The following is a 60,948-nucleotide window of genomic DNA, read 5'->3' as shown; positions in this document are numbered from 1 at the left end:
TGACTGAAATCCAATGATAAATTTTAATTAAACACAGCCAATAATATAGTAATCGTTATTAACATCACAGGTAGAAATGTGGGCATCATGTCGAGTAAATTGAACCGAGCAATATTCACTGATCCGTGAATACGTGTCAATTAATAATTTTCAATGTCAGAGGAGTTGGGTTGTTTGAGCGCCACATGGCGTCGAGGATCCCATTCGGCTGAAATGAAACAGAGCCTCGTTTCTAACAATTTTAAGACTGCTCTTCTCAGCTTCGTGTACTTACAAAGTCTGACACTATGCCACTTATGCCACTATTGCATCGCCCCGCGCTTAAAGACACACATGCGTTACGCGGCTCAACTACCGATGATCTCCCATCTCTGTCGGCACCGTAGCAACCGTAGCTCGCTCTCTGTCTACACGCACGATCTGATGTCGGTCGCACGTCGCGGTTCGGTCATCACATCCCTCGGCTCCTATACCTATCGCATAGGAGCTAGATTGGCGCGTCGCGTATTCAAAATAGGAACGTTAGTAATGGAGTGGTGTACGGTAGGGTGGATGTGTGCGTGCGAGAGAGCCAGCGACCCTCCCCCGCGCCGCCGCCCCCGCTCGCGCCGCCAGCCGAGCGAGTGGCGCGCGTTTACACAATCCGTTGGTTCGGAGCGCGAGCGACACTCGCGTTGGATGCGTGGCTTCTTCTTGTGACGACGATCGACGCGCGAACACGTATCGTCAATTGTTTTTTTATAACATCTTGAAACTCATACGAGTTCAGCGCTCCCTAAGCGGTTTTGGAACCTCTTATAAGAATTCAAGTTCCATTATTATCATAAAAAGCAACCAACAACCAATGAATTGAAGCTTCAAATATTTTAGTGCGGCTGCCATAGTGAATATTGAAGACAGACAACTTTTCAATTTCAAAATGAAAATTGAAAATCTGAAGTTTCTTTTTTTTTTTTGAAAAATTTGAAACTGCTGTAAGATATTATGGAACTGTAAATATTGTGAAAAATAACAAAGTGACGATTAGTGGTACAGTGTCAATGGAAAATCAGGCGCAAAAAGTGCCAGCATCAAAAATTAAAATAAAACATAGAATTTTTTCATCGACAACATAATAAAATTGGTAAGTGTTTTTTTTTTTTTTTTTTTTCTTATTGTATAGTTTATAATAGTGTGTAAACCTCCAACAAACTACCGACGGATACGCGACCGCTGTATAAACAACAAAATGTTTATTTTTCCTTTTTTTAAATACCAATCTGGCATTTAAACTTTTTAATAAAAAGTCAAAAGTTATGTTTATAAAAAGTGATAATAAAAAGACGTTCACTAAAATCGTCACCGCACGCAGCCCGTTTTTTCTGTAGAAACTTTTTGTGGTCCAAACTTTAACAAAAAATGGGCCGATGTTTTTCTAAATGAATTACACCGACCGTAAAAAAAACAGTTATCGAATAGTTAAATTGTTAGGGTGGCAACATTATTATCAACAGGTTTGTGGAAAAAAATATGTGACAGTTTAATTTTTTCAATTTTATTTTAAAGTTACACGGTTTTTAAAATTAGTTTCAACTTTTGAAAAAACTTACTGGTTTTATTCAAATCAGCGAGCTAAAAAAAACTGTTGGCTCTTATCACCTTGGTTAGCAACAGCCAATGTTCGTGATAAAGGCAGTCACATGTTTTTATCACAAGCGACGATTTAACATACCTACTCGTCCCTTATCGAGTTTAAATAAAGGACACCAAAAACTCAAGTACCTAAAAAATAGTGTATGTACCAAAATTATTATTAAAAAAAAATAGTTGCTAGGTAATAATACAGTAGGTAACTACCTAGTATCGGCATGTAATCTTAAAAAAATACTATTTAATAAAATTATCGCTCTCTTACATAATCAACTGGCCAGTTATCTCGTTCACCTTTCAACCTACCAACATGTTATTGCCAAAAGGTGTATTCTACATGTCATTTTAAATAAAATCTATACATGTTACGTAGATAATGCTAATTTTAACCGATTGCACGACGATGCAGACACAACAAAATTATTTTGTCAATGTTATTTTATTTTTAATACTTAGTTGCTTATCTGTGTTGCCATGCCACGTCGCTGTAAACAGCTAAATACATGGACATAGTTTCATTAATTTTGCTTCGAACATTTTACTCATTTAAATGCAAATAACTTGCTTACACGTACTGTTTAGCTACGGTGAATATAATCCAGCGATTAAAATATAATAAAAAAGTCGATTAAAAAAAAAACTTGTCGGATAATGCGGTATCGATATAGCATACTTTGTATTAACCTACTATTAATGATCATCAAACTGTAAGACTAACACTTGCAAGGCACATAATTACAGTTTATTACTTACACAAAAAGAACTAGTTACAAAAGTAGCAGGTATTAATATCAGGTCGAAAGAACGAGTCGAGGAATAGGGGCGCGTTCTAAAAAAACATATTCGTTTTCCCTCACCAAATTAAAAAGTTAACGGACTTCAACACTTTCACCAGCCAAAAACGGATAATGACTGGTGCAACCAACAAAATCTGTTTTGGTTCCAGTAAGAATTTCGAAACGTTATATTCGGTTTAATTTTTTTTACAAATTCGTTTTCCACTGTGGTCCGAGATATGCAATCGTACGCCCACATGTAAATGTTTTTATCTCAAAATTATTTGGGTGTGTTGCACGAAAAATAACCGCTATTAAGTATAAGATTGTGAACGCGGAATTATTAATTTAGTTTGGCCGTGAGCAAGATTTTTTATTTTCAAATTCGGCCTTAAGGCTTATCGTGACTTAGTGGGACCTTATCTTCAGGCGTTTTTGAGGCGATCGATTTTAGTTCAAATGTTTTCAGGACAACGGTAAATGATTGATGTGGGCACGCTAATGGCCAAGTTTCCGTATGCCGGGTGTGTTAACTTATGAAACATTTGTGTTGAACACATCCGAAACGCGTGAGTTTTTGCTCACTCCTACAATCGCTAATTAGACAATTTATCTTAAGTCGGACGTTGTAATTGGCGTACTTACGTTAAATCGAATCAAGTATAAATGATTACCAAGTATAGTGGTTCGTATGAAGATATAAATCAGATGGTCGTTGCTTGCTTATTAATATCTGTACGCCTGAGGCGACAGGTAGGATCGTTAGTCACAAAGTGCGGCCCAGGTTCGATTCCTGGCTGCTAATTATTATTTATGAGCAACTCTTATCTTTAGCCAGCGGCTGCTAGGAAGTGTTGGAATTTTGTTCTTTCGTGATTACTTGATGCTAGATTTTCGATTTATCTTAAGATCTAAATCCACAGATTATAACTAAGTTTGTCGAGAAGTTGAATCATACAAAGTTTTTGTAACGAAGATAATGAAGAGAAATAACTATACAATATGCAGGTTTTTTAAGTTGTTATAGGTAAGGTCATTATTTATTAGTCAAGTGGAATCGTGTTACTTATATCTATCTACATAATATTTTGGCAGATTCAAGAAATTAATGGCACTAAAAAAGAAACAGATGCTGAAAATTTAAATAAACATGTAGCCATTTTTTAAAACCTAGTTTTTTACTTCTTATTATGTTATGGTTTGGTAAAACCACAATTTATTATGTAAATTAATCATTTTTGATAGATAAGAAGACAATTATTTAATTTAAGTGTTTTTCAAAAGTAGTGATGACTAGGTAGGTACCAGCAACGAGTTAATAAAAAAATGTATTAAGAAAATACTGTTAAATAGGAAAGTACCACCAGAAAATTTTTAATATTTAAGTATTAAGCGTAAAACGCGATGCGGATACTTACTTGAACATATTTTTTTAAATCACCATCTGGTCATATATTGTACAAACACCTTTTTCACACGTGTACATACTCATTTAATTATAAGTTTATGTGCTAATAAAACAACCCTAAAATATGCCGAAATAAAACCTCAGTGTTTAAACCTGATTAAAATTTTAAAGCAGTATAATAATTATATTTAATCCTCACTGGTTCACACCTCGTTCGCTACCAATATAACGAATTTCCTCACCCACTTCGTAAATTAAATAAATTATCAACTGGCAACATCAATTTAAAAAAAACAACTTTATTGTAATAGTTTGGCGGGTGGCCATTTTCCTTGCAATTAAGTGTAATTCACTACATTTTGTATGTTTGTTCGTCTGTGTGTTTATTTATAATTGTTTTCGTCACAATTGCATGTTGTTATTGTAATTAATTTGTCACATTTTATGTACCGTTCAGGAATGATTTTTATCTTTCGTTTAGAAACATGACTTTGCTGTTCTAGTAACGACAAACAAGGTACTTACTATAGTTTACGTTTAACTATGTGTATACAGGTATAAATAATATAATGTATAAAGTCATGCTGTTATAGCTAGGTACCGATAGGTACATATAAAAGTGAAAAATAAAGTTCCATGTTTTTACGTAAGTTGTTAGTGAAATTCTTAAAAAAACACCTTTAAACAGGGATTTTTGTCCAAAATACTACTACAGGAAAGGTGCCAGGTAGGCTGACTCTGACACATTAAAAAAACGTAAAAGTAAAATCTTCAATTTCTGTATCAAGAAATGTCCAAAGAACAGGAAAAAAAATAATCAATAAGTTAGCATTTTTATAAGACCTCTCAATTTCAGGTCCGGTTTTATTAAAAAATACAAAGTTAAAACATTACACCTACAACCCAACTTAGTATTGAAAACAAAAAACTTTGACATTCAAATGTGCCTCGAAAAAGGTTGTATGCAATTTGATGCAGATTCGACACAGTGACTCATAACCTAACTAATCAATAGAAAAAAAAATAGGTAATTGAGGTTTTATTAAAAACAAAGATGGCCGCTCCAATTTTGTTGATTGGCACTATTCTAAAAATATCACACTCTATATTTTTACACTACGACCTTTTGACGTTTATGAAAAATAAAAAACGCCTTCAATGACAGTTGCTCAATCGTTCAACCGTTTTTGTTTTTACCAACGTCTATTTTAGTTAGTGGCATTTTAAAAATAAAGTGGTGTACGTACAACAATGTTTTCCCGCCCACGAACCTAAATAAACGTTGAAAAATGACAGCTCGCCTTCATATGGTCGCAATATGGCTATTTTACGAGCTGTACTTGTGTACTTGATAATATTTCACATGTGTGCATTATTTGTTAACTTATTTATTTCGTGTACAACTCAGATTACTTTGATAGGGTTGCGTAAGTTATCGAAAATATGTGCGTTGGTGATTACATTTATGGAAAAAATGTAATATTTTTTACGTATTTCAATTGATAATTTGATGTCTTTAGGAGGACATGAAATAAGAACTTCCTTTGTCGCACTCGGTATCAGTGTTGAAACGAGTCCAGTTCGTCATTTTGAATGCATTTTTGTTCACTCATATATTTATATGACGGCAGCAATCAGTTTTATTGTCACCTTTTTTGTAAATCAATATAGAATTTTATACATAAATCGCAGGTTTAAAGAATTAGAAGTATAATAAAATCAGCCATTCACAAAGCTGTTCAATAAAATATTGCTTGTCATAACGAGCTGAATAATCGATTTATAATGTTATATGATCGATAAACTTATATGAGAACACAGCTGTAAATTATTATTTTACAAAAATAATTATTAAATTATATTTCAAAAATAATTCTCAAATTAGGAATAACTTTTCTCATAGGTAATTATGTAACATTATTATTAGAAGACATCATTTTGTTCTGCAACGTGTATTTTCTGTATTAATAACTTAAAAACGATCGTATATTTTTTTACTTAGAATAAAATAAACTATTTCATTCCTAATTTATTGATTAAATTAACAAATAAATGATCCGTAAACGGACAAGAATTAAATAATATACAAATAATACAAAATATATGTATTTGGTCTCAATACATATAATAAAATGATAGGAAAGTCAAAACTGTATATTGAATAGTTTTTAAAAAGAATACTTGGGGGGTGATCCATAATCAATTCTGAACCCAAATATGTAGTTTTTTGAATTTTTGTCTGTATAGAAGTAGGCAGAGATGGAAATATTTGGACTATGTCCAATCCAAAGTCCACCCAAGGATGAAAAAGGGATGGACCAAAATAATTTAAGTAATAATGTGGAATAAAATATTTATATACATACATATTTAGATATAAATAATAATGCATTGCAGGAAGGAACACGTGATATATCTACAAAGCGTGTTAAAACTAGTCTGTATTATATTGGAATAAAGGAAAACAAATAATTTATTTTATGCATGTACAGTCACCTAGATATATTGTCATGATTATTCCGTTTAGGAGTTGAGCAAAACCCGTTCCAATACATGTGCATTGAAACCACACCTAAGGAATTTATACAAAGATTAATTAGCACTAGCTACCGTTCATATAGCACAAAGAAATAGCTTTAATTGATATAATAAATACTAACTAAGGTAAACACCTAGGTATGTAATCATCATCTGCCTATTCTTTTCTTAACAGCCTAGAAAAGATATAGACATGTCTTAAGAAAAAAATAAGATGTAAAACCTTCTTGGTGTAAAATAAAAAAATAAGCCACCACTTATAATTTCCACGACCAATAAAACATTTGAATTCAAATTTCCCAGAACGTAGTTGATCGCAAAATTGCTATAAATCTACAACAGTATTGCAATCGCTTTCAACGACGTCAAATGACCACAAAATATCGGTTTGTGATGACCAATAACGTTGTAATAATACGCTGGTCTATGATATTATAGCATGCAGGCGGTGGTTAGTTGCTACCGACTACGGTAATTCTTGACTCGGTATTTTGTCGTAGAGAATTTCATACGAGTAATGTAACCAAGGTCGTTGTAGTGACTAAAATGCGAGTTGTCATGTTATACCTATTGTCATTTTTACTTATCGAGTTTTTTTTTAGTTTTGAATTTGGAACGTATTTTTGGCCTGGCCTTTGACATCGATGGCGGAGGTCGGTTTGCTGAAAAGATTATTTTTATTTTCGTCGGCTTTTTTAAACTGTTCTTGTCTCTGACTGTTAAAAGTAAACATTGCGTGTAATGGTAACCAGTTAACTGAATTAACGGCAAATTGTAATAAATAGTTGGGGATAATCACGAAAAGAAATTCAAGCCTCATTACTGGTTCCTAGAAGATTTAATCTGATTCTCGCTAGTCGCTAGTTATAATTTTCTCGATTAAAGTGGTTATGGATTTAATTAGTTTTTGTATGAGTTTGAAGATAAATACTTCTGGCTTAAATAGTTATCTATTATAAAATACTAGATGAATACTTAAATTAATTACAGTTTACCAAAGAGTAAATAAAAAGTGACACGTGACGGTCAGAATGTGGAAAAATAACCCGAACTTCCAAATTCGGAACGCACTGAAAAAATATTTGCCCAACCCGAACTCCAGAACTCTACCATTCACAAAGGCATTTCGTATAGCAAACAATTTGTAAAAATATTTGCCAAATTTTTGGCCACACATTAATCATATCAACTTTGTTTAATTCACCAATATGCCAACGTTGGGCCAATGCATGAAAACATGTTGTTTGATGACTCACGTTCGGTCATTGCCAAGAATAGAATAAATGGCTTGACATGAACGCTCACAACTAATGTGTTTAGTTTATTCTATGCAATAGCTTACTTTTTAAGGCATTAGAACATGCTGAAAGTCATCATCTGCCTAGCCTTTTCACAACTATGTTGGGGTCGGCTTCCAGTCTACCTGGATGCAACTGAGTATCAGTGTTTTACATGGAGAGACTGCCTATCTGACGTTCTCATATGTATAGGTATAAACCATACGAATTTTTAACTGACATCCCAAAAAGAAAGTGGTTATCAATTCCTCACACAAAAAATGCCTTATTCTTTGTTTTCAAAATTAAGTAACAGTTTATATTTCTTCCTTGAGATTATTGTAATCTATAAGTAATTACGAATTCTGATCACAGATACATAAAATACATAGACTTAATAAAGTAATGTTAGATGAGCCAACCAACTGTCAAACCAAACGGATTTAAATATTAAATAAGTTTCCTATGACAATGTAACTATTATTAGCTTAGTAATAACAGGAAATAACGTTTGAAAATTAATTTCAAAGCGCCACGGAGTGAACGAATGATACTCGGAGTGAACGAGATTGATATAAATGAGCAAAATTGCGTTCCGTTACACGCGATCTTCATTGTTCTTAGGTTGAACAAATTAGGTTTAATGGAGGTTGCTCTTTATTTTTTAAGTGTATAAGCACGGCTACGTTTTGGAGTAAAATTAGGTTATAATTATGTGCAGCACAATTTAGTTTAGATAGTTTTTAAGTATTATTCCGAACTAATCGCGATGACAATCTAAGACATATTTGAAATGAGATACATATGTGCTTCTGGAATATATAACTGTGATATTTAAGCTGATAAAAATACATAATACGCCGATTTTCTCTAAATCCCTTCTTCACATATTTCCAATCAAAAAATTAATTTACCAGAGGGGTTTAAACGTAGGGGAGAGCCATAGCAACAGCTTTGCTAGCCCTACTAGGAAAAATCTTTCAAATCCAGTAATTGACGTAAAGTGGTAATAAATTGCAATTAGGCTGACAAGAACAATGTAGTAAGTTAGGCTTGTCTAACTACTAGTTTCTGCACAGTTTAGGCAACACAATTACCGACTAAACCAAATAATTGGGTACATTAATAACATTCTTATCTCTTTACATAGCCACATCGTTACTTTTTGGTATTAAAGACTTCAAATTTCGAATAACATTAAAAAAAAAACAGAAAGACCGTACTATGTAGTATTATTAATTAAAACGACCATAACTCATTAATTAAACAACTTCCTTCCCGAATTCTATGGTACACCTAAAAAAAATCCACAATCAACAGACAATACAAAAAAACGGAAATAGAGACAGGCCATTCACAAAACGGCCGAAAGAAAAAAAACTATCAAAAGTTACCTATTATTTAAAAGAATATGACCTCATTTCAAGACTCTTCTGTTGTCTATGAACCCATTTTTATTCGCCCACTTGGTAAAGGTTAGACGGTTAGACGTTTTATTCTGACAGGCAATTAAACAGACGGAATCTCAAGTGCATTGTCGGAATACTATTCTTTTTTAATAATTTATTACGTTGAGAACTATCAAGGGCGTTGCATGACACTTAACAAATGACTTTTTAATGTTTTTTTGACCTTTTCCAATTCAATAACGCTATCCGTCAAAATGTTTTGTAATTATTACGGTTTTGAACTTTAGGATTTTTTTTTATCTTAATATTTTTATATTGTGTCAATACAATATCTTTGAATATAAGTTAGTTTCTTTAAACAATCTATTCAATTTATAAATTAATGTTTTTGTATATACTGCCTTTCAATAAAATGATGGTTGATCTGTCTATAATCTTTACTTAAAAAAAACAATCTTCACCAAAGACAATTAATTACAATATGTCATTAACGATAAAATAAAACTTTATGATTATTACAATGCACTTAATTAAATTTTATTCATTGGTTTAACTCCATGTTGAAGCCATTCAAGCTCATGTTGACTGTCAAAACAAGTGTGACATAAAGTAACAAGCAATTCATTACTGTCTTCGACACACAATAGCAAAGAAATCCATAGCCCACGGCTCCACAATACAACACAATCATATTAAGTACAGCCTTTTTATAACAAACACAAAAGTTGTACACTATTGTCATATAATTTCTTACTCGAAATGCGTCTTCGAGTGTCTTTTTTTTAATCTGCGGTTTTATTGTAAACTTTTTTTAAGTATCCTTTTTTGAAAATGTTATTGAGACTTTTTAATGTTTGTGTTATATTTAGTTTTTTTTAAAGAATTAAGTTTTTATTTTGTTTTTGCTCGTCGATGTGTATTGATTTTTTTGTTGTTTATTTTTGGGTCCCGATATTAATTTACAAGTTGCGCTATTATCGTTGGCATAACGTTGCCTTTCTACGAAGTCAACTTTGGCAACTTGATATTTTAATGAAATTTTGAGATACAATGTTGCGTTGTAGGTTCAAGGCAAACGGCATCACATTTCATACAACTAACCGTTCTGTATTAAAATCTTATTTTATAGTAGTTCTAGAAAAATACCTTTAATACTAAAAAGATTATTATAACGGCTTTATAAATTATATTTTATTTCATATTTATTAACACGAACGTTATTTATGTCGTGTTGAATAGTAATGTACCGTATTTTATTTTCTCACGATAGAACACATTTAATATGAAAACCGTACGGTAGCCGTGTTATAGAATTATTGCCTACACTTGTATCAATTTGCTAGCTGACATTAAATTCTTCGGACATATTGCTGTTTATCTAAAAAAACAAAATTAAAATAATATGAAACAAAAATTTTGTATGCAGGACGATTACAACGTGCGAACATTGAAACGGGTTAACCCTTGAAAAGTCGATGCAAATTCGCGCATAAATAAATAATGTATGGGCCATAGATATCAGCCAGAGATAACTCGAGTTAGACAAAGATGGATGACCAAATAAGATTTGTTGACACCTTCACGCGATAATATTTTTAATAAATCATCTGAGCGCTCGTATTATTTATACGGCCGTAATTGGACGACAGTATCGAGAACGTATATTCAACTGGATAACTCTAAAATAAATCGATATATTTATGTCTTTTAATGATCAAATCGCAGTTTTGCTGATCATTTTAACCTTGTTGATTTACACGTTAAGCTACTGATAATTTCATACGGGTAATGATTGTTTTTTGCAATTTACAGCTGTCAATTTTTTGGCATTTTTGTGCTGACTGTCAAATAATTCAATTTCTATGCGTTTAGTAATTGCCGGTGCACATAAAACGTGGAATATAAAGAAAATCTAATTTAAACGAATGGTTTATCCATAGCTGAAGTTAACAATCATTAAATGACATTTGTGGGGCTCGTGTTAAACGTAGTTTAAAGTGATCCGGTCACGATATACGACAGCCTTTTCTATAATGGAAAATAAAATTCTAGCGTTTAGTTTTTCGCTCAACTTTCAAATGGTTGACAATTTGACATGCGGTTCACTATCATGTGATATCTACTTAAAATAGCTATTTGTAGACTTGATATTTATAATAAATATATGTGCATTTGCTATTATAAAATTAGCATAATCATGTGTCATTTTGTGTCACAGTATTTGTGCATACAACTGAAGGTTTTGGCAAAATTATTTATGTAAACTTTGTATTGTTTCAGATGTGTTTCGTGATTGTTATGCTGAAGGATCATTACTAATTATCAGGTAATTAAAAATATCAATTTCTACACATATACGCCATAACATACCTAATATAACTTTTGACCTAAAATCGTGAGATCAAAAACAGAACAGAATAAGATCCACAATTTGAGTATCATTTAAACTGTTGGCTTAGTTCAGTGGTAACGAGCCCAGTCTGTCTTTGAAAAACTCGTGCGACGCACTGTGCCGCGAGTTCGATCCTCAGCAAATGCTCTGAGTTTTTAGGCCTTATCGAAGCTACATATTTGTTCCAAATACAATGTGGTAGTCAAATAAAGGCCAATATTATACGTTCCCGACACGGTCGCGGTTTAGATACCATATATCTTCAACGTATCACCGAAGGGATCTACAATTTTTACTCTTTAATAACATCATTAGTTCAGATTTTTAACTAAAAAAGATTAATTTGAAAACTTATTTTTTAATAATGCACTTGCCTTTATCAACGGTTAAAATTATCTTTTCTACAATAATCCAGTTACGTCCTTTTAGCTTAAGCCACGATAACTTACACGTGTTAAAACAATCTTCTGTCTATATTCAATAAAGAACCCTCAAGGAGAAAGTTTGATAAAAAAATTGATTGATCGAAAGGTAAAAACAAGGTCCTTAAGTTATCAATCTGATTAGCTACGCTATCAAAAGAATTTCACCTTAGTTCGACTATGACATTGCAAGGTTACATTGGTATGACTTTAGATCGAAACCTGCCGTTTTTTGCTGCTAACTTTTTGCTCTGTCATATTTTGTATGGTATCAAAAAACAGTAGCGGTTCAACTATGATGAATTATCACTTGTAGTAAAATTGATTGTAATGTTATTTTCGTTTTTTATCAAGTTTTTGCCACCACTGAAAAATACGGTCTCAAATTATCATTTTTTTGTCATTAAAATTACAACAGCTTCATATTCTAAATTAATATTAAACCACAACAAAATGTCCGTAATAATTCATTCGTTAATACAATGTTTCACCCATTATCCTTATTTCTTTGTACGGCACAGCCGTTCTAACCCTCCCTAACCCTTCACTGACATACGGTGTCTTCAATACCCCGACTTTCACATCCTTCCTGTTTTAAATGTATTCATAACGCATAAAAAACCTAATGCGTATCATTTGACGGTATCTAGACAAAAGCCCACTGTCTATTGTCGGGTTAAAAGGATTTTTTGCTGTCTTCGAAATTGGATCGAAAGATGCAACCGATAGTTTGCCCAGCGTGAATGGATATTACTTTCGGTTTTTACTTTGTATTGTAAACGATATTTTTGGGACTTTGTTTATACGTTTATTTTATGGGTTAGTGTGCTTTTCTGTTGATGCGTTTATTTACTGTTTCTAACGTTTTGCCAGTAGTTATTCAGAAGCAATTAATACCGACCTTTGATTTTACGGCACTTACCCAATAATTTTCATAGTTTGACATTTATTGAAATTGCCAAGCTATTCAAACAATATGATTACATATTTCAAACCGCACCTTGTTTTCAGAGACATAAAATTTATCACCGAAAACACGAGTTAGGAAACATCATTGAATAACTGTCATTGTTTGTGGCTCGTTAACTTCTCACCGGTAACCCTCTCGACAACGTCTTACAAACCACCACAAAGTGCGTCATTGTCCCGTCCCTATCTCTAACAATGAGCTACCGTGCATTTAAAAATCTAAGCTACTTTGAATAAAGCATCCTATTGTGAATATTATAAATATTATGCTAATGCGATAAAGGAAATTTTTGACTCCGGTCTTTATGACCAGGTGTCGCGTCAAAGGGTTGGAGGGAAATATCGCAACCCTACGTGTTCGATCATTTATTAAGATTTGTTCTATTGTCTAGCATCTTATTCCCATGCATCGTGCATAGAATTTATGTGAGAAATGTTAGTGATATATTTTTGTTCGTATTCAAATGCACGCTTGTAAGCATTCGAATGAGACAAGACGGTTCATTGGTCATTATTTTATGGATTAACGTTATTTTAGAAGCGGATCTCAAGATTTATAGCAGTCGTTTGAAAGATTTCTGTTATAGGATTATTGGAAGTATTTAGATCTTGGACCATAAAAATATCTACACGTTTTTAGGATTTAATTCGGTTTTTATTGCTTTGCTGAGGAGATTTTAGAGTCGATACTTTTTATTCCTTGTTTGAAATGTAGCGGGCAACTACATTTGAAAATCGAACAAATAAAATGTTTTTCAAGTCGGTAATTTAATTATGGTAAAATAAAATACCCATAAGTAACTTGACGATTTCCGTAATCAGAGAGAAGATGTCAAATAAACGAGTAAAAATTGTAAAATTTTACAATTACGAGGGAACTGTCCCCGTGGTGAACCTGTGTAATTTCAGTAATAAGATATTGTGGTAATCGTTATTACGACTGTAATTTAGTAAGTTTGTTTGTTGTTTACTTTTGTTCTTATTGCTTTTGTAATTCACGTTTTTTTTTCGCCAGTTCCTTTTAACCATTTTTTATAAAGTTTTTTATACATATGCGTAGATATAGATATATAAACATAATCAGGAAGCTTTCCTTAAAAAAATATCACAACATGTAAGGTAACCCTTTCTGGATAGAGTTTCAATATTGCTTGAACTATTTAATTTAATTTAAATAACAGTAACCATTTATTTTAGTTTTACATAATTTTCATCTTAAAGTAGACACAGATTCAACATTATAAAACGCAACGCACCAAGATAGATGCTTTTACTTTTAGCTGTTCATTTTAAAAACCCAGTAAGTAAATTTAAAAATGCCGAACAATTGCAGAATTCACGCGAAATGTTCGTCGATGGGTAATTGGCGCTGTTTCCTCCGTTCAATTCCATGTGTTTAATAATATAATTGGTTTTCAAAAGAAAGAAAAAAATCCAAATTACAGTTTTACGTCGACGAGTCGCGGTTACGACAGTTTTGCACTTATCCTTCGAGCACGCCATTTTGAAAAACTTCTTCGTTAAATGGAGACTTTATTTTTAAAGTTTTTACCTTTTTTTTTAGTAAATTATTTTATATTAATGCTTCTTAAATTAATTAAATGAAACCTTAAAGCGATCGGGAAAAAACAGTAACTTATTTATTTTAATAGCACATAGGCATATATATACTCTCGTACCTACGTGTAGGTTTGCTGTTTCTAGAATGGTATTTTATAAATGCGTAAATATTTTTCTAGAAACCTGTACCTACAATAACATCTATTGTTTACTTAACAGGATTGAGAAAAATAATGATCTATATCAGTGCTATTGTTTATTATTGATTTGGTATTTAGCGTTTAATAAAATATGCTGTGAAGACCAGTCCTTCATTTATTTATTTTTCCGGAAAAATCGAAAGAAAAGCAATCTCAACATCCAATAAATAGTTCCTATTTCAAAAGATTCCAAATCCGAATCTGCAGTTTGAAATTTAAACTTCGAACTTCACATGTGTCGTGTACACAAAACGTATGGTAATAGCGCTTACACATATGGCCGCCGAACACAGCTGTTCCTATACGTACTATTCTTATGCAAAACAGAATTTCGTTTTATCCCTTGTACTAGAAATAACCAGTAGTCCGTACTAAAGATGTATTTGTTACGTACAAGACGTGGTATGTAAATCAGTTTTTTTTTTCTCCAACATTGATATAAAATGCACGTGTACAAATATGCTGGCTGAATGTTCAACGACCTTTGCTTTAAAAAGGCTCAAAATACAGATTAAATAGAATCAATGAGTCGTTCACCTTGAAGGTTTGCTAGTTTTTTATTTAGATACTTTTTTCGTTTTTAGTACTTGTAATTTGAATGATACCTAAGTTAGGTTTCATTATATGCAGTTTAATTTTGATGAGGGTAATAAAGATAATTCGGTATTTAATTTTGGATGTGCTAAATGAGAAGATAAGATAAGCATAAAAATATTTTATACGGTTGCTTGAACTGTTTTTTCGAATTTTTTTCAGTGCATTATTTTATAAAATAATAGGTACAGAATAAAGGCGTTGTTAACCGCATAAATGCCACACAAGACACGTAATCCGTTCAAACATATTTTTAACACATTATTAATTAGTCGTGACGCAACCCGTAGTTAACTTTAACAAACACTTGTGTGAAGAAACGTCTGGTTTTATGAGTGTCATAAATTATTTACGAGTTACCTAGTTGTTGCCGTGACGCCTCGCCTTCATTACCCAAACCCTTTGGCTTTCATTATTTGCTAATGTTTTACAAACAATTTGTTAAGTGTTCGCGTCGATTTACTTCTGTTTAATTAGAAGTATTATTTTAACTTGGAATTATAATTATGAATATGTCATGCAACGTCATATATTTTTGACGCAACGCTAATTTGTTTCTGAAGTTGTCAATTTATATGTACGAAAAAATACAAATATCCGAATTAATAACCTCCTCTTTTTTGGGAAGTCAGCTCCTAGAGTTCACTCGAATTAGTTGACACGCATATTCGATATTCAAATGAACCATAGTGAAACATTAATTTTTAAATTCAATAGCATATACCAAAGAGTTTGTCTACGTTCTTTCCGTGTTGCCATCTCTAAGTTCATTGGCTGAAATATTGAGGAAAAAATCATACAAAAATTATGGTGTGACCAGTATTGGTTGCGCAATTATCATGTGCACACTATTTTTAGCTTCAACTGGCTGTTTTTATGACATTATCTAAATCGTGACGTATTTAAAAATATAAAGTATAGCAAATTGCAATGTCAAATAACATAAAATAAGTATACTGAAACAAAAACGGCTTTGGAAGTTTGTATTCTTTTTTATTTAAATAGTAAATACTATACTGTAATCTACAGTGGATGTACCTAAACGGATTCAACGACATATAATTACAGTAACTCTAATTATAGCTCTAAAAAGGTGTAGTTTAGGTTCGAATTCTTCGTTATCATTTCTGAAAACTATTTAGCATTGCATTGAAAATTAATTAATTACTGATTTTTTAACATAAGTCAATTAATTTAAAAATTATTGTCTTGTTTAAACAAATCACGAACATTTCCACTGTTACGTTTGTAAATATTCCCAAGTACAGTAGGGTACAGAAGTTACTTATAAACCAAGCCATGTACTAAACCCATTAAACGTTCACAAACCACACACATGCACAACTTACCTGTCTGGAAAGTGCTTCTTATGTGTTATGTCATTTAATTTCGTGGCTTCCTCAATAAAATTTTATAGGCGTTAATTAGACTAAGGGGGACCACAAGAACGTGATAAGCGAACGATTCTCACTTTTGTTGTACTTACAAAATACCCTTTTCCATACTTAAATATGTTTCTTTTGCGCAAAAATAAGGCTTGTTACACCTGACGGATGTAAGATGCAAGACATTAAAATTGCTTTAATGCCACCATTAAAATGGACGAACACTTTTTGTTGCGATGATACTTTAATATTTATGTTTTAAATGGTTTAGGAAATTAGGTTTTTGTTGACTTAGGAATGTTTTTAAAATAATAACGTTTTGCTAAAGAAAAAAAAGGTGACTTGAGAACCTCCTCCTTTTTGAGGTCGGTTAAAAATAAGTACTCAACAATTCATAATTGAGGTCAATTAATACACCATTCGTGATAATCGATTGAAATTATTCGTATTCGAAAACATCTCGATACAATTATGTCAAAGATTTTAATTAACATTTTGTATCGTTTAATTTAATTGGAGATCGGTATCTTATTGCGTCGGTATTATTTAAAATTCTTTGTGTTAACCATTAAACAGAATGCCTGGCTTTAGTTTTTTGAAAATTACAAACTGGTATACTGGTATACAGGGCACGATTATTAGATAAGAGTTTTTGCATCGAAATACGTATGTTAATAGGTGTAATTATGGTCTCTGATATTCATTAATTAATTACCATTCGTGTGCATGATACTTTACATAGATTTTTTTTTTCGAATAATTATATCGAATAATAATTATTCGAATCGCTTTTAACTAGTCCTGTATATTTTTAATGTATCTACCATTATTATTCCTACTATTATGTATATTTATTCTGTTATATGTTGGTTAGAAATATACTTACTATTTATGTAAAGGAAACTAAAGTAAAACCGAATTTTATCTTCACCACTTGTCTCTAGGATGTGTGTTAACTATCTCAAAACGTAAACTTAATCTTGTCTGTCTGTTTGTTTGCGAAAACAACTGATAGTGAGCCGAAACGCTACGTAGGCGGTTTGTTCAACAATTAATTATTATTTTAGACGTTATTTCTTAGGTTAGAAAGCAAAATATGTTAGCAGAAATGCTAGCTGTTAGCTTTATATATTTTTTATTTGACGGGAGCATGACAAGTTTTGTTCTATAGTAATCTGTCTAGGAGCTAAGAGTCAGAAGTCATGTTTCATGTATTAATTTGATAGGCAGGGGAATGGCTTTTAATACTTACTTTAAGTGTGATTAAATATTAATTTAGTATCTCTCACATATTTATAGCCTAAATCCTATAGCCAAATATCCATAAACTTTTTGACGATACGTTCTTTAAACCAACTAATCATACCCATAGACAGTTCACGCGTTACAAACATTCATGTCCACAATAACGTGGTAAGTAAATATAATATTTCTTTTTTTTTGTTACAATAAAAACAATAGTAATTTATTAAAACGTTTTAAGGGGAAGGGCTGAAACTAGGGCAGTTCTATACACGTCATATCATGATGTAATACTAAGTAATCAAGTGTTGTTGACAGCTCATAAATTATATTAGTTCATTGTACTTTATTAACTTAATTAACGGTAGAAATGTAGCTTGGATATCCTTGACAAACTTAGATTATGAGAAGTGTAGCGGTTTTTGTGATAGGAACGGTTTTAGACGGCAATTCAAGCCTTAAGTAGATGGCAGGATATTTTTTTTTTGTGTTTATCGTTTTAATGTTGTTATAGCCAAAACAAACGCTTAATTTCTTTATCTATGAAGGTCCGTACAAATCTTTATTGAAAAAATTAAGCTCCTCTTTGTACGATTATTACAAAACAACATACAAATAAAAACATGAAATAAAAATAATCCGTCATCGTTCATGCCTATTGAGAATTACCCCTCAATGAAATAATGTGAATAATTATTAAAATATGGTGGCCATACCTACCCCTGTGATCAGTCATTGCGCAGGCGTGGCTATCGGTCTAATCGCCCCCGCCATAGACACGACGCCATCTTGCTTAACCATTTTTAAAAATTCCTTGTCCATTTGCAATGAGCGCTAGCGCATACAGCCTTGTTTGGCTTGATGGATCACTTGTATGAATTATTTAATACATTTTTAAATATAATTTCAATTTCTATGCTAATTTCTGTTGTGGTCTTATGCTGTTGTAGTTCTTTTTTTTAGTACTTGCATTTCTCATAATTACTGATGGTTTGTTGCTTAACAGTCGTTATAATTTACCATAGTGGTTCGATTAAGTTGTAGGTAGGATCAAAAATATAACTAGAGTTTGATTAGTTGAAATAGAGATTCGTCAAACACGCAGGTTAGCAATTAATCAGAGTAACACCAAGCCCATTTTTCTACAACTCTAGAAGATTTAGATCTAGTAAAAGATCGCTTTCTGACGGTCGGCTTTCGAAAGGTTTAATTTCGACTTTTTTTCTCGCGTTATTTTTCACGATACGGTACGATAAAACCTGTATGTACCTCTTATATGTAGAAATGTGGAGCGTGCAACAGCGTATCATGAGGCGGCATCGCCTTTTTGTCGGTTACCACGTTTTCACGAACAACAATAAGTACTTTTTATAATGTACCCTGTGAGGTCAGAAATGTGGACGTACAGAAATGACGATGTTACTGATACTGATCAAAATAAAAATAAAAACACTTGCAAGCTATAAGTTGTAAATACTTTTTTAAATGACCATTTAAATGTAAGTAGGCTTAATATCAAATAAGCAGATCTAGGTAACTTCAAAGAGAACTCGATATAAAAATTAATATGACATGAACACGTGAAGCTAATTATTTTAATTTAAACGGTAATTAATTAAGTAGAACACGTGTATCATGAGTATTTTTTTCGTTAGCTAGATTATTAATTGGGCAAAGACGAAAAATACTATTTCGTTTAAAACATTAACATAAATAATATCGAACATTTATCTAACATGTGTACAATTTTAAGGGTTAAACTAAAGATTAAGTGAATAATCAATTAAACAGCTTTAACTGGATTATTGTTTACTAACAATTTATAATTAGACCCAGTTGTTATTAAACTTAATATCAATTATAAATAAATTACTTGTTTATACGTAGTATTTCTAGAATGCTGATACATGTTTTTCTCGTTGCGGATAACATGAGCAAACATTTAAACTAAAATATTCACGTCATGAACACTAAACTGATATGTTTGTTGAGCGCCACAACGTGGTAACCAAAACAAAGATTGAAGGTCAAAAGTAAAAAAAAAAATGGCCCTCTCCAAGCTCGTTACAAAATCATATCGATTAACCAAAAACTTCTTACATTTCAGATGTGTCGGAAACACGAGATCGACAAAAAAAGGGGAAAAAACGAAAAAAACCTGAATACCACCGCGGCCAACCTGTTGTGTGCACGGAGACATTTGGTGAGCGCTCCATATTATTCTTTATCCTTTTCTGTTCCACTTTTTTAAAGAAAAAACGTAAAAAACGATGAAAAAATGTAAATAATACGATCCTTTGAAAACGAGATACGAGTGGGCTCAAGATAGTGGCGCACTGAGAGAATTTTTAGAGTATTCGGATTCAAATTATGATGTACCGGATACGATCGATGGAAATTAATTTAAACCACTCATTAGAACAAGTATAGCGTGATAATTATACACACCCATAAAGCAATTTATCAATGAGTTTATCATACTACATAAATTATGACCAGTTTCACCTTGCACTATCATTTTAATTTCGCTATCTGCTAATTAAATGATAAAAGATAAAAACCAGTGGAAAACAAAGTCACTTTGTTTTAAGAATATTTTTTTGAACTCTGCCCTGAATAGGCTAGTTTCCTAAAAAATAATAATTAGTCCGTCTTGTAGATTGTCCAAAATTAAGCGATACGTATTTTTTCTTTTTTAAATTGGATCAGAACTTGTTAAGATATAGCGTGTTAAAGTTGAGTGTGACGTCACAAGTTGCTACAATTTTCAGGACACTGTGACGTATAAGGCCCCCACTCCTAATTTTTGAAGTGTATTATCTTTGTCATTTTATGTTTAATTAAAAAAAGAAAAAATACGTATCCAATATTTTTTGATTATCTAAAAAGCGGACTAAATATTATTTCATTATTTCGACCCTGGACACTACCCTATTGTTATAAGGAACATAGGTATGCAATGGAAACAGCTCAGAAGTTCATGAATAAAATGTATCATAATATTTCCGAGTAAACTATCGGAGAATATAACCTTCTTTGTGGCGGCCTCAATAGGAACAAGTATATTATGAGTATAGGTATCGGTATGTCTCAGTCCTTACGACGTATCGGAACGGACAGGACCACTCTAGTTGACTTTGAGTGCAGGTATCGTAGACTTTTTTATTTTTTACCTTTTTCAAGTGCCCTCCGAAATAGTTAAAACCTATTTATTCGATTCGAAATTGGGGTTAGGATAAAAGTTAATTTGACCCAGCTCGTGAAGGGTTGAAGTTTTTTGGGATATTTATTACGAAGAATTAATATGTTTTTTGTCCTTTTTCTGAAGACAGTTGTTCTTTAATGTGGTACTTAATAATGTTTTGGATGTTTTAATATTTATTTACGACGTTTTTACGAGTGTCAGTCCCTTTTATAACAATTTTGTATGGGCTTACAAGAAACTTTGTTATATTAAATTCTTCTCGCATATCCCTTTCTTGCTTTATAAGGCTCATCTTGCAACAATTATATGAATCACTCTGTCTTTATGGCCATTAAAACGGTCACGACCCCGGATTCACGCGAATTCAAAATTGTGTTCCATCTTTAAAAATTTGATCCAACCCTGTTTTACCGCGTCACTTGCAATTTTATAAGCATTAACATTTCATAATAAAAATAAAATGCAGTTTCCTTGAAACCACCTCAATCATGGTTAATTTGATTACTTTTTGTCACTGCAAACGTACAGACAGACAATCACGACTTGTTGATATGTTTTAAATTATATAGTGCTGTTATAGCCAGGCTATTTTGCTATCCATTCATTGGTGGTCATACGTTGTATTATAGGTCTTCAATTTTATATCTATAGGGTCTATTTTTGTTTGGATTGTGTCCTGAACGATCAATGTTTCAAAGAAATATATGTGAATACTACCTGCCTGTCGAGATGCGTGGAAGGTTGTATGCAATAGTGATGCACTTTTATGCCGTATTCAATTTATTTTGTTGATTAATATCTCTGTAAACTTCTGTATTGTCTATGCTGCTTCCTGAAGTTTCCCTTTGTCATAGAGCACAATAATCAGGAGTATTTATGTTTAAAAGAATAATAAAATTCTATAGTATATGGAAAAAGTGATAACAATAAGAAGTGGTATAAAAATTGATGACGCATAAGAAATGAATTCCTGTGAAGTTGTTTTTGTTATTATTTTGCCTCCATTCTTATTTTAATAATATTATTTTCTCTGCAATACATGTTCAGAACTTTATAATAATTATCTAAGAAATATTGATTTAAATCGAATCTTCTTTAATCTCCGTTTAAGCGTTCATTGCTCAATCTAACATAGACAGATGCTTGCACCTGCTACAAACCCGTTGGAATAGAGTAAAAAAATATACTTTTTAATTTTAAAGCAACTGTTTTTTTTAAGTCCCGACCGTGGGACCTTGCTGTGTTTACAGTTTTCTGTTTATATTTCAACACTTGTGGCGACAAAATATTTAACAACTTTGTTTACTTATAAATAAGGCTCGGATATGGATATTTTGAAAAACGTCACGTGGTTCAAGGATTGCGAATACGAAAACATGTTTTGGGTGAAAAAGTTGAATATCAAGAACTAGGTAGTTAAATAAAATGTCTGGGCTTCGTTATAATTTTTACTTTAACTTAAATAGATAAAATCTGATACCTATGATCAGTTAAGTTTTACCAAAATATTAGGCATCTATTAAATTAACATTTTGAAATATCATGAATACATACATATTGCATTTGTTTTTATACTTTCAATCAATAGATCAATGTGTAAAGGGTGGACGACACGATTGCAGTGTTTTTATATTATTTACATCAGACTAAACGCGATCTTGTGTATTTTTCTTTACTGACCCAAAACCTACCTGCAAGTAATGATGCAATATTAAGGTAGGAATAATTAACTGATAATTTTACCTATGATTACTGCCTAACTGCCTCTCTCATTTGTTTATCTACGCCTCTGCGGTCCCATTACCCGCATATTTAAGATAAAAACATGTATTTGGAAACTTCCAAACTTTGTAAGGGTATTCATTATTAATGAATTTTTAATTTAACTATAAAATGTTTCATTGGATGAGAATCATTCAGTTTCGATCGTAAGATCGTAACCGGTTCGTGGATCATCGGCCACGCCCGAGATCGCCATATTCAAATTTCGAACGCTTAGAATATTTTTAAATACTTATTTCTCCAGCCAGATTAGAAACTAGTTTTATTCTTATTTTAAATTTTACTCAATCTCTATCGTTTGAGTTGGTTTGAGGTAATTGATTTTGAAGTATTACGGATTTGTTCTGCGTATATTTACAAGCGATGCTAACGCAAAAAATGATAAAGGACAGGCCTAACAAAGACTTAGGTCATGCAGGTCGCGTCGGCCATTGCACGGCTGTAAAAAATAACGCAAAATCATCGCCCAGTGCAAAAACATGTATCAGTGACTCATATTTTTATACCTTTACGGAACGACTAATAAAGGAAATTTGTTGTCCAACGCTAACAAGTATGTCGGTCGTTTGAAATACAATGATTAGCTGTCATTTGTCAGTTTTCGTGTCTCGTGCGACGACCGAGCACTGAATGTGACACAGAGGCCATTAACGTCCACTGAAAACTAAATAAATTTTGTAATTTGCACCTTTATGTAAATTACTTTAATACGTGTCTACCGAAATAAATAAGACCTATGTTTTTGATTAAATTTAGAAGTAGATAATAGATTTATAGGACATAGAGACAGGAAAAACGGAATTAAGAAACCGTTGTTTTTATAGAGGTGCATTTGACAAGTGACGTCATTGTCCATGCAAATAGTGCGGTGATCACAATAGCTGTTGGCAAAAAGTGTATCGAGCAAAAACTAGCGCCGTTAATATCGACTAGGATAAACAGTCACAAGTTGACCGTGCCAAGGTCACGGGGATTTTGAACTTGGAACAAAAAAATATTCCATATTTGAATATTGCATTCGGCTCGGCTGATTGATGGGATTTCTTTTCACGGCACGCGATTGATTCGCTTTGTTTTTTTTTTCGGGTGTTGCCATTCACGCTGCATTCACATTTAAGAACTCCTTTAAAATTATATTCAATTGTTATTTATTCCTAAATCTTTTTTGTTGCAGGGCCGCACATTTAAATGCGGGTGTAACGACTCTTAAATTGTGAGTTATTTTTAAGGTTTGCTTATAACAAAAATGCATAAATTATCTGGCCACACGCCAGATCCCTTGTACGGTTGTGAGAAAAACAAGGCAATTTTAAAATTTGCTCTTTATATGAAGATGTGGAGAAAGAAATTCCACTTTATACGACGCCCCCGATATCCGTTATGCATATCGGCCTTATACGGGCCCTAGAAGAGTGTCGGCCGTCTCATTGTCTTTCTGTCCGTCATGAGTGAGTCACGCCATTGTTGGGTTACACAATAGATGTCTTTGTGCATTGTGCCCCGGGGGACCCTGATGTTACGTATTTTGTAATAATTAGTCGACTTCTATTTGACTCACAAATGATAATTACTCATGCGCCTACTTTCTAAATTTTATTAAAGATTGCGCCAATAATTATTGATCGTCCGTGGTATAAGTTTTTGTGAAACGCAATATCTCACACGGCACGCGTTTAGGGGGTCACCCTTGCGTAGTGAAGGGCAAAAAATTCAGAGGGTTCGTCCAGCATAATAGATATGCGAAAACTCAATCGCGTTCGCTTCTAACAATAAAATCCAATGATCTAACTTGGTAAATCGGTCGAACGATTATGACCCCTATGTCGCCGAAAATATGGAGTAGATTTTTTTATTCGATTATTCGATATCCCCTTTGGAATAGGCAACTTGTAGGCGGGAAAAGTGGTCGTTCGTTCAGATATGTCAAAACAAATTAGTGGTATACTTGTGTATGTAGGATCGAGCACTATTTTATCTCGTTCGTATGTCGTAGGTGCGAAAAGGACGAAATCTACATGAATATTGAATACGATTTATCACCAGTTTTTCCCCTTTAGGCGTTCATCGATGTGTGGGCTATGAATAAGGAGTTTTGAGTTGTTTCTGTTTTATTTTTCTGAATTATCACGTTATTTGTTACAACATGGTAGAAGTGTGGAAAATGTTTTTATGATAATTGTTATGATTCTGGTTTATTTTTGAATATAATTCTAGACGATTAAGTGTACTTCCTACATTGTAAAATGCCTACGCCTTGGGCTAATAACACACTATTATTAGGTTGCTGCTTGAAGAATCTTATTCCAAACGATTTTTCATTAATACTTCAGCACATAAAACACCACATTCAAACTATCCCCAAAAAGTAAATTATCCGTTAGAACAGCACATTTGTTATAATTCCCACAAGAACAGTTATATAAATTGCTTCAAATCTTCAACTTAATGAAACTTCCACCACAAAGCATCGCGTCACGCACCCCTAAAAAACTCGACCAACGCAATCGGTATCGAATAATCGAATAAAACACGTAATAATCGTTATCGGACGCAATTACATCGATAAACGTTTGAAATTGTAAAAGCCTGATAATAATTACGCTGGCCGCGATAATTTGCCGCTTAAATCGAATAAATTTCACGTTACCGATCATGGTGAGATAGCGGTATTTGTTTTACAAGAAGAGCACTCATGTGGTTTTGTTTTTTTCATCATCATCTGCCTAACCTTGACTCAACTATGTTGGGGTCGGCTTCCAGTCTAACGCAATGCAGCTGAGTACCAGTGTTTTACAAGAAGCGACTGCTTATCTGACCTCCTCAACTAAGTTATCCGGGCAGCCCACCCTAAGGCAAGACTGGTTGTCAGACTACCCGTAACGACTGCCAAAGATATTCAATGACAGCCAAATGTGGTTTTATTTTTTTCTACCGAATAATTCGAATAACCGAAAAAATATAATGAAATTGCTCACTACTCACTAGTTGTTCAAATAACGAATGATGAGCCGAGTGGGTGGCGACGTTCGTTGATGGGGTAAAAATTACCCCCGAGGGGTAAACACCCTATGTAGTGATGTGTGTTTATGTGTGAAGGAGGGTATGGTAATGGCGTATTTCCTGGCTGCCCCACACCACTCGTAGGCAATGTTAAATTTTGCAATGCACGCACTTTGAACCAATTCATTGGAAAGACGAAAAAAAAGTTTTTTTTGGTTGTTTCTCTGGCTTGATTGTAATTGTTTTATTTCATTTAAATCTACACAGTTCCAACTTTGATTTAATAGGCATATTTTCTTTTTATTACCCTCAATAAAGATTATGACTTCACAGTTCAACAGCACATTGTACAGAAATATCATTCCGTAACATTTTTACGTTTTTATTGGGCGCCATAAAAGTAACGTATAACTTACAAAATGGCCGTTAAAATGCAACCATTAAACGCCTCCCTGAAATAACCCGAAAACGAGTGTTTGCATTTTAGCGGCCCGGGTGAATGCATTTCATAGTCACTGTACATAAACTGTGTGATTAACTGGTTGTCAAATATAACATTTTGCAAGTACAAAAATGATAAAAATAATATCCCCGACAAACTATTACAACCCTAACGAAAATAAACGCACGAATCCATTAGAAAAACATATTCAAATGTAGCATGCAGCAGTAACACTAAAATGCGCGTTCACAAGTAATTACACTAATGTACGATGCCCCTGTAAACTGTTTTAGGGTTAACAGCGTCTGCGGCTAACGCAATAAAATTACTTTACCGACTCACTTGCCAAGTGTGCAAATAAAATTATTGTTTGCTTATACTCCACACACACCATTGTGATTCTTTACAAAACGCCAAGAATCCTATTTGAATTGCGAATGAACACAAAAAGAAAATACTGATAGATTTTTAATTTTAGAATGTAGAGTAATTTTAATCGCCTATAAAATTTAAATATGGAACGCGCGGGAAATGTCGCCGCCATAAACGCACGCATCCATGCATCGACTTTTGGCAAGGAACTACTTTTTACTAAACCGTTTCCGAGCACAATAAGGATCCATTCAAGGCAATAAACCCTATTCGGGCAATTATTTTCACAAAGTCACAACACTATCTATTCATTATGTCTGGTTTCTTGCGTTACACGTTTTGAATTATTTATTTGCGGTAATATCAATTCAGATGCGACAAAAGGCCTGTTAGTTGGTGCGACTGTGTTGGCAGCACTGTCGTTCGACGCTCGACCAGATTGGCGAGAGCCATTCACAGTCGTCCGAACTAGTGATGTGAGTTAGTCGTAGCATTCCGTTATCCGCGTACAGAGGTCGCGGTACGCTGGTTATTGTGTACGCAACGGGCGTCAAACGCGTATTTATTGGACATTCGCAGCGCTGCGTCAGGCAAAGAAGATACGGAGTTAAACTGCCATCTGACACGCGAGCATTAAGTAGTTTGTATCAAGTTTCGCCGGATTCCGTTCGCTACTTGAGTTATACGTAGCTGTCGTGTGTAGGGGCACTTATGTGCGTCGCGTGGAGTTACAATTGAGCCGTTCATACATATTTAGTCGGCATTAATTTCGTCGAATCGGATTAAATGGCGATAAAACGTAACTTTCACGTACATTTTACGCAAACATTTACGTGGCGCGTGTGTTTTGTGCTTTTGCTTTGGATTTCATGTAATCGGTGAGCTGCATATTTTTAATTTATTTTTGTTTCCGTATTTAATACATAGGTATGTGTATATTTTTTATCAGACACCATAATATTTTTTTTTCTTGTTTTGACTATGTATTTTTTTATTATTTACTTACCTTTTTAACTTAATTGAATAAAATATTTCAATGCTACATTTTATTTAAATAAGATAATAAACAAAGAACAATACTTATCTCAGTAACTAAATTACGTATCAACATAAATATGCAATCTCTCGCTTATCATTGAGATAAAATTTCTGTCTGATAACAAGTTTAAAATAATCAAAATAGAACATTGTGCTTACATAACTGGGAAAAAGTATCTTGTAAAGAGTTATATCTTGAAAGATTGACAGAAACCTTCGTGGCTGTCATAATAAATCTACTTTCTTATTTCTATCGATAGTACCTATCTAGCTATTTATCTATGGAACACGTGAATTCTATTTACCTACCATCACGAGATAGATATATTTTTCATTTTGTCTTACTTATTATCTATCTGAAATTAGTCACCCAGATGGATTCGGATTATTTTTAGGATCAACGGTCAATGTCATAAATGGCTGACCAAATAATAATTTTCAAAAGTGTTTCAATACTAATCTTAAAAAAAATATCTGATAAGATATCGACGCCACAGTGTTAAGCAGTTTTGAAAAAGAATATTTCAGCTACTTTTGAAGCTGCCTGTTCCTATAATTTACAGTAAAAAAATTTAGATATATTTTTGCCTACAAAAGTCACAGCTACAAAAAAATATATATTATAGCTACCCAAAACAGTACATAAACTAAAGCCCCTTACACACAATCCGTGATAACATTACACGAACATTCATAAAGGTGTCTCCCAAATCCCTCTCATTTTGAGGATTCCCAGTTGAAATTAGTTCGCAAATCTCGGGCTTACCCACCCCAGTTAAGTACATGTAGATTTCTTTGCCATATTGTTTAGGTTTTTTTTTTTTTTTATGGGACAACGCATTTTGTAGCTTTGTGCACGGTTTTATGGTGGAACGGAACGTATTTCGTAAAAAAATTGACGAAAAAAATTTTGGTGATGAGAAAGAAATGATTTTCAATGTTCAAGTCGTACGTATTCAAATTGAGATTGAGCTTGAAAAACGTAAAAAAAACGTCTGTAGTGTTTTCCAAGTAAAAAATCTTGTTTACTTTTGTTTTTCAGACGTATTAAAATATTGCTTAAAATTGCGAGATAACATTCGATTAGTACAGATAACTTTGCAATTAATATTCCATGTTATTCTTTTCCAATTTGTAGTGAAGTCCCAACCCCAAATTAGTACCCAAAAAACGTTTTTCAAATAACGTAAAAACGGTTATTCAACTAAAACCATTGAATTTGTAACGTTATTCTCCATTTTAGCGCTAATAGGCAAATATTAACAAGTCTGTCTTTCTGATTGTTTGCAGTATCAACATTTTTGCTTGAAACAATGATTGTTTACATATTTTTAAGTGGAACGTACGTTTTTAAGTGATTTTAGCATTAGTGGTTATTTTGTTACCTAAGCCTTTTGTAAGCGAGTAGGTATTTGGATAAAGAACTATGCATCTCAGTAAAGTTAATAGATCAACTATTGAAAAGAGCACACAAGAAAAGTTTCTCTTTTAAAAATTGTTTTCTTTTTGCAATTTGGTCCTAAAATATTTCACAATAATATGAAATGTTCCATTTTCGTGATAGCTCTATAGGAAGTGTTTAAAATAATTAAGCCGATAAAGATAATTAGGTATCTCTATCTGTCAAATAAAGCACTCTTATAAACCAAACACATTAAACAGATGCTTAAAAAAGCGAATAATTACTTAAAAGCAACTTAATAATCACAATAAATAAGAAAATACCGATACCATCTCCAAATCAGGCCCCAACATAGAAAGACCCAATTATAATAGACCTGTTAATTTCACTAAAAACTTCTAGTCAAAATGTCAACTTAAATTGGGTAGCCACCCTTTGTCAAACTAATTATAAAAGTAGGGTGCAGACAGTTCGTTATGGCTCATTAAAAATGAACTTTAAAGTACATGTGTATGTCACCTTAGGGCCTATGCCATAATTTAATGTAGGCCTAGGCCCTTTAACGCTCTTTAAACAACTCTGTTTCAGTTTAACGCTTTAATTTATTTTATACCACGTAATTCGTAGGTAGTGCAAAAACATGGTTATATTTGTACTCCTTTCAGTGTTTATTACGAGTATTATTTTTATTATCTGTTCCTAGGAACCTTAGGAATATTCATAGCCGGGAAATTATTCGTATTTGTTTAATCTTTGCAGGTGTTCACGTGACCGTATCACTTACGGACCACTGTATACAATTTACATATCTGGAAGTTACCATAGAATTAAATGGCGAATGAAGATTATTATTGCCTTTAAACCATCCTCCCTAAATTCAAAGTCACCCGACCAGTTCCCACGAAACTTCCTGGTTCTTTAGAATTAAAATCTAAACATTGTAACCTTCAAAATAAGATGAATTTCTTATGCAAATGACCAACTTCCCACGGCTGGCAACATTTGCATACCCAAAGGGTTGATAGTCCCTAAAAATTTTGCATAAAATATGCAAATCTCAAAATACCGCGAGTAATTATGCGAGATTTGACAGCTGCTGACTTTTTATTCGAATTATTTAAAGATGGCTACCGTATCAGGTGGGTAACCTTGGCAGTTCAGATTTGGCGGCAAATTGTTACATTATGGGACCACATGGCGGTTTCTGAATTTAATTATAATGTTTTCTTACACATTAAATGTTAATAATACGAGACAAGATGAAAGAATTTATGGAGATTTTTAACGTATTTTTGTTAATGCTAATTAATAGAATTAAGTAAGTAATAAATATTTTATTTCAGTACGACAAACAAGATTGAAAGCTGTTTACAATGAAGATCAAGAAGAGACGGAGTCTAGAAGTTTTTCGCAGTTTTTGGAAGTTTCTTCGTACTGGTGATTACCACTAGCGAGGTATAGAGTTCCTACGTATTCTACCACTGTAGGAACTTCATACCGTGCTCTTGGGTTCGCCAATCTTCTCCAATTCTTCACCATCACGCCTTTGAAGATGACACAGCAAGAATTAAGTCGAAGAAATATTCTCTGTATTATTTATTTTGTAGTTTTTTCATTGTGATAATTTGCATTTGCGTGTTATAAAATGTGTACCAAATATTGTGTATCAAAGATTATGTAATCTCCTATATACTTTATGCTATGTACATATCATACCTTCTTCTGCATTTTTGTCTGTAGAGGATTAATGTGTTCATTGTTAGTACTTACATTGTAAGTAATTAGGATTTAACTAACTAACATATGTATTATGATTCTTCAGCATAAATGTATTTTATAACTATGTTCTCCAAATATTATGATTTTAGTTCTAACTTTGTAAGTGTGTTTATCTTCTTGGAATTATTCTATTATTTTAATACTAGCTTCCGAATCATGTGGGAACTATTACACGCATTATAAAAAGTAGCCTTCTATCTGACAGAACATATCAGACCAGAAGTTCCCGGGATTAGAACGTTTAACCAACTCTACAGCTTTATAATATTAGTATTATGATTTTAAGAGTATAGAAACTGTAATTATTATAATAAATAGACACCTCACCCAATGTAGACGTGATGGTCGTGATGTATATAATTTAGATTTTCCTAAATATTGGCCAAATGAGGTTGGTATAGGGAAATAAACATAAAATAACAATGATCCATCTATTTATGTACTACTTACAGGAAATATATGTTTATATGAACAACGTATAACAGCTAACTGTGGTTCAGCTAGTAAAGTTACGAACATATCTACATGATATTGACCACACCCAGACCGATTGTCGGCTGTTCTTCGGCAAGGAGATCAGCCAGCTGTGCAGGGCATGTTATATTAATTATAAATCTTTATTCTCAAGCAACAAGACTTAAAGTGTTAGTAATAATGTTCCTTATCCTATGGAAGTATTCTAAATACCAACCTGTACATAATATGTGAATCACCACCACACACTCGTCACCGAAGTGGACAGGTTGCAGCAGCGATTCACATATTCATATTCACATTTTATGCCATAACAGTCATGGTGTACAACATTTTTCAGACTCAGAACAACTCCCTTCCTATTCCTTCAGTCTCATAGGAAGGCAATCCGACACGACTGGGGAGAGATCAGGCGCAGGATCGACATTTACGTGCTCTTCGATGCACGCGTGTGTCAATCACCTCTGGGTGGCAGTTTAAAAAAAAACCACCGATTTCGGTCCGTGAATTGGACGCGTTCAAAATACCTATGTGGATCAATAACTGCTTTGTTTAATTAAATGAATTACTTGATAATGTTTTACATTGTTTTATTTACCTATTACTTTTCCAGCTAATAACCTGCAGAGACCTGGTAGATGCAGTGAGAAGAAGCCTAAATAGCGTGGTTAAATGTACTCAGAAAATATTTATAAGATTTGAATTGATAATTTTGAAGTAAATACCTGGGTGACGCTCAAACATTATTGAATGAAAGTTTCAGTAGTGACATGAGAGATTAAAACACTCGTATCTAAAATTCACATTCTTTGAAATAATGTAATATTAGCCTACCCCCATTCTGCAAACAAAACAGTCACCCGACGGTTGGCGCGATGGAAGGAACAATTTTTTTTTTTAAGAAAATCGTGAATTTAATGAAAGTTTTTAGTCTATTTGATACTGGCCAAATTTATATTTTTTTATATAGACACTAGCTTCTGCCAGCGGTTTCACCCGCATCCCGTGGGAACCTCTGCACGAATCCGGATAAAAAGTAGCCTATAGCCTTCCTCGATAAATGGGCTATCTAACACCGAAAGAATTGTTCAAATCTGACCGTTCAAACAAACAAACAAACTCTTCAGCTTTATAATGTTAGTATAGATTTACCTAAAAATTTAATGTATATGTATAAATGAGTAAACGGAAAACAATATTAATAGATCCCCATTCGATTCCAAAGGTTGATGACCAACGACCATATTGACACAAAACATTTTCCCTAAAGGAAACGTACCACATTATTATCAATAACAATATTATTATTTTAGTTATTAAACTGTCAGTTGTCTGTTATCACTATATTTGCCAACTATTATCAGACTTGCAGCGAAATTATCGTAAATCAATGTAATTATAGATTTGGTGTTGATATTACACGAGTTGGAGTTATTTTATGGAACGTACAAGTAAATATTTAACATAAATTAATAAAATAAAAGCTTGTAAAAATAGATAGTTTACAAAAAAAATATCTTTGAAGGGATCCATATTTAAGGCCTAGTGGATATCGCTTAAAAACCACATAGGTAGGAACATACTTACATTTTGTATCTACTTTACGGCTATCTACTGTTCACAGCAGTTATAGCTATTACGATCAAACTGACTATCTATTGATTCACACTCGTTATTAGAGAACGGGTAGATCACAACACTTTATCCTTTCAATCTAGGTAATGATAATGAGTAGCTAGACTTTAATAAAGAATCCTGTAATCCTGATTCACTATAATTTAATTTAAAAATACTTTTTGCACATTGTACAACGGCGAACTTCACGCCTTAGGCGTTCTCTGCCAGTCTACCTTAGGGTGGTGGTGAAATAGAAGTGGTAGGTGCAACACAATTTGAGCATCAGTGGAAGATAATAAAAATATATATTTATGCATATATAAATATAATATATATATATATATATATACATATATATATATTACTATATATATGTACAACTGTATCCAGGAGAATGTAGGAGAAGATGGTAAGAAAAATGAACTACTGTAATGATTCCGCCAACTTGCCATGGATGTGATTTCGCAGTTTCATTTTAAAAGTGTGTCGACTATTTACCATCCTGACCTCCAGAGGTAGCTCATTCCAGAGAAGAATAGATTTCACAAAGAAGGAAGAGTGAATAATGTCTGAACGGTGAGCAGGGCAGTGAAGAAGACGATTATTAGAGGAGCGGAGATTATTATGGTGATAACGCCTTTTCTGTATACGAAGCGGCAGGGAACAGTAAGTTAGTTTCTAGTTTTATATCCTATCATTAATTTGCGTATGTTGGTTAACCTGTAATTGGCGACTGTGTAAGCCCTAGTAATAACAGAATAGCCATGTATACAAGCTGTTGATTTGCATCCGTGCCATATTCAAGGAGGTAATTATGCTAATGATTCTCGACCCAAATCAATAAAAAAATTGGTACGTAATTTTTTTTCTCTAATTTTTTTTCGGCATTCCGTAAATGTCATCTAGCCTTATTTAAACTTGGCGCGTATGTTACTGGCGTTAAAACCGTGCTGCACCCTCATACAAACGCAAACACAAAGCATACGCAACGATCACTCATAAATTTCATTCATAAAATTGGATTACTTCGGAAATACCACGACATTACAATGACAAAAAAAGCAGTGCATATTAGTTATTTCCCATCTACTGTAATTCCAATCGATTATTTACGTTTTTTATGTCCTCCTCCTGAAGTATGGCACAAATGCAAATCAACACCTTGTATATTTTATGTATTATTTATTCTATATAATACATAAAATATATACATGTATGTATTATATATTCTATATAATACATAAAATATATACATGGGTCCATATATTCTATATATATATATTTTTTTTCTTTGCATGTAGATTGTATTAAAAACTTCACCTACCACTGCTATTTCCCCACCACCCAAAGGTAGACTGGGAGAAAACGCCTAAAACGCCGTTAAGTCCGCCATTGTACTATTTGTGCAAAAAGTATTATCATCATCATCATCATCATCAGCCTATCGCAGTCCACTGCTGGACATAGGCCTCTCCAAGTGCACGCCACTGAGATCTATTTTCGAAGTAAAAAGTATTATAAATAAAATAAATAAATAAAAAACAGAAATTGTACTCTAAGCTTTATCTACACAGAAGCTGTGGGTAAACCCTTGAAGAAATAAATAAATAAAGTAAGTATCAGACAGGACATCAATCCCACCCCTCGTCAATGAAGCTGAATATCTGACAGTACTTTATATGTAGCCACTATGTATCTACCCAGACTTTTCTGGTCCCTGAACAACAAAGACCGTCGAAGAGAAATAGATGGTATTTTGTTTATTCTAACTAGTATATTTTTCTTATTCCCTAAGTTGTTATTATCCATGAGACGTTAAGAATGTACATACATATAACTTAGAAATTTTATTAACATTGGTAGTTGGTAGGTAGATATTACTCGTAAAAATCTTTAAAATAATGCTGGACAAATATAAGAGCTGTGTAAGATGGGATGACGATCGAAAGATGCATTAACCAAATTCTGTCGCAATGTGTTAACAGCATTAAACATTTTAGGCATGTCTAGTTTTCGTCAGAAATCTGTTTACAGCTTCTTTCATTTACTTATCGCCCTTTTTATTTTGTTTTTCACATCCCTTTCGACATCAGTAGTTTGTGGTAGAAAACACTTACCTTCAAAATACCTAAGTATTCTTTGTTCTATGCATTCAACCTCCGTGCCTATCTACTTGTTTCGACAAGTGCTTCAAGTGTTTAAGTTTTTCTTGCGACTCCAGTAAAAATGAATTATAATTAATGCTGTACATTAAGTATTTTGACTTGTCAAGATTCTAGCAGTTAATATAATAAAAATAAACTACGAAATCTTTACTAGGTATAGCATTCTAGGAAGGCTGCAACATGTAGGTCTCTAGATATCCATTTTAGACCACTAAACCATAATTTATTCAAATTAAGAAAAAATAACTCGGTTTCTGAACTACCTAGATTTTTAAATGCGATTAGACCATGATGACACTATCAAGTCTAGACGGATCAGACTATTTTTAATTTACTTTTTATTCATGAAACTAAAATAGAGAAGAAAAAATAAATATGGCTATCGACATCGATAAATCTAAAGTTATTTTAATTCAATAAAACTTCGTTCTGTCTGAGTAATAAAACGTTTTTTATCGAATAAAGATGTCTGATTCATGAGAAATACGAAGTATATATATTTATTTTGATAAATCTAAACGTAAGAATATGTTCGTATGGTAATAAGTTTAATATCTATTTAATTGGATCAATTACTTATTTTTAAATCGATACACAAATTATTTAATTAATTGGGAATCTGGATAGTAAGAGTAGATAAGTTATTTTCCAAGAAAGATTATATTTTCCAAAAGTATCTATTTCTATAATTTCGAATATTTCATTCACCCTATACATAGAGAATATTAGTAGAAATCTTTACATAAGCTAGCCATAGACAAAAACAAATTCCCCGTCTCGTAAAAAGGTTCTTAACAAAAAAAGTCTAAACCAAATAGTTTATACCTTTACTGCATGTTATCTTTACCCAAGAATTCACTTTTTCGAACAATCCCGTTCACGTTTACCGTGAAAGGTGGGTAAAAAGTTTTTTTTTTTTTCATAATTTTACCGTTTTTCCTATACATTGTTCTGTTAGTTATTGGTTTTCATCACGAAATGTATTTAAGGAATGTATGCGTACAATAACGTGTGAACGAGTATTGGTCAGGCTATGTTTCGTCATTACTGAGTATTTTTTCTTAGAAGAAATTACCTGTTAATTAAATGCTCGTCCGCCCACTGTTGATTTTGTGGCGATTAGGTGATTATTTTCTGAAGTAATTGTGCCTAATCCTTTTTAGTTAAGACTAGCAATACTACTAAATATGTCGTGGTTAAGACATTTCTTAAACAAATAAAGTTGACATTAAAATATAAAAAAAATGTTGTAGATTTAGTGAAAAGTCTTAATTTGCTTGATTGCCAGCGCTGCTGCCTATCCGTAGTCTTAGGTTCTATTCCATGGTCAGGAAATTAGGTTTTATCAGTATTAACCCTGAGTTTTAATACCACCATACCTTAACAGTACGCTAGTTAGATAGTGATATTTATTTCCATTTTATTTTGTAAGAAAACCACTTAAAAATACTGCTACATTTAAAATCTTGTTAAAAATACTTGCCCACTTAAAAACCAGTAAAATCCCCATAAAAATCCTATACATATTTCTAAATTCCAAAGCGACTTTACTATCTACATCGTGGTAATATCTTCGGATCAACATTAACTATTGTGTAGTTTCATTATCACTTCTACGGGACCCTAAATATACATGGTGACCAAAACTGGTCGGGTTCAACGGTCTCTACTCATTAGTTTTTGATCACACCCTCATAAACAACATAACATCATATGTCCCACATGTAATTCACACCATTTTCAACTTAATGCCGACGTAGGAAAGGAGAATTTACAATGACGTGCTTTCTGAAGATTTTTTTACCACTCCGTATACAACTGGTTTTCTACTTTTGGACGTTCGAAATGATAAAATTCCTCTTTTGAGCACCTATAGATTAGAAAATTCTCAACTATAAGTCAGAAATGTTTATAGGGCCGGCTCGGGGCCGGTTTTTTTAGATAATTTCGTATGAATGTTAAAATAGTTAGTGTTTTAGTATTCTCATATCGTAAATGTTCGTGAAAGAATGTCGGCTCGCTTCCATTTGCATTGAATTGATTTCAAATTAAATATTCTACAGTGAAAACAATTGAGTTTGGCAATTTACGATACTCTTTTGTTTGTTAATCATCGCGTTTAGAGAAACGTTTTGCGATGAGTCACGGCGTAACTGACAAATGGCTGTTAGAATATCAAATAAGAGATATCGAATAAGCAGAATGATGCTTCATTCTGACACTATAATATACTTTTTTATTATTTATCTCCAAAAGGTTTTTCATTTTATTTCCTATCTGAGTTAAGTCTTCGACTACCAACTTGCTCCATAGCGTTTTATAACCTCCATACTTTTTATATGAAATACTACCGAATAGCTTAAGGAAGTGGCACACAATAATAATATATTCGTCTAATCATCGGAATGCATGCATTACCTACGATGCATGACAAACAATCATGAGATGGACTGAGGAAAATATAAAGCACTAGCTGGTGCCCGCGACTTCGTCTGCGCAGGTTTAGTATTTCGAACAATATGTTTACAAATTGTAGCCTATGTGTTATTCTGATGTATAAGCTATATTATTGTAAAGTTTCATTAAAATCCATTCAGTAGTTTTTGCGTGAAAGAGTAACAAACATCCATACATCCAATTTATAATATTAGTAGGATTAAGCGCTATACAATATTTTAAACCTAGTGGTCAAAGCGAAAAGCTCAAGTACGAGAGTACGGGTTCGAGTCTAGATCAGGCAATTACCTATATGACTTTTTAAAGTACATGTTCCTAGGTAAAGTAGCATGGTACTTAAGTATAAAACCAAAAATTTTATGTTAGAAACGTACGTAATGGGTCGATTATCTAAATACTAACAGCCGGTCCCAATATTCTATCCCGTTGATTTGTTTTGATTACTAGAGTTACAGGTCAGGCAAGTACCAATGCAACTTTTCTAAGCTTGTATGTACTTTCTAAGTAATCTTAGACACCAATGGGTGATAAAAAAAGGTGAAGGAAAACTTCTTGAGGAAACCTGGACTAATATGGCCTTACTACAAAAATTTTAACCACTGTTTTACATTTGTCTAAAAAAAATGTGGCTCCAAAATGAACCATATGTCAACGTCATAATTTGACATTTTTTTAGACAAGTCTTAAACTGACGTTAAAAAGTTTTTGTGGTAAGACGGATAAAGTCTGAAATCTCCAACCCGCATTGAGCAAGCGTGGTGATTAATGCTCAATCCTTCTCCATGTGAGAGAAGGCCGCAGCCCAGCAGTGGGACTATAAAAAGGCTGTAACAAACTAGAGATAGAATTTTGACATTAGCCCCATACGAGTAATGCCAAATTACTATCTCTAGTAAACAACACAGTATAGGATATGGGTAAAAATGCTAGTCTAGTAAAATAATATGATTGTAATACAAAGCAGGTAAGATTTTATAGGTATTACTAGCTGTCCCCGCAGTTTCACCCACGTCCCAGAAGAACCATTTCTTACTACCAGATAAAACATAGCCTAATTCCTTTTTCTGCAGCAATTTTTATTTAAATCGGTTCATTAGTTTCGGCGTAACAGCGCAACAAACAAACAGAGTGACTTTCGCAATTACAATATTGGTAAACATTGGTTTTACTACAAAATTAGGTAAAAAGAGACTTCCAAAACTAAAAAAGTAAAACAACAACAGACCGACTAATTATTTATTGGCACTTCGATCCGACACTGTTAGTCACTTGCAAGAACGTTTCAAATGCATCATTCTCAAAAATTTGTTCTCGTAGTAAACTGGCACCTTCGATACTTTCCGTACACCGCCTTCCAAAGTTGCCGGGGCCTAGGGAACAGGGTTCAATGATTAAGTGCCGCCCACTCGCAATGCACGCAAGTGTAGGTACTCCGCGTAGGAACTGTGTTGGCGTGGCAGCATTGTGCACGGAACAAAGTGAGCTTGTTACTCAAATGTACATTCTGATGGGACAGATTTAATTATTCGACACAATGACTCGTTTAGATTGTAAAGCTACGAATGATAGAAAGTTAACTAAGTCATGAAATTCCGTAATTTAAGAGAGAATGACTTTAATAACATAGAACGAATACTCAATAACATCTACGACTACAGGCGATGGCATAAAAAATTCAAACTTTGGTACAACGTAGCGTGTGTACAACACTCGTATGTAATCAGTAAAACACTATATTTGTCTAGCAATTTAGCTGAGTTAGCACCAACACGCTACAAGTTAAAGTAATCACGCTAATGTACAGTTAAAATTGAACCTTGTCTCCTAAACTATAGAACACTGATTCGGGTATTGCGAACGAACAGAAACCATTTCTTTGGCTGACTTCCTGCAGCAGGCGGGGATCATCTCGCACATCGGCTGGTGCACACAGTCGGGGATGGCGTCGCAGGGTATGCAGCCATCACACGCGCGCGCCAGGCACCGCGGGATCATGATGCACGGCGGCTCGTGTCTGCACACCATCTTAGTCTTTGGCCGCACTTGAGTACCCGCCTCCTCCTTAGCTGTCAAAACTATGTAGTTCCTCGTACAAATAGGCACTTCAGCGCATTTAGGCTTATGTGGACAGGATGTGACGGCTCGGTTGCGGGCCTTTAGTTCCATCAAACACAGAGGTACCTTCTCACACATCGGTACATGCACACAAGAGTTCTGTAGCTTCGGATCATATTTAGGCTTGCGACAAGTTCTAACGACTTCACAAGGTGGATAGTGGTTGCATATACTTTGTACAAGTTTCTCTTTTTTCACTTTAGCTGGTTTTAATTCTATGATTGGTTCTGATTCCTTATTGCTATTATTCTCGGCAGGTGATTCAATGTATTGACAACTTTCATTGGCAGCCATGTGTGGTTTCTGTGTTTCAGTGTGTGACACCCAGTACTGACAACTTTCGTTAGCAGTGACAGGTTGCTTCTCAGCCTCAAAAGCAGACAGTTTATAGCGTTGACTGCTCTGATTTTTTGGGGTTGCAAATGGCGAAGGTCCGTACTGACAAATGTCATTTGTTTTGGTCTCAAATGGCTGCACACTGTATTGACCACTCTGATTTGTCATCATCTGCTGTTTCGGGATCTCAAATGGTGACACCCGGTAGGGCAATTTGTCATTTGTCGGAATCTGATCTTGTGGTGAGTTATATGATGGCATCCGATACTGACAACTATCATTTGCCATTTTTTGCTGTTTGGGGATCTCAAAAGTTGAGACTCGATACTGGCAACTCTCGTTGGTAGACATGTTCTGTTTCCGTACATTGCTTTCAAGTAGATATTGACAACTTTCGTCTGTAACCATCATTTGTTCTTTTAATTTTTCTGGAATTTGATACTGACAACTCTCGTTTAGCTTATCGTTCTCAAAGACATTTTCCTTCGAAGGAGGGAGATACTGGCAACTTTCATCGGCAATTTGTCCTTGCTGCTTATCTATTGTTGGCAAACAATATTGAGCGCTTTTTTGCCTCTTGGAGACTTGCCCTAGCTGGAAACCAGACTTGATGCTGTTACCATTTGTAGCTACTGGGTACATATTCATAGTCGTTTCTTCTTTAGGAGGCGGAAGATTGAGGCACCCGTTGATCAAAACGCACGGGGGGTTGTGAATGCATAGTATTTCACCTCTATACTTCTGTGTTAAGTTACCTGTAATTTCATCGTGTGGGACCTGGCAGGGTCGTGGTATATCAGCCATAGTCATAGAGCCTGTAGACTTTGGTACAACTGCAGCGGGGGGCGGCGCCGCACCGTTTGAATACTTTTTTGAATAACACTTACATGTTACTTTCACTTCTTCCTGTTTTTTGTTTGGTGGGGGAGCGGGTAGAGGTGCGGGTAGAGGGACAGTCACGGGTAAAATGGGAGATGGTGTAGTCTGAGTTTCATTAACAATTGCAGGAGGTCTTGCATGAAAAGAGGCACAACAGGAGCATGAATCTTGCTTGTATGGGGTCTGGCTTTGATAGGCTTGTGGAGGAGCACTCGCATATTGCGGGTTGTTATTTTTTTCACAAGTAGGTGCACAGCAGTGGGTGACGATGGTAGTATTTGTATTTATATCATTACATCTGCACGGCTTCCCCAGATTACCTTGGTATTTCATATTGATTTTATTGAAGAGATAGTCCCAAAAACCTGAGCATGTGCCCGGTAGATCACTACTACAATCAGAAGGTAATGGGGAACACCTTTTATAGGTCCCTTGATACTGACAAGGAGTTGTATATATATCATATGGAGAGTTTGAAAGTGATATCGAAGGGTACTGCTGCTGTATGTTACATTTTGGGTCTGATCCCTCATAACCTGGGGAATAATCATTGAGGAAAGTTTTGTTACGCTTTGACTTTTTCGTTTTAATGAATCTTCGAGTTCTGTCGTCCTCCGTGGATGATGTCAAACTGTTACTCATGTTAGAGTTGTCGTATCGGAAGGTTTCGCGAGGCGATAACGGTTCTCGGACAATTTTTGTGTGTTGAAGTGGAGTCTGCTTGGAATGAACGTTTCCTTCAAAGGCATAAACAGGTTGGACGGCGTAGCATGGCTGTCTTATAGTAGATTTCCTTATTTTGTGTTCACGGTTGACGCTGGCCTGACAACCGTTATCTATGTTTACGTTTTCAGCTTGGTTTTCCTTTATAATTGACATTTGTTTAACATTATTACTCGGTCGTCCGAACATGCTTGATAGACATGGCATTACTTTGTGTCGTATCAACGAGCGTTTAGACTTTATTGTTACTATTTGGTCCCCGCTGTCTAGAGTTTTGTATTTTTTGTTTTTGTAGGATTTTCGTACTTTAATTTCGCCTACTGTTTCTTCGTATTGATTTAAAGAGGTTTCTTGTCTTTCCCACATTTCTGTAGAGGTGTCTTCCGACAGTACATAATCATTGCTATTGCATCTCTGTAAGTGGGGATTTCGCTTTGGGTATAGTTTCTTCATATGGAATTTATGTTTACCCTTTTTGCCTGTGACAACGGGGCTCTGTATGCCTTCGAAATCGGAACTGTCTGAATGTAGCTCTAAGTTAGAATCGTAGGTCAGTAAGACATTGCTCGATACATTGCTCATTGTTTTTTTTCTTCATCACTTGCCAAGGCACTGACATTGCGAACCACTGTCTGTGCCTATGTTTAGGCAATGTTAATACTTTGTACAGTCACATTTTTTTATAAATAATAATAATATAAAATTTTATCAATTTAGTCGAATTGAAGTCTTTTTATAGAACTTGTCATTATTATTTTTCTGTAGGTGTCTGTCATTAAGATTTTTGACTAAACTTCTTTTGAGGAAAGAGGTTGATCACAGATGGTGTTTCATACTAAAACCTGAAAAGTTATTCAGGTTTTTTGAAGATACGAAGAGGTCACAACAAGACATTGTCAGAGCTACATTCTACCCTATCACAAACGCTCCAACAGCCAGATTTTAATCACATCACAGCAACACGGTACAAAACGTTCTCAAAAGGATTCCTGGCATTATTTCTACGGTAAAAAAGCGGGTATTTTTTGTAGGGACCAGGCCACAGGGGCTAAAACAAAGAGCACGATGTTGTATGGTATTAAATGGCGTATTAACGGAGGTGATACGTCATAGTTCATAGTTACGTTGCATGAACGGCTTGTTGTGTAGTGCGGGGTGCGTTTTGATACTTGTTAGAAGGGTTATTTTAAGAAATAACTTAACCGCAAGTGCTTAGTGAAAGTACTTCTGTTAAAGAAAGCTACGTCGGTAGTAAAAATAAGGGAAAAAATACGGCGGTATTATAATTATGTATGGATATATTTTTTTTATTTTTCTTGCGTTGCATCTGTTGCGAGAGAATTTCATTTGACATGTTATGTGAAACAAGAGTAAATAGATTCATTAAGATAATTAATTGCATAATGAATCATATGTGCATTATTCTCGTCATAGCATAAAATAATGCTACCAAATTATTTTGTAACGGAAAACTAATAAAGAAAATAACTATTCATAGATAAATCTAAAATGGCAAACATATTTGACGTGATGATCAATAGAGGCAAAACATTGCCACAACAAAAATAGAAAGAGACCTTATTCCTGTCCAGGATAATGACTGCATTACTGCATTATAAAATATTTTCCACCCATTGAATACATAAACAATATGACCTATAGAACTAAAACAAATCTCATTATTACCATATAAAGCGTAGAAATAAAAACAATAATTCAATATAATAATATTTAATCAACAATCAAGATTGTTCAATCACACTATCTGACGTCACACTATGAAATAAAAATAGAGGAACTGAATAAAAAAATATATGGAGTTGAATGCCAGAGTTCGTAGGTACGGTCAGCATTAAAAGTAGACGAATTAATAAAAAATTTCAAGCGTGCCTAACTAAGAAACCAGTCATATTTTTTAAACAGAAGAAACGCCAAAAATTTCTTAACAACATATTCTTTGAATCAAGTAAACGAATACTCGTGTAAGTGATCGACGAGACGGTGTTAAGCAGTTTTTGAACATCTAAATTTATTCAGGTAGTTTTTTATGTTGATTGTACCCTCATAATGAATCGAAAGGGTTAGTTTGGTTGCTAAGGTTGGTATAATAGGGGTGCGGCCCTACGTAATCATAGGTGATCTAGCGAGCGGCTGCCTCATTGTTTAATAGGCGATCGCAACCGGTTGCGGCAACCAAATTTGAATAAAATTGCTTTTGATGCCAGTTTGGGTGGAAATTTTGAGTAGTATGAGAACCGGTTGTCTTTTTGGAGTTTTGGTCATAGTTTTTTGCTATTTTCTAAGTGGTAACAGAAACGGGACTTCTGGTCTAATATATTTTAATATATCAGTAAAATTAGGAATTTCTTGATTCATAAATGAATGGGTTGACTTATTAGCCAACGAATTTTGATTGATTTAAGTAATTTTGATTTAGAATGATTTCATTTAAAGTTGATGCTAAATAGATTGGCCATGTCTTTTTATACTAGATAAATATAAGAGATGTTAGCTTTCAATAAAGCTAGGTAAAGTTATTTACCATTCTTAAAGAATGATAATTAAATTATCTCAGGTAAAACATAAACACTAGATCCCCGAACACTACATTCAACAGTCAAGTAAAAATTTACTCAAAAATATTGAAGCGACCGTCGCACAACTATCGCTCATTCCTTTTATAGATTTCTTTTTGTTTTTAGGGACTAAATTAAAAATGTAACGGCTATTAAGTTTGGGGCAGTGAGATGAAACAATTATAAAAACCCTCTATATTGTGAGTTGCTTTGTTTACAAGCAAACCGAACAATACTAAGTACAAGAGAATAATAGAATGTATAATTTGTCCGTGAAATAGTTTTTGAAGTAAGACCGTGTAATATTAGAATTATTAGGTGGTTAATTATTTAAAAATAGGAGATTCATTCTGAGTAGAAGAAAAAATATTCGCTGTTGTTTTTTCTGTAGTTCAAGGAAAACTGAGACTTTGGAAAGCTTTCTTTTACTCGACAAAATTACTCAAAACATACAAATTAAAAATTATAAAAATCCCGGGATTTTTATCTGTCACTTTTTTCCCGGTGACAGACTTTTTTCCCGGGCAAGCGCATCACTACTCGTCACTAACCCTTCACAACGTATAATAAGTTACAAACAAGTAAAACACATGTTTATGAAAACAACATATTATTATGACTAAACTACGCCAGATTTCGTACAATTTCAATTTGTTTTTATCATTCGCTCCCCCGCAACGAACTCCGTTGTTCCACCAAATAAATATTCTGTCAGTCTATGGTTTTCTTTAAAAAACATCCCTTGTGTTAGATTTTGAATTTTACTGCTCAAGAAATAAGGTTGCTTTTGCGTCTGAAGATGTTTTTTTTTTAGAATTTTGAAATTTTTCGATAATGTTAATTCATAGTAAAAAGTTGGCATATCTAAATAATAAACTCTTTTTAGAGTATGATTCAATATCTTGGAATGGTTGTAAGGCCAACCTCATACTGATGGAATATTTTCTCAAATTCCTTAAATAATTTATTATAATTATAAAAAAAAAAAACTACTCTCAGAATCAGAATTCAGAATGACATTCCGGCGGTATAATGCCAGGAACAGTTTAACAAAAACTTGCTCTAATTTTTTAGAAAAATACAATAATTTTAACTTACAAAACGTCTCGAAACTAAAGATGTTTCTTCGTAAATTATGAAGCCATCATGTCACATGGCCGTATGTTGTCAGTAAAAAGGTTAATGTCTTCAATAAATTCATTTTATGAGCTTATCTGCTCTCAAAATGTTGTCGCTTACTTAGTAGGCATACAGGCATTTAATATAAAGAATTAAGCTAATACCTATATTCATAGGCTATTAGTCAAGACACACCTCCGAAATGAAGTTGTCTTAATAACCTATTTGACGCCAAACTACCAACGATCAATCACCCAATATAAACTAGTTTAAAAAATTACGCCATTTTAAAACAGACATTATAATAGCAAAATTATTCCGCATCTCAAATTACAATTTTAAAAATTGAAAAAAAAAAGAATATTTGAATACGCTTACTTCAAGATACGTGTTCGAAATTCAACCGATGGAACGTCAATCTTGAATTTAATTTGATTGGTTGAATCCCCACGAGTATAGCCGAGGATGCCCGAAACGGGGGAAATCATGGAAAATAAAAATTTTATTGCATCATTTATACATGTGAGCTAGTATAAGTTGAGCTGTGGGTCCCTAGTGTTTGTATGGTGGTTGTATGTGGTTGTTTCTGATGGTGGGGTCAGGTTATGTTGGTGAGTCGTGTAGGGGATGTGTGGGGTAACCAATCGTGAGTCGATGTTGCGATTGATTGGCAAAGGGCGATTTGGCAAAGCTCACCCCATGTGGGGGCGCCGCGATGTTTTTCGCCACATGTGGGAGGTACCGGCAGTTGTGTGTAGGTAAATATTATTATTGCATGTTAACTTGTTACAGCTTTGTAGAGTCGTGATGGGTAAAAATTATGAGTGTGACAATTTTTTTCTGTGAATAACGAGGAATTTATAGTGGTTGCTAGGCAGATATGCTTTAAATTTATAAATCTGCCTAGTTAAAAGACACCAGTCCATTTCTGTATCCATCTCTAAATTAAGAAAAAAAAAAAAACAAAATGGCTCAGCAACAATCTAAAAATATTTTTTTATATATTTATAATCATAAAAAGCCTGTTTAGTTGAAAAATATTAATAACTCATAAGATTAAATTAATTGTAACGTTTTAAATGTAGGAACTGTTATTGCTGTCTATTATTAGTGTTATTTTAATATTTTAACTATTAAACGAATCAGTGCGCCTTATTTAGTTGGTACATTACCATAGATTTGTAAGTTAGATGTTCAAAGTTTTGTTTTTGTATAAATTAATTATTTTATTGCTGGCTTTTGTTGGTGCCGAGGTAAAAATAGACAAACTTGACTAAAATTGTAATTGCGAAAGGTACGTTCGTTGTTCAAGACCCATCTGTTGTTTAACGATTAGAGAGTGGTCATTATTTGTATGAAGCTAGTGTCAAAATTCATCTCCAATCGAAAAAGAATGGATAGATCGGTTTTTGAAATCCGCAGTTGATTGAATTGATGAATCAATCTGGATTTTTGGTATAGTAACAGCCTAAACCTTGCCTTAAACTAGAAAAAAAACATATCTGTCATTTGACATAAAAACGTCAATTTATTTACCATAATGATTTCTGTCAAAATGCTCTATAAAATATACATACTTAGCATACACTCCCACAAAGCCACTAAAAAAAACAATATCGTAAAATAAAATTCAGAATAAGAAAATTTTAACCCTAAACTAGCTGACCGATAAAAATGGAGTCATAAATATAAATTTAATGATTTCACGGCAGTAAAATAAGGGCATACCATTGACAAACGCCATGAGATCACAGCATTCACCATGACGCTACCGTTACGCTATAAAACCTTATTTGACCATAAAACGTAGAAAACCTATTAGGTTTTCGATTGTGATTTCCTATAAACACCTGTTTTATTGGATTTTTATTGTATCTGCTGTGTTAGAAAGTTTAATATGTCTGTCAATGTGTATGTCCTGTAATGGGGGTAAAGATTAGCTATCTAAAACATTAAGAAAAAATAATTATGATTTTATAAATATTTACCAATTTTCTTTAATATCATTTAGCTTATTCTAAACTCATATTAAACATATATTTAGATATAAATACCAAATCATAGGAATAAAAATGTAGGTCCAGTAAAAATATGGTCCGAATTTCCTTTATTATTATAATTTTGTCTTTTTAAAATTATCTGTTTGTAATCCGCTCACTTCTTCGAGATTCTCGTGGGACCAAAATTCAAGAAGCCCGAAATTTTTGCATTTGAAAAAAAAGACGCAAATACACTGTCGATTAAATTTATTGTGTCAACCGCTACCTGAATTTATCTGTTGGAAAAATTTGCATAACCCTTTAAGGTAACAAGTAGTTTATAATACGTAGAATGTCGAGGTGCATTCCAAGAATGTGTTGTGGATAAAATTGAATTTTAAATTTAAATGTGTATGCTGTATATTTGCATAAATATACCAGTAATCAATCGGGTCTCAATTCAGAACTTGTATTGTGTTACATTTCTCACGTTAGTACTGGTGGCGTGGCGTATGCTAATTGTGTGACTGTGAAGATATTTTGAATTTAAAATTACAATTTCCCGCGTAGTGTTGAGAAGACATATTGATTTTAATTTATTTTTATTTATACTAGGTTTTTACAAAGACGGGATAAATAAATAATAATGCCAATTAATAATTTAATTATTATACTTAAATCGCTAAGTTATGTCAAACATATACAAAGAAAATCAATTCAAATGAACATTAACAAACCAGAATGATAATTATTATTTTTGATTTCAATCTCAACTCCATTGACCATAGACAAACGCGTTTGACATTAAAAAACCCACACAAAGACAAGTTTTGTTTCTACAAATGATTATTTATAGCTGTGTTAAAATAAATTCGTTATTTTTATAACTGGTATACAATTAATAAATCATATCAGCCATATTTAAAAGGCACTGGCATTAATGGACAAAAAATATTGAATTCCATTCGTCTAAATCATAGTGTTGTCAGTTAGAAATACCGTTTTAACTGGCAATAATTACTTCCTATCTTTTGAATGAATGTTTTGAGAAAATTCATGGCTGTTCGTGGATAGATCGATTATAAGGTCGATCTGTGGATGGGTGACTATCTTGTCATGACGAGTTCTTCTGTGTTCTGGAAGTCTCATCTTTGACAGTTGTAAAACAAGTAGAGTAAGGTAAGGGTAGGAAGATGATTACTCTCTTAATTATTTGAAAAACATATTTTTTCTGGAATAATAGACAGATTAGAAAAGCAACCCGCTTTACTTGTATAAAATTATTGAAACATGCGTGCGTAGCCAGATTGATATTTCTGCTTGATCATCATGAGAAGTTCATAATAAAATATTAATAAATAATAATTTTATGATTTCTTGGGCATAATTATAGTGAGATTTTTTTAAGTTTCTTGTTGGATTCCAGTTGTCAGGCTAATTGAAAACTTTACGTAGGTATACTAATAGTTACCTATAGATATCTGAAACTGAAATATTAAGCATAGTCATGAAAGACTTACACATAAAAAAAAAGATAATAAAAGCCACCCACTCACTTAAATGCCAATAATTAGTTTAATCATTCAACTATTCACTTGCAAAATTTCATGTCATTTAATACTTAGTTAGCTATGTAAATATTTACATGACGTAAAAAAAAAGCCTTATTTATACATATATACAACTAAAAAATGGCATCAAAAAACTCCTCATCGCTGCCCACCGGGAGTGTACCCAAGAGGCTGGCAGCATTGCCACGTTGGATGGCAATGCTTAATTTTTGACCAAAATAAAAACCAGCCTTTGGGTCACTTGAAGTGTCAGCAAGTCGCTTTGCCAGATCTTTAAAAAGCAGATGAGCACTAAAATTAATTTTATGACATTATTATTATTGTCTACCTATACAAAACCTCATTTCTTAACCCTATGAATGACACGCAGTTTACATCATTAGGTACTTACTTACGTCATTGACAAACGAGTTCATAAAAATAATTTTAATAAAGAAAGGTTTTATTCAAGCCTATATATTCAAAGTATATGCTTGCCAATAACAATAAATTGTTTTTAAAAAATAATGCTGGCTCGGATAAATAAATAACTTAAATGTTCTAAACATAAGGTTTCTTCTTCGGTTGTTGTAAATCTTGTCAAAGTATAACCGGTAAGTCACAATGTTAGCGATTTTTACCACTGGAGACTAGCGTTTCCTGAAACTTAGCAATAATTAGCTTTAAAATTGCAATAACAATATTAAAGCTAATTTTAGTGTGTACCTAATTATAAAACAGAAGTGAAATAAATTTAATATATTCAATTTGACTAAGATACCAACGTTATATGAAAAAAAGAAACATTTATTTTTACTTGACATCCACCTAACACTTAATACTTCAATTCATAACTTCATTCATATAACATTTCTATACTAATATCATCATGAATCTTTCTATACCCGTTCGCCTTTAATAACTTAGGTAGGTATTCAAAACTGAACCTAATCATTTTACTTACCCAGTTAAAAACCGCTTCCCGCTCATTAACCCGTTCACAGCGGCACCGGTCTCAAATACCAATAATTTTAATCTCAATGTTCACTAAATTCGAAAAAGTTGATGGCCAGAGAAACTAGCTAGAACCGGTCCGAACCGGTCATCCGGTATTGTAATAGCTTACACATTTATACGGCGGAGTAATAGATGGTAATCAGGCCTGTCTTAGCGTCATTACAGGGATTTAATGAAGCACGTTACAGATTTAGTAAAATGCTTGTAATTTTGTATTTACATAATTTTATGGGTGTAACATGTGTTTTTGAAAGCACTACATGTGTTTTGGTATGTTATAAATTGTTTTATATTTAATGTTCCTTTTTTGTTTTAATAAACATGTATTAAATTAACAATAAATACCAAGTAAATTATTACATTTATATAAAAAAAGCAATCTATTTCTAATCCATATTTCATATTTAATTACATATAATTCTTTTAAAAACTACTTTCATCAAACGTCAGTTTAATTTATGTCTAACCCGTTACACAGTATGAAAAAAAAAAACAAATCAAATTATTTCCAACACTTTATAAACCAGAAAAAAATAAGCACGAAGAAATTAATCAAATAGCCGTCGAAAACGTTATCCCATTGCAGATGTATTAAAGTTAAACAATTATTACAATGCACATTCGCTAATATGCAAATTGCATATTATATGCAACACAAAACACTCTTTAAACATAATGACATACCAATAAAAATCCCGGAAAAAAGAGCAGATGTGCTTGAAACAATAAAAAAAGAAACAAAAAAACTTTTTTCTAATTTTTTTTTGTAATAATGACATTTTTTTTGTTTTGAGAAAAAAAAATCCTAACCCTGTGCTACCATTTTTTCTTAATATTCTTAGAGTATCTAGAAAAAAATGTGGGGTCATATTAACAAACGCGTATGCAAATAAGGCCCGGAGAATTCGTGCACGAAATATGGTATTAAAAGCAACTGCATTGTAAGGGTTAAAACTTAGGGGTCCCTATGGATGCGGTATGCGGATGAGTTTTTTGCTTTTTGAGCAAAAAATGTGCTGGTTTTAACAACGTAATAATAGTTGTGCCTTTGTATTATTATTTACGAAATTAAGTGTACTTATTATTTCATTTCAAACAATAGGGTTCTTTTCTAGCACTGTATACTAGCTACGTATATGTGACAATTTATCAAGCAAAAATGAGATACTTGGCTTCTATCTTAGGTAAGTTTTAGAGCACTTTAAGACTAACCGAATATCCGCTCGGTTCTTCTTTTCAACTAGCAACTACAAGCAGGTACCTATTTACCAGTGCGTAGACCAAACTAAGCTAGAGGATAATTAGCTATAAAGTAACCATTTTAGTATGAACACGCTATTACGAAAACCGAGCTTTAAGGCGACGAATTGGTCAACAATAATTCCATAACCGGCACGCGCATCTAAGGCGCCAAAAGGGGTCGGAGCGTCTGAGCGGGGCGAGGATAACAATACGCGCGCTAGCTTATAAGTAAAAGTCGTAAGCGACAAAATGGTTTTGTAATTTTATTATTTTGAAATGATAATTTCATAAAAATTCCTTCTACAATTTTAAAGAGTATGTATATACTCAACTACTAAAAAAGTTAAGAGGCTTAAATTGGTCCCGTTTGCCCATAATATGTGAATCTCTTTTTAAAAAGAGGTATGTTTGATATATTTTTCTCTGTTATAAAAGTTACCTAATCATGTTTTGACGTCTAACAAAATAAGGTTTATATCATGAACTTTCAGGTAACCAAGTTGTATTTTGATCCGTTTTGTATTTACTGAGAAAAATTGAGATCCTTGGCGCCAAAAATTCCAATTCGTCCTCTTAATTATGTCCCCATATCAGGTCAAAGGTACTCTACCCTTTCACCCATACCTATCTCATTTTATTTCTTCTCTCCCACTCAGGATAAAAGACTAGGTATAGATACTTACGTATGGTAACACACATCACAAATCCACTATGGGATAAGCAGACATCAAAGATCAGTGCATAATCATGCACTCACTGGCTTGGAGTAAGGGGAAATAAAGTTCAGTGAAAAAAGGTTATAATCCTACTTATATTATAAATGTGAAAGTTTGTGAGAATGTATGGATGTATGTTTGTTATTCAATCACGCAAAAACGGCTGGACAGATTTGATTGAAATTTGGTGTGTAGATAGGTGATACCCTGGATTAACACATAGGCTACTATTTATCAACACACCACGCGGGCGAAGCCGCTGGCGGAAGCTAGTTTTCCATATTTTTATGAAGTATATGCGTTTTAGCACTGGTCGTGAAGATACCATACATACTTACTTAATCTGTAATATAAAAATGAATCGCAAAATGTGTTGGTAAGCGCATAACTCAACAACGCCTGGACCAATTTTGCTAATTCTTTTTTTGTTGTGTTTGTTATTGTCAGGAGAAGGTTCTTATGAAAAAAAAATAAGGTAAAGTAGAGAAGTTAGTTGACGGGAGCGAAGCCGCGGGCAAAAGCTAGTAATACATATAATAAATGCCAGGAGTCTGTCTGTGACCCTTTCGGGCCTATACGAATGAACCAATTTAAAAAGGATTTGGCACATAGTCAAGCCAGCTAGAGCATGAGAAAGACATACCTATTATCCAGGTGCAGAAAGAAGTTTCCTGGCTTAAACCGCGGAGAACTTATTTAAACCTATATGTATTTTGATTCCTAGTAGAGAATATTTTCTATAGAAGATTCTCATAAGAGCCGACATGCGAGTGAATTGAGTGTAAACTGCTTGATTTCTTGTTTGATTTTTGCTGCTCTCCTAAATTAAGTAATAGGCGTTCGGCTTGCAAATCGATGCAATAGTTCGCAAGATTACGCGTTTATACAAAATCTTGAGCTTTAAATCATTATAGATTGATTAAAAATTACTCGTCACACAAACCAGGATACAGATTAATTGCTATTGGTCATCACTTAAGCCCTTGACCTTAGGGTAATACTACTAAATTCACTTATTTCTTGAGTTGACTCAATGACGGATCTGAGTAACATTTCATCAATGTGATTCACTGTTCATCGTAACTCTTTAATTTGTTTCTAAAAACAGCGAACGGAACTTAAATGCGTTACGATATGAGAAAAACGGTTTATACTAGACTCACTTTTGCCCATGGTTTCGTCCACGTCTATTAAAAATTGACCAACGTTCACCAACGTAGCGTATTTACATTTAGCTTTTTTCAATAAACGGGCTTTTTAACGTTGAAATAATTTTTCGAATCGGACCAGTGTTTTCTGAGATATAGCATGTTCAATGATTTTAGTAATGACTAGCCGTTTTCTCAGGTTACCCACCCGCGTCCCATGAACTACTGTCCTTTGGGACTCTTCCTACTCCTACTCCTACGTCCTTTGGGAAGCTACTTTCCAACAATGAAAGAATCAACTCGATTCAGTAGTTTCGAAGCCTTCAGGATGCAAATAAACAAACAAAAAATGTGTTTCTTCTTTACTATATTAGTATAGATAGTATAGATTTCTTTAATGGGTTTGGTTGAATTTCTTACTGTTACTGAATCAAGGTGCGTCACGGATATGGGTGGGTAAAGTAAAAGTTAGTGAGTATTTCTTATGACTATCAAGTATATCAGAAGTCTTAATAGACGGTACTTTACCCAGTAATTTAAATAAAGATAGGTATGTACTTATGTGTCATGAGGAAAAGTGACATTGTAACGTTGACTCATGAAATAAGTATGTGCAGCATGAATGCACTTTTCAATTATAACATTACAATGATACGTACCTATTCCAGACCAAAGTATGACATGGCGGCTGTCTCTAACTGTAAACTGTAACCTATCATTCAATTGTTTACTGTTACTGTTACAGCCTTTTTATCGTCCTACTGCTGGGCTGCGGCCTCCTCTCACACGGAGAAGGATTGAGCATTAATCACCACTCTTGCTCAATGCGGGTTGATGATTTTAGACTGTGTAGTCCAGGTTTCCTCAAGATATTTTTATATCACACACTAGGCAACCACGACTTATTCAATTATTTAATATAAAGAGGAAACTTTTTGTTTTTTTGTACCCCTAAAGAGTCCGAAACTAATGAACCTTTGGAAAGCTATTCTATATATCCCCGAGTAACACAGGCTTATATTTTATCGCGGTAAGGGAAGACGTTTTCCAAAAACAGCTAGTGGGTAATTTATTTATTTATATATTGGACCTCCAGCAAAGAATATCCACAGCAAAATCTTAAAACGAACACATAGCTTAATCTAGCATGTGTATTCCTTTAATTACAGGAGGACACATCATGCATACAATTATCATTGGTACAAATACTTTCATTAAATTATGAACATGCATAAAACAGTACAAAGATATTAAATTATAACAATTAATTTAGATTTAAATTCAATTTCTAATCACAAGTCAATGGATTATATAAATCCACAGTAAACTGATTAGCCAACTGCGATTTGTATTTGAACAATTGTTTCAAAAAGTTTAGGTAAAGTTTTGAAATTTTGTTAACAATTAAATTGATTCTCAAAGCTTTTGTTTTTCGAAATCTGATCAGATAAGATGTGCAAAAAATATTTAATTATGAGAAACAAATAATAGAGCGTATTTTGTCATAACAAAGTATACAGATTAGAGATATGATTTTATTCGTATTTCAGAAAAGCATAGTACCAGTATTTTATGCGAATATGAGATTATTGTGCTTTCAGCTTAAAATAGCGGACTGAAAGTAAATTATATAAGTAAGCCCTGAAAACGGTAAGAGCGCTTTCATAATAGTGGATATTTTCACACACAGCTCTAAAAATCCCACCAACTGATATGAAAACCTTATGATTCGTACATACAAGTCCATCCATCCTCCTAGCCTTTTCCCAATCACGTTGGGGTCGGCTTCCAGTCTAACCGGATTCAGCTGAGTACCAGTGCTTTACAAGAAGCGACTGCCTATCTGACCTCCTCAACCCAGTTACCCGGGCAACCCGATACCCCTTGGTGTCAGACTTACTGGCTTCTGACTACCCGTAACGACTGCCAAAGATGTTCAATGACAGCTGGGACCTACAGTTTAACGTGCCATCCGAAACACAGCCAATGGTGTCTAAGATATACTTACTTCGTACATACAAGTAATGTACGGTATATCCAATAAGCTAGTTTGCAATTATTAATTTAATGCCCTAATCAGAAATTAAACTGTCGTAAACGGTAAGCTAATGAAAATATCTGCTATGATTATTTTTTAAATTTAAAACCTACTATATTCTATCAAAAAATAATAAACATGACATCACATAGTTTTCGTTTCCAATGTTCTTATACAGACTGTTGCGGAATATACGCAAAGAAAACTTTAGACATTTTTTTTTTAATTTTATATCAAAAAAGACTTCTAGACAATAAATCAGAAATCTTTGTCTGCACACTAGATCCAATTACACCCTTTCGTTAGAGTCGGTTAACAGCCCGCATCAATGAAACGGCCCTAAAGCTTAGAGCACACTGTGTGACTATTGTTTTAAATATTTTTCGACTCGCTAAGAACAATAGGCTGATTGTTCAGGCGCCCCGTGTAGTTTTAAACCAAGGAGTCTTTTATGCAAATCAATTTTTAAAATTCGAATTATTATTTTTTTCTTTTTTTTTTGCTTTTTATTCATGCGGGCGATGCACGTGTGTGCCTTTCGAATGCGTGATGTGTTTTTTTAACGGACTTGATTCTTGATTGTCGTATGTTCGAAATTTGAAAATTATTTAAATGATGTTTATCAAGTTTCTATTTTATTTAGCATTGAGTTTAGCTACGAAATTAATTACCTAGCTAGGTATAAAGATTGGTTACGGAAAACGTTAGGTATAAATATGGATTTTAGAACAATTTTTAATAATTTGGTTTTAATGAGAAAGTACCAAATAATAGGGTTTTAAATACAAGAGATACCAACGTAGAGTAGATTAGAGTTTTATTGATGCGAAATTCAATTTTTTTATTAGAAAATAAGAAAGTACTCTTATTAGCAAAAAAATACTAAGTATCCAAAAAGACACTGTTTCCGCCCGGGATCGAACCGGGGGCCTTGTGCGTGTGAAGCACACGTGATAACCGCTACACTACGGAAACTTGAAGTCAGAAGTCGAAATATAAATCCAGTTGCCGCTATATACACTTACATACATTAAACACTGATAAAGTGATAAGAACATCGTAAATTATAAATAAGTGGGTTGTAAATAACAATGTTTATTATTAGTATCATATCTCTAACGCAATAGGGGGCATCTTGTATTGATGTCATTAAATATCGGCTATTTATAAAGAGTTTCTAAAGCACCGAGGATCGTATGATTAATTTTACTGTTAAGAAAATGGGGACAAATGAGTTATAATGTATGTGTAACTAACGAGTTATTGGGAACAACTAGTAATCGGTGTCTTTGAGGACCAGACTTATTATCTCACCGACAGATGTATTATCTAAGCTGACTAAGATCAAAGAAAACTTATTTACTTATGTGTACCTGTGTAAGTTTTACCTTGACGTAACTGAAACGAGGTTCAGTAATTTGGTGCGATACTGATAGACTAAAAACAGCCAGACTTCCTTTTGCATCTTTCTATACATATAAAATTTGTTTTGTCACACTACCTATAACTCAAGAATGGCTTCACAGCTGAAAATTAGAGGGTAGGTAGCTTAGACTCGGGAGAAGGACATAGAATTTTTGTCTCCATTCAGTTACGAGAAGCAGTCTTGGGATGCGTGTGGAACCGCGGGATAGTTTATAATATAAGTATGAAAGTGAGGATTTCTTTATACTTAGTAACTAAATTACCTAGATGCTAGCGCAACCAGCTAACTTTATAGGTACTTACTAGCCAGGATGCGTACGTGCCATGTCGCACGTTTTTGATAGCGGCAGTTAAAATTCGTTACTATATTATCCTTATTGTAAATACGAATTTAAATCAATCTCTCAAGTATGAGGGCGCGGGTTCGATCCCAGGTCAGGCAAGTACCAATGCAACTTTTCTAAGTCTGTATGTACTTTCTAAGTATATCTTAGACACCATTGGCTGTGTTTCGGATGGCACGTTAAACTGTAGGTCCCGGCTGTACTTTTGAACATCCTTGGCAGTCGTTACGGGTAGTCAGAAGCCAGTAAGTCTGACACCAGTCTAACCAAGGGGTATCGGGTTGCCCGGGTGACTGGGTTGAGGAGGTCAGATAGGCAGTCGCTTCTTATAAAGCACTGGTACTCAGCTGAATCCGGTTAGACTGGAAGCCGACCCCAACATGATTGGGAAAAAGGCTCGGAGGATGATGATGTAAATACGAATTTAAAATGAAATACTTACCTACCTGTGTGAACTAAACCACAAAATTATTTTTAAACAATATGCCTAGGTTGTAAGTACCTAATTACCCAATCATTAATTTTGCTGATTGCATTATGAAATACTGAATAAAAAAAAGTTCGGTAGGTAACTAGGTATTTAATCGTTGTTGAAGATAAGACCACACAGGAACTATCATTTTGTATATAAACCTAAAATTTTCATTATGCAGACGAAATAACTTTAGCCACGAGTAAAATATATATAGGTACATAAACCACTAGACCTTCCATTAGTTACCTATAAAAACGTTCAAACTATATATTTATTATTTTATGGCATTTCTGTCGACAAACTGTCATACAGTACTTCTTTAGTAGGGTGAGAGGGAAATTGTTCTGCCTACCTTTTATCATCGATTGACCTCTATGACCCTTGCTGTTAGTGCAGAGAGAGTTACATTAAATTCAGTTACCTTTCTTGAATTAAATTCAAAAGTATTAAATGGAGTAAAAGTCTTCTTCTCCACTTAGCAGGCAAATTTCATAGATACCTACTGGGATATAAATCCGTATAAAGGAAAAATCATATTGAGACAAAACATCAGTATTTTAGTATAAGTATCATCACAAGTTTTTGAGCACATCCATCTATTCATTCATCACAGCTCTTGGGTTGTCCGTTTTCGTACGTATATAAACCTTTCCCAAATCTTTTACATTCTTTTACTTACCACTTTCATAAGAGTAGGTACAAATCTATATAAAATTCATTAAACACGAACAGAACCAACCAAGTCTCCCTACCTCACTCCGATCACCGATCTTAACATCCGCTACTTTATAGCATTTGACGCTTTCTTCACACAACCGGCGCCTCATACTATGTGCTATGAATTTAAACTATTATTTAGTACAACATCAACCGCCTTTAATACCATTACGAAGTACGCAAGGCGAAACGAGTGTAAATAAAATATAAATAGGACGGTCGACAACTTGTACAATTACCTGACTTCAATCGAGATAGTCTAAAATGTCGGAGAGTTTATGGGTGTTGATCTTAGAGTGTTTAATCTGCTGGAGACGACATGAGCACAGATCTCTGTCTGATCTGTGGATAGCTAACACTCATTATTTTTTTATCACATAAGAATTGACAGGCATATCGATAAGCCCTTTTTTATCGATGGCAAAAATCATCACTGGCAATTACCATTTTTGAGTAATTGAGAATTATGCCATTTCATACCTATAAAATTTGCATGCTGAATATGAGGCGAGATATGAGAAACATAATTGTATTGTAAGACCTATATTGTACCTAACCATATTTCAAGCAAATAAATATATTCTATTCTATTCTATCAAATGACCCCTCCCACTGTGGGTTAACAGCGGTGAGAGAGTGTCAGACTTTTATTAACTAAAAACCATAGTTTTCCTTCGTAGGCATTTTATGTACCAGGACGCGGTATATCGATAAGCCTGACCAACACTCTCGTACTTTTAACAGATTGGGTTTTCACCAGACACGAGTATTTCGTGTCCAGTAGAGTAAATTATCTCAGATGTTGACACGACCAGTGGTGTACTGACGCCTTGGCAAACGTGTTCTGAATCTTAAAGTATGTAAAAACATATATTTTTTAAAAGAAGAGTAAAATATCTTGATAGTTCGACCACACTGAATACGGATGTGGAGATGGAGTCTTGTATGACCTTGTTTGTAGGAAGACTGATAGCCTGCTTTGGTATATTACAGTTAAGGATACCAAGTTGTACTTACCTTGCAATGGCACATCATATACCCGATGTAGTTATTGTTATTTTCCTGCATACGTAATTATCCTCAAAAGCCAGAAAGATAAGTGAAAAAGTCGCATTAATTGATCCCCTCAGTTTCACTCACTTCACGGGAGAGAGTAGCCTAAATCCATTCTGACTCTTTGGAAGTCTAGATTATCTGTGTACCAAACTTTGACGTGAGAGCATGACAGACAGATAGACACTTTCGAGTGATACTTACTATATACTTACTTTTAACAAGTATTAGTAAGGATATTAGATAATACATACCTACCAATTAATCAAGCATGTTCATAAAAATATACAGTCTGCAGAAAACTCCATATTATGTAACAGGCACTTATTTTTTTTACCAAAGACAATCGACACTAGAATAGACATCACCACATCGCAGCTTGTGTCTTGCAATTATTCGATACCTATAAATCGTTTTCCCAATCGTCTCGCCCGATTGGTCAGTGTGCCATCAAAATACTGAGGCATAGAGTAAGTTATATTCATGTCAGATTAATAGCCATGATAAGAATAGATATTACTTTTTAAAAGGCCATAAAAGTAAGTACAATAGTGCATATATTTTTTTCAAACGGTTCCCAAGTTAAGTCGCGCATACCAAAACATAGGGGAAGACAGAAATATTAAAGAAACTTGATGTATTTCTTACCAAGGAGTATCGGATTGCCCAAGTTACTGGGTCGAGGATGTCAGATAGGCGGTCACTCCATGTAAAATGTGTGGTAAAACGCTGGTACTCAGCTGCATCTGGTTAGACTGGAAGCCGATCCAACAAAAAAAGCCGGGAAAAGGCTAGGCAAATGGATGATGTATTAAGGGTAGGTGTATGGCACTATGCAGTGACCAAAGGTGAGACCCCAGGCTGGGGGAATTTGCCCCTACTCACCACATTTTTTTACACCCCAAGCTATTTCCAAATAATATAGTTTTCCATCATTTCATCTGCCTAGCTTTTACCCAACTATGTCGGGGTAGACTTCCAGTCTAGCCGGATGCACCAGTACATTTTAAATGGAGCAACTGCCTATCTGACCTCCAAAATGATATAGTTTTCTATCAAGGGTGTGTCGTTCATAATCACATTAAATCCTGTTTGGTTGTGGTTGTGGAGTTTACTGCCCTCCCCGTTTGTCCCGCTCCTAGAAAGTCTCCCTCCTGGACACGATCTCCCGAGAAGAGTCTGGCAGTCTCTAAACAGACTCCGAACACAGGTAGGCCGGAGCAAAGATAATCGATCCAGGTGGGGTTTCGCGGGCGGGGCGGACCTTGGGTGCGAGTGCGGGGCTGCCGTGCAGACGATGTCCCACCTAATCGCATGTCCACTGTGCCCTAAAACCTGCTCGCGGGAGGACTTAATGAGCGCATCCGGCCGTGCTCTCGCTGTGGCGGAATATTGGGCTGACATAGTGTAGTCTCATATGACATGTCATCGACTCGAAAGAAGAAGAAGACATTAAATCCTATCGCATATACTTTATGATATTCTATGTCGAATTGTAAAAAAATAACCTAATCCATTCAGTGGTTTAACCACAGGAGTCATTTTTCGTTTTTATAATTTATAACATCATGTATAAAGCACGGATAAAGTTAGGAGTATCGAGTGTTTTGATCAGTTGACAGCTGTCAATTTTCAAGGGCAAATTTCAGTTGTTTGTAATGACTGACTTTCATATGGTGTTCTAATTTTCGCACATTTTTATTCTATTTACTTTGTTTGAAAAATTCAATTTTTTATTTTTACGTATTTTTCTTTTTTCTTTGTGTTAATCGACATATATTAACCAGTATATTAACGCATTTCATTTAATGTGATTATGAACGACACACCCGACATAGCTATAATAGCTTGGAGTGTCAAAATCTTCGTAGAAATTTGAACTTGCATAAAAGCAATACTAAATAACAAAATAATAATAAAACGATGCATTTCAGAACATTTACTGGACGTCAGTAAATTAAT

The 60,948-nt window shown here is 33.8% G+C and overlaps 1 protein-coding gene, 1 long non-coding RNA gene and 2 other non-coding genes across 6 annotated transcripts; 2 read left to right on the top strand and 2 right to left on the bottom strand.

The window, feature by feature from the left end:
• Positions 1-649: 649 nt before the first annotated feature.
• LOC124635429 lies at positions 650-31,875 on the top strand. 3 transcript variants are annotated; one of them, XR_006985005.1, is made up of 5 exons: positions 650-1,123; positions 11,318-11,363; positions 19,909-20,004; positions 23,963-24,001; positions 30,386-31,875. It is a non-coding gene; the product is annotated as an uncharacterized LOC124635429 (long non-coding RNA). The 3 variants fall into 3 exon arrangements; XR_006985006.1 differs by lacking the exon at positions 23,963-24,001 and having other exon boundaries at positions 656-1,123; XR_006985004.1 differs by lacking the exons at positions 23,963-24,001; positions 30,386-31,875 and having other exon boundaries at positions 667-1,123; positions 19,909-20,062.
• Positions 11,584-11,720, top strand: LOC124635452. The gene has a single exon (XR_006985012.1). It is a non-coding gene; the product is annotated as a small nucleolar RNA SNORA16B/SNORA16A family (small nucleolar RNA).
• Positions 31,876-38,793: 6,918 nt separating the features above from the next.
• LOC124635428 lies at positions 38,794-42,169 on the bottom strand. Its single transcript, XM_047171311.1, has 2 exons — positions 39,404-42,169; positions 38,794-38,904 (listed from the first exon to the last, which is right to left on the bottom strand). Exons 1-2 carry the CDS (start codon positions 42,167-42,169, stop codon positions 38,800-38,802), a joined length of 2,871 nt encoding a protein of 956 aa, XP_047027267.1. The 3' UTR covers positions 38,794-38,799.
• Positions 42,170-55,874: 13,705 nt separating this feature from the next.
• Positions 55,875-55,947, bottom strand: Trnav-cac. Its single transcript has one exon. It is a non-coding gene; the product is annotated as a tRNA-Val (tRNA).
• Between the last annotated feature and the right edge of the window lie 5,001 nt (positions 55,948-60,948).

The sequence above is a fragment of the Helicoverpa zea genome, chromosome 12 (genome assembly GCF_022581195.2).
Source record: "Helicoverpa zea isolate HzStark_Cry1AcR chromosome 12, ilHelZeax1.1, whole genome shotgun sequence".
NCBI classification, from domain to species: domain Eukaryota; kingdom Metazoa; phylum Arthropoda; class Insecta; order Lepidoptera; family Noctuidae; genus Helicoverpa; species Helicoverpa zea.
The sequence above is the reverse complement of the archived record's forward strand: the minus strand, read 5'-3'. Positions and strand labels throughout refer to the sequence as shown.

Bases quoted from the DNA above. Each gene is read 5' to 3' on its own strand.
- LOC124635428 (XM_047171311.1), bottom strand. From the start codon at position 42,169: ATGAGCAATGTATCGAGCAATGTCTTACTGACCTACGATTCTAACTTA. The intron at 38,905-39,403 runs GTTTCTGTTCGT...CCTGTTCCCTAG, and splicing joins GGAAGTCAGCCAAAGAAATG to GCCCCGGCAACTTTGGAAGG.